The sequence below is a fragment of the Dermacentor variabilis genome, chromosome 6 (genome assembly GCF_050947875.1).
Source record: "Dermacentor variabilis isolate Ectoservices chromosome 6, ASM5094787v1, whole genome shotgun sequence".
Taxonomy (NCBI): domain Eukaryota; kingdom Metazoa; phylum Arthropoda; class Arachnida; order Ixodida; family Ixodidae; genus Dermacentor; species Dermacentor variabilis.
The window spans coordinates 59,898,263-59,970,351 of NC_134573.1; positions in this window are offsets into that span (position 1 = coordinate 59,898,263).

A 72,089-nucleotide genomic window follows, 5' to 3' on the forward strand; every position below is an offset into this window, starting at 1 on the left:
GATTTTCGTCAGTACGTATTCTCTAGCCGCTTCGTAATCCAAGTAATCAATGAACTAAAATTATCAAACTTATCCGGCTAGGAATCAATCATGTCACCAACCTACAGAGAACACAGCAAGGTCCTTGTGTTTACTCCTCAGAAGCTTACCAATGTTGTCCTACTTGAACGGCTTCATGATGAGAACCAGTATGCTCGCCTGGTTGTTAAGAAGAAAGCTGGTGTTTACACTAGTGGGAACCTACTTATTGTGATCAACGTGGTTTGATAGCAAGAGACTAGAGGGCATCTTGACAGCGACCACTGGTTTATGAACTATCATAGGAGATGTTAAAGGACACCACCCTAATTGGGGAAGCGCCAAAATTAGCGCAACGGGTCGCCAAATGGCTTCATATGTATCTGATGCCGGACTTTCGCTGCGCACTGATGGGAGCCCTACTTTTTTACGAGGCTCATTCTCCAGCAGCTGCCTAGACTTGCCGTATGTTTCAGGCAACTCGGCTGCTCCTGTTAAGTCGTTTTTAGGCATTAAGCGGCATGGGAGTCATCATCAGGTTGCGCTAGCTTTCAGGGGCAATCTATAATCCAGTGAATTCATAGGCCTACATTCGAAAACAGCATAAAAGAAGCTTCTCGCGAAGCTCTCTTCTTGCTTTCAGCAAGCGATGAAGCAAGAGACGCTGACTGCGATGTGCACTCTGCCCTGCTCACGAAGGCTCTCGGGATCCGACGCGGAGTTGGAGAAACTGCATGCCATTCGAAGTCGTGACGAGCGAAGTTGCCGATGGTTGAAGTCCATCCGTGGTTTAAGGGTAGTCTGACATATGCAAAAGAAGATACATCACCGAATGGACAAACTGGATCCTCCACCGTGGACAACATATTGTGAAACCCTAAACCCCCCAAAACCTCCTTTGCGTATGTGAAGAGCCGATCGCGGCCTACGTGTATTTCCGGAACCACGCCTGTCATTCAAAGCCCTGACATTTTTACAGCGTCGAGAGGACACCTAAGTACCGGAAGGCTTCTGTAGGAACATTTCAAGTCAGTCAACGTACACAGACTCCGTTAGTATTGATGCTATCATGCCACACTCAGTGGATACCTGCATGTACCAGCCCTTCACCAGCGAGGAACTCGATGCGGATTTTGCTTTGTGTGAACAGTAATTGCGAAAAGCGACATTGAAATTTGTCACCGCGTCCCTGCAAAAAGCCCCAACACTGTACCGAATATCGTTGTACCATTCAAAAGCCGTCCCAAGCGAGACACTGTGCTCCAAAAAGCACGTAAAATGCGCTTGTCAAGTAAGGACCTGGATTTTTCACCAAGCTAGCCCCCTGTTCATCCACGAGCATCTTCGTCCAGCAGTAAAACGAGTACTTGGCATGGCTATTGAACAAAAGAAAGCAAAAGGGGCAGAATTTGTCTGGACAAGCAATGTTAGGGTTCTTGCCAGGAAGGAACAGTCGTCATCGATTCTGTGCCTTCGCAATGCTCAACACATGAAAAAAAGTGGCTTAAGTGTCTTCAATTGTTTATATTTTGCATCTAGCCTGTAAAATGGCTCAGTCTCCGCACGACATAAACACCACATTTAATACATCGAAAAAAAAATCGGCTTGAGTTCTTTTCATCTGAATATTGGATCAGCAAGGCATAAAGAATACGAGCTTTCTATTCTTCTAAACGAATTTGTTTTTGATTTCAATGCATTAATGGTCACAGAAACTTGACATTCATCGGATACAGAGGTTTACAGGCGTGATGGATATGATAGTTTCTTCCTAAACAGGCCTAATGAACAAAGTGGTGGGATTGAAATCCTCATCAAAAATAATCTAGAATGTGAAATACTTCCTGAACTGTCTCTGTTGACTGTAGGTTTTGAGTGCTTATGCTTGAAATCGAGAAAATACATCTACTGTGTGATCTACCGACCGCCAAACGGTCAATTCAGTAAAGTCATTTCCCACATTGAATTGCTATTAACTTACGTGAATGTATAATAATTTGGAATGATTACTTGCGGGTGATTTCAAGATTGATGTGCTAAAATCTTGCCCTGCGCAGGAGACCTTTTCTTTTGAGAGTAGAAGTAACTGGTCAAGCTAGCATTACTTAACTACAATACGTGTTACGATGTGCACAGAGACTTCGATAGACGTTTTTATCCCTAGCATTGATGCAAAAAATTAATATCCGGAGTTGTATATAATCACATAAGCGACCACTTTCCGATATACCTTTTCATTGATTGTGAAGTTAAATGAACGCATGCGCAAACTTCGATGACAGTGATTATTCAGAATATCACCCCTGTAACTTTGGAATCTTTCTACTCGAGTCTTGTAAATGAAAACCGGCATGGTGTGTTCCACTGTGACACTACACATGAAGCATATGAAACATTCATATCCATTTTCAAGCGAATTTACTGTCTACAATTTATATTAATTATTTTAAAGCCACAATATAACAACCGAAAGCCCTGGATCAGGCGTGATTGTTTAAGACGAAGAAAAAAGAATGCTAGATTATATAAAAAGCTTGTCAAAACGAGGTCACTCTTAGATTTAAAAATATTTCAGCAATATAGAAGTAAGCTGAATTCCTTCCTGAGGAATAAAAAGCGGCGTTTCCTGCAGCATCAGTTAAAACAGGAATCTTGTAAGGATAGTGCACACGTGTGAGAAAAACTCATCAAGTTGCGAAACAGAACCCCATCGTCGCCAGTTATCAAAGATCTCCTTTTTCAGGGCCGCCGCCTACATGGCACAGAACATGCCGAAGAATTTAACACATTTTTAAAGCTGTTGTCAGCAGTTCTCAAAACCATCAATCTCTGAGCAGCACATCTCCTAGGAATAACTACAGCATTTATTTTCATTCGACAGATGAACACGAGGTATGTAATATCTTCAACTCGTTGAAAATAGCAAATGACGCGATTTTGATGGCATACAAATTATTCCAGTTAAATATGTGCTGAATGCTATTGCCCCCTACTGACTTATATAAATAATCTGGCCTTATTAACAGGTTGCTTTCCCAAATTAATGCAAATCTTCAGAGTAATTGTACTTTTCAAGAGTGGCGATAAAATGATGTGTCCAACTATCGACCGATTTCTATTCTGCCGATTTTGTCTAAGGGCCTAGAAATAGTAATTCATAAAAGACTCATGAACTTCTGCAACAAGCTTAACCTTATTAATCCGGCACAACATAGTTTCCTTCCGAACAGGTCCACTGAAACAGCCTTACTAATGCAAACAGAGATAATCGTCGAGTCACTTGAAAAAAGAGAGATATGTGCATAGGTGTTTTTGTGGATTTCTCGAAGGCTTTCGACTGCCTAAACCATCAAATGCTACTCAACAAGCTAGAAAGATATGGAATCCGTGGCACTGCAGCTTGTGTACTAAAGTCCTGCCTACAGCATCGGTATCAATGTGTACCAATAGATCAGCATGCTTCAACCCTTCAACTTATGACCACTGGAGTTCCACAAGTTCGTCGTGCAGTATTAAGCCACTACCTCCCTTATGAGTGCTTCGATCAACCAATGGCCTTTAGTACCAGCTGCTGCGTGGCACCTGACCAGCGCCGCCGTGAGACCTATAACACAGCAGAGGGCGCTAAGAATCTCAGGACCCGGACAGCCGCCAATGGAAACTGATCCCAGCGACGTTCAATACGCCAACCATCTCGAGGGAAGCTAGCTTAGTACGGCTCCTTAAGGAACTATTACGCATTGTTTGGGATAGAATTGGCCTTGGTGAGGTTGGAAATGCGAGGCGTATACAGTGCTAAAGGCCACGCTCTCTGTCATAGAGGACCCCAAGATGAGAAGCAATAGGAGGTAAGATTCATAATCCATAAGGACATAACGGGCACCGTCGATGAATTTTACAGCATTGAACATAAACTCATTCGTGTTGTCTAGTTCTCCTTTGTCCGCGTCTGCACGCCTTACCCTTTCTTTGTATTATAAAACCTTACCAACTAGCTCAGCTTTCTATCATTGTAACAAAGGACCTCATAAAGAAACGATAAAACAATGAAGATGCCCAACTCAAAAGATCACATAGAATACACAGAACTGTCATATGTTATCGACAAGGTGAAAATACGAGATATTCGAAACTATGACGTGAGAAAGAATGAGGAAGCAGTAAAATAAGGCGCTGTATGAAATCAGTTTGCCTCTGCGCGCTGACACCATGCTAGGTAATTTAAATAGTGGGCGAATGTCTACAACGAAGCGTTGTACTCCGGCTGCTGCCGGCCGCGGCCGCGCGAACCCTGTCCTGACTGCGATATGTCATGCCGACAGTGTAGGCGTCTAAACGAACCGAGGACCAATAGCATTGTGTGCGCTTAAGCAGCTACACGCTTGCGCGTCACCTGCATTCACGACGTGAGACACCCCTGTAACTTCTTTTTTTTATATTGATGTCTCCCCTTGGCCTCTACCCCAGTGCGGGGTAGCAAACTGGATATATATTTTCCGGTTAAGTTCCGTGCCTTTCAGATCTCATACCTCTCGCTGTACATAGTCAAAGGGAAATCAAATTGAAGCTATTCACATCAAGACGATGTTATACTTATTTCAAAACCAAAGCGAAAATTTTCAAATGAAGCAAAGTTATCACAATTAAAGGCCGAGAAATAGACAATTCAGAGTCATAAAGTTCTCGGCGTGCACTACGACCCTGACTCAGCACGTAATGGAACCCGTACTTGGGAAACGGAAGTTACTTAACTCAACAGATTTTTTTCTGTTATTGTGGTTACATAACGGCATCGCACCAGATTCCCGGTACTGGCGAAACTACAAACATATTATATTTTGTTTCACGCTGCATAAGTTGCGGCGCCTTAGTATTGCGTAGCACCGCTAAAACTACCATCAGCCAATTTTTCCTTTTACAGAGGAATATAAATGGTCATAAACAATATGTATTGGTATTCAAGCAGAAGAGTTGCCCGTAAAAAGTATGATAGTACTAGAAATATAACTTTTATACAGGTTGAGTTTACTAGATATTATTACCATTTCTCCGCATAGCGTCGAAATTATATAGCACGTGCAGAATCTCCAAGTCTTACCGTCAGCAGCAGCATCAACAGCCTATCTTATGTCCACTGTAGGACGAAGGCCTATCCCTGCTTTCTCCAATTACCCATGCGCTGCGCCAACCGGTTTCAACTAGCGCCTGCAAATTTCCTAATTTCCTTACCCCATCTAGTTTTCGGTCGTCTTCGACTGCAATTCCCTTCCCTTGGCACCCATTCTGTAACTGTAATTTTCCACCCGTTATCTACTCTACGTAATACACGGCCTGTCGAGTGTGATTTGTTTCTGCCAATTTCAACTAGAATACAGGACATCGACGTTTGCTTACCGATCTCCATCGCTTTCTTCCTGTCTCTTAAGGTTCCGCCTAACATTTTCCGTTCCATTGCTCTTGGCGCGGCCCTTGAATTGTTCTCGAACTTGTGTTTGTCAATTTCCTTCTCATTATCAGGGTCCCCAGGGAGTAAATGTCCTGGCTAAGCGTACTCCTGCACAAACTCTAGAGGCTTACGGGCTATCGTGATTTCTCGCTCCCTTGCCAGGATACTGAATATTACATTTGTCTTCTGCATATTAAGCTTCCGTCCTAGTCTGTCATTTTCTCGGTTAAGGTACTCGATGATCTGCTGCAATTCATTCACAGTGTTGCTGAATGGGACACCCCTTCAACGGCGGTGGCTATGTTTGCGTACGCCAACGTGAATCACCCGCCGCCGCAAGTCAAGTGCCACTTGGGCAATTCATTCGCTCTCGGCAGTTTCGTAGACGCATTGCAGGCGAACTGCTAGCTCCATCTCTCCATACACCCGAATACCGTGAATACAAAGCGCGCCGCCATACTGGTGAGCGCCGATCGTGCCATTTATCCCAAGCGCCGCGAAGTAGCAGGCCTGGGCTGCCACACCGGGTGCGTTTTTACAATTCTGAGTAGGTACAGCGGGACGTGACACTTTTGACGGAGCTCGACGTTTCTGCGCCGGCGCGAGTAAGAGCGGGCGCGAGAGAGAAAATCTGGGGGCTTTTGCTTCTGGAATGTATGACTCAGGCTAGGCACTACGGAGGAGACCTCTTTAGCGCGCGTTGTATTCGTTTGTCCCCTAGACAAGCCGGAATTGCGGAGTGCGGTCGAGTTTGTTTGGGCTCCGCGGTTAGCTGCTCGCGTAGTGAGGCAATGGGCGCGGACGCCGCTTGGTGATCGCTGTGTCTGAAGCGGCATTGTTCTGAATGGTGCTGTAGAAGTCGCGAGTCGCTTTTTTCGTAGCGACGATAGATCCAATTTTTTAGAAACACTGCTCCAGGAGGGCACATGTAACAGGCAAACGGAGGCCTCAGGAGAGCACCTGAGGTTATATTAAAGCAGGCGGCGCAGGATCTCCGGGGCACACAAGCGGTAGAGGGGGGATCAAAGCTGGAAGCAGGGCCAGTCCGGCTTCTAGCTTTGATGTCCCCGTTGCCGCTTTGGTCTTCTGGAGGCGCCGACAATAATGCGAATTAATGACACGTCGTTTTCATTAGTAAAAACATGGGCCCTATAACGTAAAACTATTCCAATATGTTTCTATTCCAATCTCCTGACGTCAAATTTGCGTAACCACCAACGCAAGCACCGGGCGGTCACCCGCAGGGTTGTCTGAACAGACCAATCAAACGCTCTCCTCGTTCATAGGAGGTCACTTTTGTTTGCTTGAAAAACGAATAACATTGCCTACACTGAGCGGCTTGTCGTATCTAATTGGCTGACAAGAGGCGAGGAGAACGCTCAAGTGGAGAGGGATTGGATGGGGCCGAGCCACTGCACTGAAAGTCGATAACCGGATGAAGAGGGTGGTGCCGGAGTCTGCGATTGGTCGGCTTTCCCTTACTTAGCTTACGGTGGCTGGTCGAAAATCGCGCCGGCATGCAACGGAAGCTCAAGAATGACGCTAAAACGGACCCTCAGCAAAGAAGAATTGGCAGAATGACGGGGTAAACGTGCCGAAAGTGCTCGAAAACGTTACACGGCCACGCAAGAAGCTTTATTATACTTAAATACACCCATGCTTTCCGGCAGGTGCGAGTAGCCAGCGTCTGAGCGATCGGCGGCAGCCATCTTCTATTCCTTTCGGAACGGGGCAGCCTGAGGCTATTCCGAAGAAAATTCAGTTTTGTTCGGCATATTAATGCATCTTTATCGCGTACACGTCACTTTGACGCGGAGAGTCCTTGTGGTTTTGTGACGTCGCGTGACAGGCAGGTGAAGTGGGCGCAGCCCGAAAACTTTTTACCAATAGCCGAGGGCTAATGGCGAAAAGGGGTCGAATCAGAAATAACAGTTTTTCTTTTTTTCTGTCAAATCATGCATAATCAGTGTGTACATATCATATAAGATGGGGAGGTATCGCGGTTTTCGTGACGTCACGTGACAGACAGGAGAAGTGGGGGTGGTCGAAAAAAGTTTTTGACCAATCGTGGAGGGCTGATAGCAGAATTGGAATAGAAAAGTTTGGAATAGTTTTACGTTATAGCGCCCCATGATTGAATAAATATAATTGCGTCGAGCCGCCAACTTGCGATGCTAAGTTCAGCACTACCGCGCCCCGCGACTTCTGCCGGCACGCCCAGGCATGAAACGCGAGCCAAGAAACTCCTCCGTAGTACCTAGCCAGAGTCGTATTTTCAAGGAGCAAAAGTCCCCACATTCCCTCTCTCGCACCCGCTCTTACTGGCGCATGTGCGCAAACGTCCGTCGTCTCCGCAAGTGCCACGCCCCGCTGTGCCTACTGGCAGTTGGAAATACGCCACCGGGACATGCGACCCGGCGCAAAGGAGAAACTTGGGCTTTTTAGCTCGGCGGAAGGCGTGTTTCGCGTTTTTTCTAACCTGTCATTTTCGCTGTGTCGATAAAATCAAACTTCAATACCTCATGCAAGTCCTTAATGGCCACACTGAGTGCCGTGCAGACTGCAGAAGCGAATACATCGGGTAAGTGCGCTATTACGCTTGTACAAACCGCGTGCTATATGCTAGAACACACGTGAGCTGTAATATCTCCGTATATTTGGCAGGTCTCTTGTGAAGGAATATGCAGCATTGCGTTGGTGCCATATATTATTAAAGGTTGCGCGATAAAGCTTGATGAAAATTGCACTTTTCAACGCGCATCACGCGGCAAAATTTTGCCCGGGCGTATGCTTTGCGACGAGTTTCGCCGAAAGCGGTTATTCTCCCATAGGTGCTCAGACGCATGCGGTAAATTCCTCGTTGGCGTCACCTATTGTCCTTGCATAGACGCGGTACATCGGAAATATTTTCTCGCCCCTACGGCTTTCGTGCTATATCAGTCATGCCGGATTATACCATTCTCGCGCCTTCCGGCGCTCTAGCTTCAATATAGCCTCACTGATTTTCCCGGGGGAGCAGTAGGCGTCGTTGTCGAGACAGGACCTGCTCTCCTGGAACAGTATCTTCACTCGTGCCGGTCTTTTGGTTTGTGCTCTCCGTGACTTTTCGAATGCATTTTTAATGGTCGGTCCCCTTTAAGTTAAAATGTTTTGAAAGCATGCAATTGCCGAGCAACACCAGCGATACTCACTCGTACATTTTTAGTGGGCTGCTAGTTCTTCCTATTCCCTGCAGCTATCCACCGGTGGCGCAGCTTGGCGTTCTTCGTTGCTGATGGAAATCGGTGCAAGCTGTAAACACTGCACCGGCACGATTCCCCACTTGTGTTGTGCTCTTTTGAAACAGCGCTAAGTAACCTGCTCCTTTTGCGCTGGTTGTTTTGGCATCCAAACACGACGCAATGCCGCCCAGATGCCTTCTTGTACTTTATCCGCGTGAACGGGCACATTTCCGCACTTTGGAGTCCTAGAGCTGGCGCTTGCCATGTCTACTGGTCGCCGACGAACACACTTTGGCCGCCCAGTACAATATGGCGCTGGCCAACCGGGCAACCCGAGGTGCGAGAGTATGCGTTTGGTTAGTCTGGGTGCGTGGCTATTGTGTTCTGGTCTATAGAATTGCGAAGATACAGCACATATAGCCATTCAAGATGGACGCTTCTGTGTTCTACAAGTTGACACCTGACTACTCCTCGCAAATCTCTTAATTTTGCCCACAGATTGGCTTAATAACAAATTATTTTGATAATAAATTTTTCTGATTTAGGTGTCTCAAGTTTGCTGACAATATTTAAATTAGCTTAGGTGGAGCGACTCTCATGTTACGAGGAAAAAGGTATATAAGTAGACAAAGACTCTTAAGACAGCTGCACCCTTTTGGGTGTATATTTGTCCAACGATTATGTTCGTCTGCTTTGCTTGCGTTTTCTTTCGTTTTTTTCACGCTGACAATGCGCATGCCGTTCCGACTTGCAAATACCGGGATCGCATCTTTAAAGAAAGGAAATACGAGACAGTTATCATTATGAAACAAGATACGCCCCAAAGGGTGCAAACTTTTTCAAGAGTGAACGTGCGCAGCTTGACTCAGTACCCACAATCATAGTAAAATACTGAGGTTGCTTACGGGACTTATGCGCATTGTAGTTATTTGTAGCGCATGTATTCCATATTGTAGGCCTCGAAGGTCACTGACGCTTAAATATGAATGTAATGACGTCATCAGCGAAGCAACGTTTACTGAAATGGCCGATGCAAATTTGTCGGATGGCGACTACTCAAACGACAGGCTGGGTGACCCTGTTGAAGTAACCATAATTGTCCGTTTCTCACAAATTCTGTAGTAATACCATGCATTATCTAATTCTCGTGTTTTTTTGTAATCAGGTCTAATACAGGCTCAAGAGAGCGAACGACCAGCTACAGATACTGCTGGCGAAGACAGGAAGCACGAAGACCTCCTGCTGCCCCAGCCTCTCCAATCTAAACAAAAAAAGAAAGCAGACGTGAAGTGGATCGATAAGGATTTTACGCATACAAGCACCGATTGCACAATCAATTACCAAGACACGACCGCTCCGTTCGAGCCTTTTCAGTACTTTCTGAAGTATTTTACAGAAACCATGGATGCAATTCCATATTCCAAATTCGCTGCCACAAGTGCAAATTATTTATTTGCTTGCCTGCCGCGAATGACAGCTTTTACGTATTTCATACCAAAATGTCAAATCATGTGTTGTAGCACACAAATGTTCACAAAAACTGTTTGATTTTAGTTCGTGCTTGGGTTACGTCGCTGTCGTTTTTGGGCCACAGTATTTCAACCACGGGAGTAGAACCACCGCAAGACAAACTCGAAGCAGTACGACGGTTTCCACAGCGAAAAACATCCGCCAGCTTCGGGAGTTACTGGGACTCGTAAACTTCTATCGTAGGTTTCTGCCTCAATGCGCCAAGATCCTTCACCTTCTCCACATCCTACTCGCGGCATCGAGAACTAATGCAAGTGCCATTCAGTGGAAGCCCCGAGCCATACAAACATTCCAGCAGAATAAGGAGGCTCTCACAAATGCCACCCTGATCGCGTATCCAGAGCCGAGTGTTCCTTATTGCGTAATGGTTGGCGCCTCCGATGCAGCTATTGGAACTGTACCGCAGCAGAAGTTGAGCGAAATGGGGCGACCAATTTCCTTCTTTCGCAGAAAATTCAGCCTGTCTGAACGAAGGTACAGCACGTTTGGTAGGGAGCTGCTGGCCATATACACGGCTATACGACATCTACTCCTCTATGTATAAGGGCCAGAATTATATTGTATTTACGGACCACAAGCAGTTGACCTACGCGTTGCACACGATGAACTGTGATACAGGTGCAAACCTGGCACGCAAGCTCTGCCAGATGTCGCCATATCAGCAGGGCGTACCATGCTGTTGCAGACGCCTATTCGCGCAGCGCAGTGAATGCCGTCAGTCTGCCGAGCGGCTTTTACTTCACCACTCTAACGACGGCTAAACGCATTGACCGTGAGTTGAATCAACTACTGAAGTATGCAACCAACGCCTTGAAGATGCTGTGCTTGACTGAACCTTCATGATCCGTATGCTGTGACATGACCACAGGCAGGGCCAGACCGTTCGTGGCCACGAAACTTCGCTGCAATATTTTGAGTTGCTGCACAGTCTATCGCATCCAGGGATTCTAGCCACTCAACGGCTGTGCACAGCGAGGTTCGTCTGGCCGAGAATAAACCGGGATGTCCGACGCTAGGCGCGAGAGTGCCTCACATGCCAGCATCCCAATATGGAGCACCATATTGTGACCGCCTTGGGATCCTTCCCTGTACTGGATGCTCAATTTTCCCATGTGCATGTTGACATTGAGGCGCCATTGCCCGCTTGTCAGAGACAAAGCTACTTGCTAAGTTGCATAGATCGCTTCACGCGGTGGCCGGAGGCCGTTCCCATTCCAGACATGACCACTGAAACTGTTGCTCGCGTTTTTATCTACCACTGGGTAAGCCGGTTCAGAGTACCATCAACAGTGACTACGGATCGCGGGACACAATTCGTTTGTGTCCTATTCGTAAACATTACATGGCTCCTAGGAACATCCGGTATCAGAATAACTGCCTACCATCCTATCAGCAAGGGTACGGTGGGAAGCTTCCGTCGGCAGCTGAAGACTAGCCTGACTGCAACTGCGAGTTGCAATTGGGTGGAGGCACTGGCTTTGGTCTGTTGGGAATTACGACGGCTCTGAAAGCAGATATGGGAGGCTGCTCGCGGAAGTGGCATACGGAACAGCACTTCGCATTCGAGGTGAGTTACCGGATGACAGTAAAGACACAAACGTCCAGGCAAACATCGACTAGGCGCAACGACTGCAGGACATCATGAGCAAGCTATGTGATGTCTCTCCGCGCCCGCCAGCAGCACGGTTTGTTTACGCGCACCGTGATCTCTCCTTTTGCTCTCACGTGTTCCCGAGGGAACGAAGCCGTAGAGCGTCCACTCCGGCCCCTGTAAGATGTCCCATTCAAGGTGGTCAAATATAGAGACAAGCACATTACGATCGACAGAGGGGGCCGTCACGACGTGGTATAACTCCACAACGTAAAATCAACACACGTCGACTGCGATAGTGAAGTACTTGCAGCACCTCGAGATCCATCACCAGAATGGCCCCCAGCAGACCAGATAAGAAAAGACCAACCGACCGTCAAAAAGTTCACGTGGAGTGGACGGTGTACAAGACATCCGCTGCGCATGAAATTATGAACCACAGCGTATCGTACCAGTGCTTCCAATGTTCGCTCACTCATTAGGGGTGCGGGGGGGGGGAGTACTGAGGCGAAGTATTACGGCATTTTCGGGGTAGAGCCAAGAGCGCATGCGCGTGGAACAATCCGAGTTATCTTCGAGAGGATCGCAGCTAATAAGACTACTTGTTTGGGACGCGGGATGTTCGCTGACCTTGCTCTGCCGAGAATTGCGCTTGAACACTCCTCATCATTTAATTGTCCTCTTGTGTACGTCGTCACTTTGCCTTCGTTAAACGAGCGTCGTAATTTTCTAATCAACATCCCATTGACGCGATAGCGTCGTCGTTATGCGCCTTTGTCATCACGTCAATATTCCTTCGTCATGCCATCACCACTGGGTTGGCGTCATACCGACGCCATCATGCCTCCACGGTCATGGGTGACATTGGCAAGCAAGTGTCATAGAAAGTGTCATATCAGAGTATGTGGCATATAACCGAAACAGTGAAATTAACACTAAAACTGGTAAAGAAACATGACTTCAGGAATGTTGTCCTTTGCTACATTGCTCTATGCTATTCACACTACCGCAAATAGTCATCGTGAGATGAGTTCTGCTGTAATATTTTTTCTCAATCAAAAGAACGACGTCAGTCAGATCATATAGTGAATGACGATTGTTATATGGACGACTCACTAGTGCCGACAGCAAAGAAGAGTTCCGAAAAGTGACGGACGACAGCTGCAGCAGTTCGCTGAACGTTCGAACGCGCTCACAGAAGCGGATGACTGGTCTCTGCAACAACACTTCAATGTTTCTAAGGCGGAAGGAGAAGAAAAATTATGACTTTTTGACACCTCTGCAGAGACACATTATATCCGGCTGGGGAAAAAAATCTAGAGTGCTTACAGAAGTCCGATGACTCGAAGTCTCATGTGAAAGCGTTTTCCGGGTGACCGAAACCAAGTTGACGTGTTATCCTGAAGAAAAAGTGCCCAGGCTATTGTACCACTTCACTTTCATGGGTGGTGCTATAATTTTTCAATGCCAGGGCCAATCTACAGCAGTCCTTTTTGGAACAAGAATTCGCCTACCATAGAGAACATTGTATTTGAAAAAGAACGTGAGCGAATTTGCAGCAGTTCCATAGAATATCAGGAACATACTTTAGAGCAGGCTTACGTAGACCAAAATAAATACAGAGGTTTGTCTACAACTGCCACAGCCAAGACGCAAACAGGAAAGCTTCTTTACACCAACGGAGGCACGTGAAACCGAAGAATAGTGAATTTATGTTCCCCCAGAACATCGAAAATATCGCTGAGTGAAATGTCACCGTCGATGAAATATTTCAGGGTGTATTGGGACGAATGAACTATACTATGCATTGGAGCATAACTTCAATGACAATAGGAAACCTGCATTACTGCTTGTTGCCGCCTGCACTCTAAATCTTGAAGTAGTGTTACGAATGCTATTATGGATAAAAAGTTTGCCTACAACTACCACAGTCAAGGCCCAAAAAAGGGAAAGCTTCTTCAAACAGCCAAGTTATTAGAAGCTGATGAATACTGAATTTCTCGCCATCTTAAAATCATGTGACGTCGCTAAGTCAAATTCTAGCGTGAAACATGTCGATGTGTATTATAGGGAATTAACTTCATTATGCATTTCAGGATAACTTGAATGACCCTCGGAAACCTGTGTTACAGCAAGTTACTGTCACTGTGGTACCTGCCTTTTAATAAATGCTGCTAAAAAATGGACCGAATATTCACCACAGCTGCTATTGCTGCTCAATGTCTTTCCACAATAGGTTGCAAGCTATCTATCTCAGCGGAGTTGGTGATAAGAAGCTGAAAATGCGGTCGAAAGATTTGAATGAACAAATTGTTGGACTTGCTGAGTGGCATTGCTATTTAATCCTCGGAGTGTTTCTTACATGTGCTCTCGCTTACTCCTGAATGCCTTCTTTCTGCGCAACAATACACGTTTGACGCTAATATTATAACGGCGTTAATCCACAACGAAAAACAGATTTCCTGGAAATACTAGTAAGATAAGGGAATTTGTTTGCTGTCTGCTGCTTTTTACACTACAAGTCTGGTAGAATGCTGTAGGGAAAACATGGTTGCTGTTAACATCAAAATTTCACTTAAAAGTCTTAGACACATCGCAATTTGCCTTCAGTACTTCTATGGAATGTTCCAACTTTCCAGTGACTATGGCAGCGGAACAAGCAAAGAACTACGCCATGTGGGCAACACCAGACGTTTCGTTAGTTGAATTGATGCCACAAAGTTACGATGAGTTTTTTTATAAGACTATGGTAATGTTTTCATTGCAAAAGGCAATGCACAGCAATATAGATAATAGTTAAAATCCCATCAATGAAAAGCTACTTGTTCGCGTTCAATGCACTTCTTCACCGTGAGTAATACTTGCTGCTTCAAGAGCGAAATGTCATTTCTGCTTACATGAGCCTCATTTGAGACCCTGTCATTTCATTCAAGCAATCGAACATTCATCGAAACTGTTCCCACCGCATTCCTGTCGATATTTTGGCTTTGTTCATATCGGGCACTGGTGGCATTGTTGCTACGCCACGCTGGCGGACGATTTAACAATTTTGCTGCGCGCGTAGAACAGCTGCACACGCGTCGGAGTGCATCTACCTACTACAATATCACTGCATTATGTAGAGGTTGATCTAGTAGGAGTCGGGCAGGCATGCTCGCTACCACAGCAAAAATATTAATTCCTTGTTTTTTTGTATCAGTAAGAGTTCTTTACGTCTGCAGTGATAACAAATAAGTGCTGAACTTTTCTAACAACTTTTCCGCTTCACGGGTAAAAACATAATAAAATCGTTGAGATGAAGTGCTACGAGTCAGTTGCACACACCGCTGCTCTGTCGGTGCGGCATTTCATTTTCTGTTGTATGTCGTTCGAGACCACGTGCGATACACTAGTGGAGCAGGTCAATGCACCTCACCTTTCTGTCATCGTGCAGTGGCCCTTTCCCAGTTACCACAACCTAGTTACCTAAATTGGCGTCAAAAAAGCACAGGCCTGCGCTGCACACGCAGCACCGTCACAGCGTAAGCTGGGCGAGCGGCTCCATCTGCAAATTCAGATGGTTCTTTTTTTATGTTTATATCTTCAAGAAAACTACAGAAGCTAAAGCTATGACAATACCTGACAGATGCCTCTGTTTTGATTATACATAAATATATTGCATACAGAGTAAAAAAGTTTGCAGCATGGGGCAATTCTCCTTTATACAACAGCAAAAAATTGTATATTCACAATTTACTCTAAAGAATTTGAACGATACTTAAAATACAACTACGAGAGCTTCGTAAGCTCAGTATTATAATCAGTTTAACAATATGTGTTGGAGATAATATCAAAAAATACCTATATTACAAGGATTTTTTTCATTGGATGAAGTAAAAGATGTTGCATTGCTTAATTAAAGAATAATAAGCCAGCTGGCATCAATGACATAGGTCCCGTAGAAATAAGTGTCTATCACCATTATTATGTAATGTAATGTATGTATTATAATACTCTGCATACGAAGCTCTCGTGGTTGTATGTTAAGTAGCGTTCAAATTCTTTAGAGTAAATCGTGAATATACAATTTTTTGTTGTTGCATAGAAGAGAATTGCCACATGTTGCGAACGTTTCTACTATGTATGTATATATGTATGTATAGCTGTTTCTTAAAGAGGTTTCTGCTAACTTAGAAGTCCGAATTTTTTTCGACTTCATTATGAAGCGATGTTATTCGATACATAAGTGATTGTTTTCTTTAGATAGTCCGTGTTATTGACATGTGTCGTTTTTGTTGTCTAAAGGAGTAAGAATATTTGTCATTGATGCTATTTTTATATAATTTTTCATGATGTACAAACTGTAGAAGCTTGTAATAAAATGTTAGGTCAGCTCTTAACATATGATGTTTTAAAAATAAGAGTGTTGTTCAGAGATTCCTTGGATTGCCTTTATAGCATTCATAGCAGCGAAGCACTCATTTCTGTAATACCAATAAATTCTCGCAATTACTATGTGTTGTTTTTCCTACATACTGATCTCCCATAAAATGGTTTGGAGTAAAACAGTGCGTAATTAAAGATTTCAAGAGCCACACAGGGATGAAAGCGCCCGCTTTGAATAAACACCCAGCATACTTTGCAAGCTCTACTGCTAAGCTATTCATATGAGCATTCCAAGACAGGTCCTCTTCAAATATTTTACCAATAACTTTTTGTATATAGACTCTAATGATAGCCCCTGTCAAATGTACTCATCAACTCGTTGTTTATCATTTTATGAACTGCATAAAATAGGAAGTACGTGGTCTTTTTTGTATCTGTTTGCATTTGATTAACCCTTAGCCAGCATCAAAGAGCTGCCAGTTTATGGTTTATGTTCGTTTCGAGTGTTTGTAGCTGCTTTGATGCGAAGAAACGGTTTATGTCATCTGCTTACATGATTATTTTAGGGGTATCAGGAATATTTACTCGATCATTTACATGACTGAAAACCAAAAGCGGCCCTAGAATGCACTGCTGTAGGACACCTTGTGCTAACACTTGTTTGGAAGAAAATATATTATTTACCTTAACTACTTGAAAACAATCTTTATGTAATTATCTACAAGTTTTAACGCCGTCCCTTTTATATCACACCTTGGCGAATTATTAAGCAATGTTTCGTGATGAATGCAGTCAAAAGTATTTTGAAAGGCTAGGAACAAACCAAGCGTACATTTTCTGTTTTACATAGTTGTTAATATTTTGTTAACCTTGCTCCATTGATTTATTCCTCTGAAAGCCATACTGACTTACAAAACTAACGATAATGTTTTGGATGCCAGGCTTCGGGGTGCGGATCCAATGACATGTGTCGATGTCTGTAGTGTCAGTCTTTTCGCCATGACTTTCGCCTGTCTTGTGTGTGACCATTACTGAGTCGGCTCCGGAAGGGGCTCCTTTAACTTCCAAGTTATTTAGGAGAATGTATTGCTCCATATCTTCGCATAGTTATGAAAGCTCTCTATTTCCTTTCATTAATTCCATGTTTCTTTTTGTGAGTTCCTTCGTTCCTACTTTTTAGCTGCTTGATTTTCTGCCAACTCTTTTACGCCTTTGCAGACTCCAGTGCAAAAAGACACACTGCCCCTCCGCTCGTGAATTTCCCTTCAATGTCGCATTTAAAGATTTGAAAGGTCCTTATTAACTCGCGCATGTCTTTCGCATCGGTTGATTCCCCTTTATGGATTTACTGCTATTTTTACACCCTCCCTCGTTCCCCATTTCCACAAAAGAGAACAGAAGCATAAACACTCTGGTGTGTTCGCCATCCGTGTATCACAAAGTTCTAGGTAATATTTGTCTTCTTTCATTTTGTAATTATGCCATGTCACAATTAAGTTTTACAGGTTTTGTAAACTTTTTAGGGGGTTTGGAGAGCGCTTGCGTGATGATATACGTCACTTTTGATCTGTGTCGACTCATAAATATACGTGTTTTTCTAAAAATAAACCTGAGTTTAGAGTAGCACTCGTGTTCACTGGTCTTCCTTTCTTGTGTCCTTGTGTTTTTTGCACTTTAAGTCAAATATGAAACGTTTCTTGACACAGTCAACAAATAATCGTAAAAAGTCGAACAGCCACCGAAGCAGTAGAACATTAAACCTAACACATGAACCTCCATAAATAAGGACAAGAAAAGAAATTCGGAGACACCACTTTCAGGCAGGACATGAAGCCGGTTAACCTGCAAGAATGCCCCTAATATAGGTTGACAGCTATCTACCAAAAATAGTAAGCGTAAAACTGGCACACGTACAAACACCCCAACCCTCACCCTTCAGCACTCACTGGTCGAATGATGTTATCGTAGCTCATAGCTTCAAAACTGGAAGAGCACACAAACGTTGAAAAAAGAAATTCTGTGAGAATGTTGAAAGTGAAGCCTTCTGCACTGCAGAACCTGGAAGATACAGACGTCCCTCAAAAATTGGAGGACGCTTAAGCTTAGCCTTCAAGAGCGGAACGCGACAGCTGTCCCGTCGACCCGCCAAGGGGTGTAAGACTATGCGCTACGGTGAAGCGATCACTTAAGAGGCGCCCCGCGTCGGACAAAATTTTCGCCTACCAATCACGCGGTGAGCGTCGAGCAACGCAGCGTTCGGCGCGGCAACGAAACGTGCACTTGAGCAACCGGAACGAACCAAAAAACTTGGTGTCTCGGAGGGGGAAACGATGTACGCCAGCCAAACGTCGTGATCGGCACGGGCAGAGAGATAGACAGATAGTCATCTAAAGAAAGGAAGGACGCTTGATTATGCAACCCGTGAGGGAGCATGGCGAAGCGTCGTCAGAGGAGAGGGTGTCCGGGCGGCGACGCGCCTCGCACCGGTCCCCGCACAGCCCCAATGCGCGCGTGGCGCGCCACCTGTCGGGGCTGCGCCGTCCATTGAGAGGAGGGGGACTTCTGTGTTTGCCGCAAGATGGCTCGGCGTGTGCGGAAAGCGCAGAAGAAATCTAGCGGAAACGCCCTTCGCTACTCGTGTAACTGCGACTTCTGTAAGTTACATGGTCATAATTACCGATACACGCCGCAGTATCGCTTTCTACGGCTCGTTTCTAAGGCGAAACCGCATTCACTAGAGGCGCTTTTGTACCGCTTTGAAGTGTCGAACTCGTGGCTGAGTGGTAGCGTCTCCGTCTCACACTCCGGAGACCCTGGTTCGATTCCCACCTCGTCCATCTTGCAAGTTGTTTTTTATTCATGAAGTGCCTCCCGGGATTTATCGCTCACGGCCAACGCCACCGACCCCGACGCCGACGACACCGGCTTTTCTGCGACACGAGCTCCTTAACGCTATCGCGTTAAAACGTGTGGCAGGCTTCCTGTTCGAAATATTGAAAGTCGGTGCGGGGCAAAGGAATTCATATGGCGCTACGCGCTGTCTCCAGTACGGCGTGGTGAACTTGCAGCCATGCATTGTAACTCCTAGATATTTAGGTGGCGCCCAAAACCATACAACGCCAGCATAATGTGATGGGGTAATGAATGACGCTTGATCCAAACCATAGGACGGAGCTCATAATGTGGTTCATTTTGGCACTAGAGACGGTACCAAACTCCATTATGATATGAAGAGCTTTATGGTTGCTGGAATTTTCTTTGAACATGAATGGGTAATCATCAACATAGGGCAATAATGTTACTTCATAACCCAGATTATCATAATCACGAGCATTGCTGCAGTTCAGAATTCTCGAACAGAGCTGTTTTACGTAAAAGGCGAAGAGTAGCAGGAGCGTAAGACATCCCTGTTTCATCGAAGAACGGATGTGTAAAGATTTGAAAGGATGCCATTGACAACAATGCGAGTTCTACAATGACCATAACAAAGTCGAACGCCATTAAGCGCAGTGGAAACATAATTGGCGTGCTCTAAAGTTCCGGTAAACAATTCTCTTCGTATGTTTGAATATTGCGAGCTGCACTTCTTTAGGGATCATGCATGTAGTGCGCACTCCAGTATACCAGTGTGTGAATACAATGACCTGTTACAGAGCGTGCATAGCGACAGGCATCTATATCTTATGAACATGATCGATTCTACGTAAACAGCACATTAATCGCGTTGAGATAAGTACAACTATAAATTTAAGGCATTTAAGGCAACTAGCTTTCGGTGTCTTTTTTTCATGGTCCTGACCGTGTCCTTTTTACGCTCTACTGCAATCTTCCCTTATAAGAGCAACTATCAAACCTTACAATGTGAAACGAGGTAAAATAGGTGTTTTAGTACTTCTCTTCGTCGTCAGGGCACAAGTCGCGGGCGTACATGTGGAATCCAGCACCACAGATGTCCTTATACTGTTCTATGCAGTCTTGCGTGACGTTATCGGCGGCTTCTTTTGAAACAAAAAGCATGCACTCTAGAAAAGAAATGCACATAAAATAGTTAAAGAGCTGCATGGCATATAAGTAAAATACAGGCATCGCGTAAAAAAAGGGTGACCAGAATCACTTCGCTACATAAAACATGCACCGCTGAACACAGATCTATATTCATAAGATGAAAGAATAAAACACTCAATCCAATAGACTAACTTGATTCCGTGCTACAAATTCACAAAGCACTACTTCGTATAAAATAATTTCCACTACTGACCTTTTCTATACCTTGACAGTACGCTGCCTATGTTCGCATCATAACTGTACAAGGTGACACAGTCAGCACACTATTACTCTAAATGTTCGACTCGAATAGCTGCACATTCTCGCCAAGCAGAGCACCGCTAATTTGCAGCCTCATACGCCCATACTATAGTATGTGAATTACAATGTGGCCGAACTTTTGTCTCTTACCTGCAGCTCTTATCATTGTAATAGCGCAGCAGCAAGGCTTGATCCAACCAGCGCTGTGATAAAATCACGTAATTTAGGAATTCCCAAATTGCGGTTGACTTATAAGTAATAAATAAGTAACTTAGTTTCATTATCACTGATGAGAGGTTGAACGCTACATGGAGAAAATTTAGGCGGCGTCCTACTTCGGCGTACTACTATGCAATAGAGTCGAGTAATGCAGCTAATAATAAAAGTTAAATTCACCTCTAAAATCATGCGCACAAACTAATCATGAGTTAAGGACCACCTGTTGTAGAAGAGCGCAGATAAAAAAAGGGATGGTTCTTAAGAATTGAATTTCAAGTATTACATTTTCTTAACATTACGATTTCATTAAACACGTTATTTAAGTATGTATTTCTTTTGAACACTACAAAACAGTGTTACAAAGTGATTCCTGCTTTACACAAAATCGAAAATGTGTTGAGTATAGTGCTTCTGGATGGTGTTATTCAGTCTGCATGTTCCTAAAGTGCTGGAGATAATCGCATGAAATTATGTTCGCTGTGCTGTACAGTGCTTTCGCTGCTGACTGTTAGGTTGTGGGCCCCATCAGGCTCTTCGAGTTTTACCATTGTCCTAAAATCTGTCTCTCTCTTCCCCTTTGCATAAAAGTTAGTTCACTGGTCTACGCCCGCAATAACCTGAGTCATGGGTTTCCTGCCAAGAATGAGGTTTTGAAGTGTGTTTAGGTCTCAGAGTTTCGTGAAATTACAATGTGTGCAGATCCGTTAAAATTACCACAATTTCATCTCACGGTCTCTATGGTAGTGTCCTTGAATAACTTTGCAGGTGGTGTAATCCGTGTAGTGCAATATTCCCTTGTACTCCAGCTGTACATCTGTCAAATGTGTAAATGGATTAAGACATTACCTCATCTGCTCGGAACGAGTTTTTATCATGTCAAAGGAATTATTTCGACACATACCAACAATTAAGATCCACTATAGGTGTTGGCATATTATCGGCCTTAGTGAGATTAGACGAACTGGTGAAGCTTATACATTGCTGAATAACGGCCATGTTCTCTGCTATAGAGGTCTCCCTTATGAAAAAGCAATACGGGGGAGCATTCCTAATCCATAAGCACATAGCGGACAACATTGACGAATTCTATAGCATTAATGAGAGTGCAGCACTGATCGTAATCACACTTAATAAGATGTATATATTAACGGTAGTAAAAGCCTGTGCTCCAACATCCAGTAACGACAATGAGGAAGTCGATCAGTTTTAGGAAGATGGATTAGTGATGAGAACAGTGCAAACTCGGTATGCAGTAGTAATGGGTGATTTCAACGCAAAAGTAGGGGGAAAGCATGCGGGTGAACAGGCTACTGGCAACTACTGCGTCGTTTCTCGAAACGCCAGAGAGATGCCGGTAGAATTCACTGAAAGGAAAAAGCTGAGGATAATGTACACCTTTTTCAGGAAGCGTAGCAACAGAAAGTGGACCTTGAAAAGCCATAATGGTGAAACAAGAAATGAAATTGATTTCATACTTCTTGCCGATTCCAGCATAGTGCAGGATGTAGAAGTGATAGGTAGTGTCAAGGGCAGTGATGATAGGTTAGTGAGGGCTAGGATTTACCTGAATTTGAAGAGAAAGAGTAAAATTAGTCAAAAAGAAAGAGGTCCACTTAGAGGCAGTTGGGGTAAAAGCAGACAAATTGAGGCTGATACTTCCAAACAAATATGCAGCCTTAGATCAGAGAGATGATCATGATGACATAGGCGTAATGAATGAAAACGTAACAAGCCGGGCTTCAGAGGCAGCAATTGAAGTGGGAGGTAAGGCACCGCGGCAACCAGTAGGCAAGCTCTGCCAAGTAACAAAGGACGTGGTAAACAAACGACAAAGAATGAAATTGTCCAACTCAAGAGACAAGATAGAATTCGCGGATTTGTCAAAACTGGCCATCAAGGAAAAAGTAAGGAATATTCATAATTATAAAGTGAGAAACACTGAAGAAGCCATAAACAATGCACGCAGCATGACATCAGCGAGTAGGAAACTTTGCGTAGGTGAAATCAAGATGTATGCACTGAAAGATAAGCAGGGTAATGCCATCAGCAATCTCGAAGCTATAGTAAAACCTGCGGAAGAATTCTATACTAACCTGTACAGTACAAAGAGGAGTCAGGCTACCCCTATTAGAAACAGTAATGAACAGGATACAGGAACAGCTCCTATAACTAGCGATAAGGTCAGAAGGGCCTTGCAAAACATGAAACGAGGAATAGCTGCACGAGAAGATGAAATAACACTCGATTTATTCAATGACGAAGGAGACATAATCGTTGAAAAACTGGCAGCTTTTTATACGAAGTGTCTATCGACTGCCAGAGCCCCAGAAAACTGGAAGAATGCAAACATCATACTAATCCACAAAAAGGGAGGCGTTAAGAATTGAAAAATTATAGGCCTATTAGTTTACTACCAGTCTTTTATAAAATAATAACCAAAATAATCTCGAGTAGAATAAGAGCTAGACTGGACTTCAGTCAACCAAGGGAGCAGGCTGGCTTCAGGAAAGGATACTCTACAATGAATCAAATCCATGTCATCCATCAGGTAATCGGGAAATCCGCATAGTACAATCAGCCTGTCAATGTCACTTTCATAGATTACGAAAAGACGTTGCATTCATTAGAGATATCAGAATTCATACACTCATTTGTAATCAAGGAGTACAGACTGCTTGCATAAATACCTTGGAAAAAATCTACAGAGATTTCACAGCCACCGTAATTCTACACAAGAAAAGTAGGAAGATACTATAAAGAAAGGGTTCAGACAAGGAGACACAATCTCTCCAATTCGATTCACTGCGTGCTTAGAAGAAGTATCCGAGCTATTAAACTAGGAAGGCTTAGGTGAAGGATCGACTACGAATACCTCAGCAACCTACCGTTTGCTGATGACATTGTTCTCATTAGCAACACTGCAGACAAGGTACAAGAAATGATTCAGGACGTTAACAGGAAACGGGAATGATTGGGGTTGCAGGTTAATATGGAGAATACAAAGATAATGATGAATAGCCGGGAAAGGAGAAAATAGTTCAGGATCACCAGTCAGCCTCTAGAGTCTGTGAACGAGTACGGTTACCTAGGTCCATTATTCAAAGGGAATAGTGATGATGAGAAGTTAATTAACAGAAGAATAAAAATGCGTTGGATCGCATACGGCAGACATCGTGAGCTCCTGACTGGAAGCTTACCGTTATCACTGAAAAGGTAGGTATAAAATAAGTGCATTTTACCGGCACTGATATATGGTGTAGATACTTCGACAGTGACAAAGAAGCTTAAGAACAAGCTACGGACCGCGCAAAGAGCGATGGAACAAAGAAGGTTAGGCACAACTTTAAGAGAGAGAAAGAAAGCGGTTTTGATCAGATAGCAAACAGGTATAGACGATATTCAAATTGACATTAAGAGAAAAAAATGGCGCTGGGCAGGTCATTTAATGATCAGATTATATAACCGTTGGACCATTTGGGTGACAGAATGGATACCAAGATCAGGGAAGCGCAGTAGAGGACGGCAGAAAACTAGATGGCGCGACGAAATAAGGAAATTCGCCGGTGCTTGTTGGAATCAGTTGGCGCAAGACAGGGGTAATTGTAGATTACAGGGAGATGCCTTCGTTCTTCAGTGGATAAAAAATAGGCTAATGATGATGATGACGACGACTATAAATTTGAAGTGAGTGAGTATGCCTGAATAACGTTAGCGATTGATTTGTAGACAATGTTTCGTATTCAAAAGCTAGATAGTCATACCAATCGGTGTTTTCAGAAACGCAGATGACAGAAGCGGATTAAACGCGCTCATTTATGCCACACAATGTTAATACTGTTGAATTTCTCGCATACTAGATACTGGCTCCGTAGTTACCATTGTCCAAATAGAGGATTTCATTTATCACTGGGCCTTGGCTAATATGGTAAGCGACATATCTCCTGTGAAAGAATCGCAAAAGAACGTTAGACAGCTATACCATTATCTATTTCAGTGATTACCCTGCATCATGTTTAAAAGAGCACTCAGCTAACGTTTTCAAATTGGGTCATTCTCGGCAATGTGACATGTTGCTCATTTTCGGACTTTGCAATAAATTGATCGAGAGAGGTAGAAGATGCGTCTGCGTTAGCAATGTGGACCTTGACAATATTGACAATAATTTGGAATAAATATCTATAAATAAGTCAGTTGTGCAAAAGGAAGCAGAAGACAAAGAAAAACGTTCGAGGTTCACAGTCTTAGCCGCAGTACTGCGGTTGCACTTGACTTGCTATGTAAGTGGTAATATATGAATAGATACTCTTCTTCACTTCCAGTAGTGTTGCCAGGTGTTGTTTATATAGCTGGAAAGAATTTATCCATCAGTCCTCGATATAGGGCTACGTGGCTATTTCAGCTTTTGGAAATGTGCTGCTTGGTTGGGTTTAGCATGTATGCAGCTTATGTAATCTGCACTTCTAAAGTATGGCAATATATAAACAATTACCTTTTCAGTTCGCCGCTAGCTGAGTATGTATATTGTGTTTAAACTATCAGTTTTAAATTCTGTTGTTCTTTGTTATTATGATCTAGAATGGCCTTCCGGCGATGCGTTGACGTCGGCTATTCTTTTTTGCCGGGCAAACACGGCAAAGACTCAAAAAAGTAATATGCACTGGCGAAATTCAAATACTACTACCATTTACATAGTTCTATCTACCGAAGAAAACTAAAGGACTCTATGATATGTTCACATTTCTGTAAACGAGACGGAAAGTACACAGATTAATTTGAAACAATTCCATTCGCTCAAGTCATATCTACATGATACATAAAAACACACACCTGGACGACATACGTGAGCTACATATTGTACAACCTGATATTCTGCTACTCAAAGAAAATGCAATAGTGGAGTCAACCCTGACACGTATAGTAAGAACCTGATGTTTCTGGGTTTTCCAAGAACTCTTTAAAAGCGGCAAGTGATTTTTCTCCAGTATAATTGCTGGCCGTGATGCAAGTATTATTGTTTTTTTTTGCTAAATGAAGCGTCTGCCATCCAACAACACTGAATCGGCCTGTTGTCTTCGATTCGCTGTATCCTGACTCGTCTTCGCCAACGTGGCCACAATTCCACCGTGAACAATCACCTCGATCCCCCGTATACCGCACTACACGTAGTGTGCCAATTGCTGTGGCGGTGTCTTCACAAACTTTATGGACATGGCAGCGACCACCAATGCATTGAGAGAGGGGCAGAGCACATATTGTGCATGCTCAGCCGCAGCCCCTGTGTGTGTATGCGCAACAGGATAATCTGGTATGACGGAGGAAGCTACGTCGCTCTCGGCTCACAATCAGCCGGTGAGTGCGCATGTGTAGGCGCTCATAAAATGTGCGCCCAGTCGCTTTCCCCGCTATTCGTATGCGTGGCGCATCCTTGCGAGCACTGCTGCGCTGGAAGGTAGGTGTTGATTTAATATGCTAACTTCCCCACCAGCAGCATCGCCTTACTTACAGCCAATCAAGCGCCGTCTTTTTACTGTATTATGCCCGAGAATAGCATAAGGCTGGTGGAAGTGTCTTCACTGATACAATTCGGCGCAGAAACGGAAGAGATTGAAGTAGTGCACGTTATTGGAATGTGTTAACCTGATGTACACTCTGACAAAAATGAGAGTAGGATTGCATTTTGTCACCAAACAATAATCTTCGTCTGTCTTGACCGCATTTCATTTCTTTAACGTTGCATGCCCTGTACTTAGATGTCACGCATGGCTTGCGCGCTGTCAGTTTAACGCAACATTCTCAACGGGAAAGTAGTCAGCGCTGAGTTTTTAAAAAAGGAAGCGCAAGCAAGCAAGATGACGACTATTCTTGTGCGGCAAGATAAAACCCCAGGTTTCAAACTGGGGTTCGAAACCTGGGGAAAAAGTTGTATCGTTGTGTATTTTGAATCTGAATGCATTAAAGGTTACATTACGTGAAAATCCGGTATTCTCGTCGACGGTGTGAGCGAAAGACGATACAAAAATTGCCGACGGCGCGATAAGCAAGAGCACAGCAAGAACGCTCGGATTGACGCCATATTTTTCAGGCAGATTTCTTTAAACGAAGTCAATTCATAATATTCTGATTTTACGTCCACTGCAGGACATAAAATAATTGACTAAGTCCCAGACAATGCAACGTTCCTCTCCTTCGAGCGCTTCCTAACCTTACGTGAGGCATCCTTACAGCGAAGGATGGATGGAGGAAGCAAGCCTACTCTGAAAGCTCCCTTCGCCCGTCCTCACGTAAGGAGCGGTTGTCGCATGCTTGGGTTCGAGATGATCTCTTAAAAGCTTTAAGCGAACGCCATTATTCAATAAAGAAATGTTGTATCGTCCCACATTTTTTTAAATTGAAGAGCTGATATAGAGATGCGTTGGTGTTTTTTTCTAGTTTTGTTCACTATACGTAAAAAAAAATTGGAGGCTTATCAAGATTAAGCCCAGTGGATGCTTCGCATCCACAGGGCTTAACCTTAGCGTATCCTTAGCGTTTGGAGGCATCTTGACCGCATACACGCCCGGCGCAAAGACGCTGGCGCGGTTGCGGGCACAGAGACTGACGCGACGGCGGGCGCGCGCCGCTTCATCCCTGGCGTGACGTCACATATCACGTGATGTAGCGATGGTGGCGCCGCCGCCGCGTCGCGCGCGACGGCGCGAACCGAAGCGTGGAGGCCTCCGCCGGGCGACGTCCGACGGCGCGATATGAGGGCCCATCTGCAGCCGGTGTGACGTCATCACGTGACGTCACATCATGTGATCTCACTTCAGGGTCAATGGTGGCCACCGCCGGGAGGCGACCGACGGCGCGATATGAGGCCCCATCTGCAGCCGGTGTGACGTCATCACGTGACCTCATGTCACGTGACCTACTTGAAGGTCACTTGAAGGTCAATGGTCAATCGCCAATCACAGCCGAGATGAAGCTGAGAAAGTTGCGAGTCGCTATCAGCTTTCCACTGCGCACTTTATGTGTATTGATAAAAGACTCACTGCAGACGTCAAAAACGCCTTTGGCTGCTTGCGGTCAGGCTCACGCTAGGACACACAATATACGTTGCCTCTATTCCCACCGCCCCATGTTCCCCGTCATTCTGCATCAGGATAGCTTAGACGATTACTATTCTATTATTGTGGACGAAAACCTGGACAGGTATTCAGCTAAAGGCCGTGGAATTAGGTAATTTATTTTTCTTAGAAGACTACCAGTCTCGACAAAAGATGTTTGGGCCTTCTTTTGGTATTCGATGCATCTGGAAATTGCAATTTAGAGAGTTCACATCCTTTGAAGACTCATAGTGGTTGTCTGTTTCACAAACTACTGGTATATTTGAGCCAGAATGTATAGAATGTATGATCGGTCGTACTCCTTGATGAAGAAAGGGAACCGTCGCTCAAGTCTTCTGAGGTGCATTGGCACTCATTGCACTTGTCTTCCAGTAAAACGAGCGATGTTCTCTATGGAAACTTCAAAATAACTGCTTGACAAATCTGTTGCTGGTCTTCTTTCGCGGTTTGGTAGGAAAAAGCGGTATTAATTGACCCTCCTGTCAATTAATTATGGTAGTGGGCTGAGAGTACGCAATATTTCAGACACTAGATGCCGGAGTGTCTATGGTGCTTTGAGAGGCATCCTTGAGGGATTTTACAACCTGACGTTCAACTGTAATACAGCTGATTCACGGATTGCTAGAAGTTTGCTACATGACAGGCTTCATAATAAATTAGACCAGTTTTTCAAGCATTTGTTTCAAACTACAGATATGAAATTCGACACAGATAAGAGCGTATAGTAGTCAGAATATGCGTCATATTCATTATCAGCCAAGCTTTTCTCCACTGCAGGAAGAAACTTCTCCCTGCGATCTCTAATTATCCTTGCCCTGCGCCAACCGATTTCAACTATCGCCCGCGAATTTCGTAATTTCATAGCTCCACCTAGCCTACTGCCGTCCTCGACTGCACTTTCCGTGTTTTAGTACACATTACGTAACCCTAATGGTCCGCCGGTCACGAGAACGTGACTTCTCATGACGCCTGCAGCAAAAAGGAATTTCCACATGCGCTGTCAAAGTTTGTGAGAGGTGGCGCTGGCTAACACTCCCATGGTTCTACTAGGAAACATAAGTACCCAAGAAGGTGAATACGGAAACGTTGCCGTGGTAGCTGATTTGGTAGAGCATCGCACCCGTAACGCGAAGGTTTTGGAATCGTTCCCCACCTGGGGCAAGTTGTTTTTTCATCCACTTTCATTTTCATTAATTTATCGTTTATTTTCATTTATTAGGCACAAGTAATGCCCATGTTCTCCTTGGTGCCAGTGATTGTTGACTTCTCATGATATGAAATTTCTAATAATTAAGGCAGAATGTTTTGAGGGTAAGATTTATAATCGAACGCAAGCTCAAACAATGCGCCACATACCCAGTGATGCATAAGCATTCAGAACCCTTTGATCCCAGTGCCCATCATACTCACTGGTACATGGGCCACCAGTCGCCCCTGTGGCACATAATTTTAGGCTGCACTAACACTCGCCTACAAATTCCACGACACAGATAGGCTGTAAATTCACGAGGATTGGCCGGCTTAAACGGCGAGATACCCCACGTGCCCAAGGAAAGGTGGTTTCACGTGGAGGAGTGAAACACATATAGTGGCCATAGTCCACTTACAGAGTGGAAAAGTTTTAGAAAAAGATTCGAAGTAATATTGCACGTTCGCTCAGCGCATGACATGAATGCCGCGATACATTCCACTCAAACGGCCGCTTCTTGACCAGATTTAACAGCACTTGATGCAGGAGTGAAGTGACTCAAACAATGGAATCATTTGTAATGGTTGTATGCGAGAATCCACCGTCAGCTACAGATGCTTTGTGATGACAGTTTGTGCAAAATAGTTGTAGTAAGGTATGAGGATACCTATAAATAGCGCATAAAAGTGTATGCATTTCACTATGAATTTTCTAATCTTGATTTATATTTGGCTATATTTGGAGTACGATTTCTCAAACTTTAGGCTAGGCCATATGAGCCGTCCTGGCAATATTGCCTGCAGCAGTCGCAGTCAATGTAGTCAAATGCCAGAAATGGTATTAGCTCTGGCATTGGCATTCGAAGTGAGATGGTGGTAGATCTACTGTAAAAACTGAGAATGTAGGAATCAAACAATCCTCAGAATAAATTTAGCATTGATGAGAAACATTTAGAAATAAAAATAGCAGTTCAAGTCTATAAAGAAGGCGATTCATTTTTTATTTCGATTTGAAATAACTGATAACGGAGAAATGCCCACAAAAATTTTTAGTTTAGTAGTAAGGGGTATCCATATTGAATGAGTTTGACAGTTAGGGGGCGATATTGAACGTGAGTGATACTGCCCTGCTAATAAGTGTACCTCACTTCTTACTATAAGTTTCTGTACATGTATCGTAACATTACAATCACAGGCCCTTAGTAAAGACATCATTTCGTAGTGCTCTGATTGAAACGTGCATTTCAACTTAATTTGAAATTTCAAGTGAGTTCCACAGATACATCTACATTACACATTCATTACCCATACACATATATTCACACACGCAATACACCTGCTTTAAGCTGGAATATACATCTCATTAAAATACTTCTGAAATTGATTTAATCTACAGAAGCAGTGATTCTACCAATTCGCAAATTGCACGTTAGCTGTTTTTATCTGATTGAGCTGTTTCAATGTCTTCTTTTTATATTGTTTATTTTTAGCAGATATGTTTTACCAGCAACAACCCAGAGAGCACTGTTTGCTTGTTTTACAGCGGAACAGTTAGCCTCTAGTTGGTCTGGATTTTTCGGGCTGTGCTAACCAAAATGACACTATTGCAACATGGCGGCCGTATCCACGAGCACTGAGACAGACTTACAACGCCCGCTGGAAAAGCGGTTTCTGTTTGAGGTCCCGCGTAAAAGGTATCTTTTACCGTATGGGCTAATAACAATCCGATTTTGTCATGTCTGCAGGTTTCGTGCAAATCGTGGTTCAGGATTTTGCCGGTGCATTTATTTTGAGAAATTCAATTACTTGAATAACGCACTTGCGCAATGCGCCGGTCTGGCAAGAACAAGGATGTATGAAGCACTTTCGCACATGGGCTTGCGCTCGTGACGAGCGTGTGTACACAACGTTTCTCTCCTTGATGCGTGGCCGCTCGCCCAACTACATCTTTCGCACAGCGTGTGCTGCAACCGTAATTGACATTCCGGAAAACAGTGTCCAGAAACAGCACCGTCACCTAGCGGTCGATGCCACTAGGACAAACTTCACATGGCAGCTCGAAAATGACCTGATCTTTGAGTTCCCCCGTAAGAGAGTTATGTTTTGTCGTTTATTCGGATAACAGTCTGAAGCTATGAGGTCTGAAGCTTGTGTGTCAGTCGTACTTTATGAATTTTTCTGAGAGAATGAGGATGCCTGATGCACTTTCCCACAGGTGCGTCCGCAGGCGACGTACATCGCTTGTTGTGGTTGTACTTGTCTAACGTTGGTAACAGCTTCGCTGTGCGTCCACTTTCACAGGGTGAAAGGCGTGCAGATCTTTTTCTTTATTGCTTAAACACGCACTTGTCTGCTCCATTGTGGTCTTTAAACATGAATAAATATGTGGCTTTCTTGGCTTCAGGATCAAAGAAAATCTGTTTTCCCGTCAAACACTCAGAAAGAGCATCTTTGTTCCAGTCCGAAATCGCCACGACGTGGGAAAACTGGGAGAACATCTGCAATGAAAGAAAAATTGGTCTTAGGCCAGACGAAATTACAAATGATCCAAATATATTGCTAGATTTACTGCTGCTCAAGGTGTTCGCATCATACCTCTTCAGCGTTCACCATTTACACATGGAGGAAAGGTAATATCTTTGGATATGTGCAATGGTACATATAGTAACAAGTATACGATTCGCTGTTAAGGTAATACGTGCGAGCAAGCTATCTTTCAGGAGTGAAGTAGCTACTGGTGCATTTTATACAATAAGTTAATATCCATTAACTAATTAACAGATAATGCACAAGCTGCACGAATCTCAAACAAAGAATACATCGTTTCATCACATGGAACAGGTGGCGCTGCGAACCAAATGCACGGATATGACAACTGCGAAGACAAAAAGCATTTCCGGGTTTTTTTTCCCTTTTCTGTCCATATGGTGAGATTGCCTTCTGTTTAGTGTAATAAATTTCGGAAGCTTTATAACAGTAATATTCTTTGACCCCTCGGTTCTTACGACAACGTCCAATGATATATATATATTTTTTTTCGTGTTGGCCGCATAGAATTTCAGTTGCAGTTTTCAATATAAAGTTTAATTACTCCCTGGGTCAAGTTCAGAGTTACGTGGAATCCGAAAATCTATCACTAAGAAAACCGCCATTGGTATCGATTCTAGGAGCCCTTGAGGACAGATGCTTGCAAAATTGGCGGAAATGAATAAGTACTGAATAACAAATCCCTTCTTGAGGAAGCGTAGCTACAGGAAGTGGACATGAAGAAGCACTGTGTCCCGTCTTGCCTCTGTCTCTCGTCCCTTTTCGTGCGCTAAAAACCTCAGTTAAAAAATACCAAAACTCCCTAACCTAGGGCCTTGCGTGAAAAAGCCCGAATAGGGGAACAAGAAATGAAATAGATTTCCTATTCTCTGTCGATTCCAGTGAAGTACAGCATATAGAAAGTGTTAGGCATGCCAACGTCAACTAATCATAAGATAGCGTGGTATAACATTTCTCTCAAAGCGAAGAGAGAAAGAGTAAAATTAGTCAAGAAGAAGCAGACCAACCTAGACGCAGTGAGGGTAAAAGCAGATCATTTCAGGCTGCTGCTTGTAAACGAATATGCTGATTTACAAGAAAGACAGCAAGAAGACATAGAGATAATCAATGAAGACGTAACTACGCTGGTTTCAGAAGCAGAAATTCAAGTGGGATGCATGGCAGCAAATTAACCAATACGTCAGATTTTACACGCAACAAACCACCTAATAAAGAAATAACAAAGCATGAAACTGCCGAACTAGAAAGATCAGATCGAACTTGCAGAACTATCAAAAAATGATAAAGAAAGAGAAAGTAAGGGATATTCGAAATTACAACGTGAGAAAGGCTGTGGAAGCAGTAAAACAGGGACGCAGCATGAAGTCAGTGAGAAAGAAGAATTGGATGTGAGAAGCCAACATGAACACACTGAAAGATAGACAGAATATCAACAGTAGTTGGTTGGTTGGTTAGTTGGGGTTGGTTAGGCAAGTAAGGCCATGCTGCGCCAGTCACTAGACAAAAGGAAACCAAGGTTAGAGCAAGCAAACCTGCTTTGCATTACAGTTCGTGTAAATAACTAGTTGTCTCTAAAAAGTGGAACAGGTTAGTAAATGGCACTAGCAGGTCATCTGCCAGTAATAGGGCAGAGTGTAAAGGTATATTTACATTATATAGGTTGTGTAAAAGCTTCCGTCGCTGTGTTTCAAACGGTGGACATGTTATAAGGATATGTATTACTGTAAGAGATTGATTGCATTTTTCGCAAGTCGGCGGGTTTTCTTTCCGGAGGAGAAAGTTGTATGTGTCCAATCCGAAGTTGACACAGGATAACCTCATAGAACCGTTGCTGGGGAGTGCAGGACTTCTACTCACCAAGTACGGGTTTCGTAAGATGTAGCTTGTTGCTTAAGCAATGGTCTCATTTCTGTTGCGATTTGGACGTCAAGGCCTTCCTAATCGCCGTGATACTATCCCGATATGGAAGCGCCGTGTTTGTTATGTATTCGTGCACTGCCATTGATGCACACCTATCCGCTGCTTCATTACCCGGTATACCGACATGGCTTGCTACCTAGAAAAACCTAATTGACCAGTCGTATTTGTTTAATGTTACCATGTATAAAAAGTCCCCTATCAGGGGTTCACATTCGGATTTCGCGTGTAGAGCCTTCAGTGTGCTTAATGAATCAATGTATATTACTGTGTTTTCGTGTTTGTCAGCGATGCTCTTTTTGACTACAGTGCATATTGCGTATACGTCGGCTGTGTACACAGAGGCATGTTGTGGTAATCGAATGCTTATTTCCCGATGTTCCGATACGGCCCCCACACCCACGTGATTATTTGTTTTAGAGCCATCGCTGTAAAATTCCATGTAATTTTGGTATTTCTCCTGGAAGGCGCAGAATTCTTGTATAATGTGTTCATGTTGGGTGTCTTTCTTCTTTAAATATGTCAATGGTCAGTCACATAACGGTTCAAAATCGTGCCACGGGGGCAAACTCAGTGGCTTTCTCGCAACCTGAAGGACTTCGCGAGGAACGGCATAATCCCGAATATATTCCACATATCGCAGGACAAGTGGTTTAATCATGTTCGGTTTATTTGTGTAGTGTAAGCGTGAGTTGCACTGTGTGACGATGTTGTTGCATATGTGTTGTGGTGATGGCTGAATTCTGAGTACGTAAGAGAATGTGAGTAATGCTCTGCGCTGCTGTAATGAGGGTTCATTACATTCAACGTATAAACTTTGAATAGGTGACGTTCTGTAGGCACCACTTGCCAGTCGCCATCCAAGGTGATGTACTTGATCAAGTCGTTGGATATAGGGCTGTCTGGCTGAGCCGTAAACTACGGAGCCGTAGTCTAAAAGGCTACGCACAAGTGACCGGTAAATACGTAAAAGACAGGTTCTGTCGGAACCCCAGTGCTTATGAGATAAAACTTTCAGGATATTCAATGCTTTATTTGCCTTAATCTTTAGTGTTTTAATGTGGGATAGGAGGTATAGTTTTTGTCAAAGATTACTCCCAAGAATTTTTGTTCTTGTTTTACCGGCAGTGCTACATCATTCAATTTTAGAACCGGGTCTAAGTATAATCCTCGTTTTTGCGAGAATAGCACTGTAACAGTTTTTTGAGTAAAGAAGCGGAAGCCATTTTTCTCAGCCCACTCCATTAGTTTATTTATTACTATCTGGAGCTGCCTTTCACATGTTCGTAAGTTTGAGGCGCGGCACGCTATTTGCAGATCATCGACGTATATGGAGTGCATAACAGAGGGGTGGATGACTTTGTTAACAGAGTTCATTTTTACTACAAAGAGTGTTGTGCTTAGTACGCAACCTTGTGTCACGCCGTTTTTCTGGATAAATGTGCGCGATAGCAGATTGCCTAGACTGATTTGGAATGTTCTGTTGCACATAAAATCAGCGAGACAGTTTAGCATATTGCAGTGGATTCCTAACGCAGCGAGATCACGTAAGATCCCGAATCTCCACGTGGTGTGATACGCATTTTCTAAATCGAAGAACACTGCCAGGCAGTGCTGTTTGTGTACGAATGCCTGACGTATTTCGTGTTCAAGTCGGACGAGGTGGTCTGTCCTTGAACACCCTTTTTTATAGCCACACTGATGAGAATCAATGGAGTTCCGTATATGAAGCGTGAAAGTTAATCTGGTATTTACGATACTTTCATATGATTTCGCCAAACAGCTTGTCAGGGCAATGGGTCAAAAGCTGCTTGGGGATGTGGGGGATTTACCTGTTTTTAAAACGGCACAACTATTGCATTTTTCTAACATTTTGGCATGCTTCCGGATTCGAATACATTGTTCAAAATTTAAGGAGAGCATCTACGGATGCTTGGGACAGGTGTGCGAGCATAGAATAATGAATCCGGTCAGGACCTACTGCAGTTTTCTTGCCAGCACAGAGAACCCTCTTAAGTTCTTGTACCTTGAATGGAGCGTTTTATTTGTCGCTTGACATGTTAGCAGTTGGTAGTTTCTCCTTTTCTGCCGACAGCTTGTATTTCAGGAACGTGTTTGAAAGGTTAGCCGAGCTGGAGACGTTGTAGAAATGCTCCCCAAGTATATTCGCTTGTTCTTGTAGTGTTGTTTGAGTGCCAGAAAGTGTAAGTATGGGTATAGTGTATGATGAGTAGTCCCCCTTAAACTTCCCGACCTGTTCCCACATCCTTTTGGGTGTGACAGTGCTATTACTTGTAGATACATAATTTTGCCAGGAAGATTTTTTGGCCTGTCTCCGGATACAACGAGCTTTCGCTTTGGCTTGTTTAAAATGTAGAAGGTTGTTATATGTTGGGTACCTGCGTAAGATTCCCCAGGCATTATTTTGCTGCGTTTTTGCTAAGGTGCATTGATGTGACCACCAAGGATTAAGCTTTTTCCGAACAACGCCAGAAGATTGCGGAATGGCCTTTTCTGCTGCAGAAATAATACAGTTAGGGAATTTTTCAATAATTTCGTCAATGCTTAAATCTGTTAAAGTAAGCTCCTCCAGCCTTGTACTTTCTGTGAAAAGAGACCAGTCTGCCATTTGTAGTTTCCAATGGCGCGGTTTGTGAGATATAATGGGTAGCGTTGGGAGGTCAGGTTGATTATAGCAGGTAGATGATCACTGCCATATGATGTCTCCAGTACATCCCATTTAAAATCGGTAAAAATGTCGGGAGAGCAGAATGCTAAGTCAATGCAGCTAAAGCTACGTGAACTCAGTGAAAAATCAGTTGGCGCACCTGAATTTAAAAGACAGATGTTATTAGTCAAAATAAAATCTTCGGTAAGTTGTACTCTTTGGTCATTCTTATCGCTACCCCAAAGAGTGCAGTGAGGAATAAAATCTCCAACTAAAACAAACGGCTCCGGCACCTGGTCAATTAAATCTTATAAATCTAAAGTGTTAAAACGGCTATGGGGAGGAATGTACAATGAACAGATGGTGACAGGCTTAAATGACAAAACGATGACAGCTACTGCCTTGTACGGAGTATTTAATAAAACGTTCCGTGTGGGAATGCCGCTTTGGACGACAATAGCGACACCTCCTGATAAACGACTGGAGTGCTCACGGTCTTTCCTTACGACAGTAAAACCTTTAAGGAAATGTCTATGTTTGGGTCCTAGGTTTGTTTCTTGGAGGCAGAATGGCACTGGTGATAATTTATTTATAATATCTTTGACGTCACCTAGATTGTGGATTAGGCCTCGGCAATTCCAATGAATGATAAAAGCCATCTTATTGGAATTGGAAAAAAGTAATTACTTATGTGCGTGAGCTTACAAGTTGTAGGTTACGTGTTTTGAAAAAGCTGATTACCGTTATAAGGGGTGGTAACTGTACAGGTTACCTTTCCCTTTCTCACCGGAGTTACAGTATGTTTCTCCTTCTGTAAGCGCTCCAAGGAGCGCCGGTCTTTAGGCGTCAATGACGCCGGGTTTTTTGGATCGACCTCCATCGCCTTTTCCGAGGCACTGGACGATCGAGAGCCAGGCGCCGAGACGCGCGTCTCGGGCCGTGGGGTACGTTTCAACTTCGGGCCCTGCGGCAGTGTGGTCTGCCGGCCCGTCTTCGTTTCTGATGGAGCAGCACTTGCTGCAGCCACCAAGGGGGTGGTTGGGGTTCCTACAGGGGTACCGGACGTGGGCCCGGTAGATTCCTGAGACCGGTGTGGCGCTGCCCCCTGCCGCGTCACACTGGCATAGCTTACTTGAGGTAAGCGCGCTAGCCTTTTCCTCGCTTTATGGAATAAAATCTTTTCCTTTAGAGTTATTGCAATTATTTCTTTTTCTCTTTTCCAGCAAGGGCAACTCCGTGAGTAAGCTGGACGATGGCCCTTGCAATTTACACCTTGTGCGGGAGCATTGCAGTTATCAGAAGCATGGTCATTGTCACTACATTTCGCACATGCTTCTTTGCCTCTCCATGATAGTGATCCATGCCCGAACCTCTGGCACTTGAAACACCTCCTCGTGTTCGGTATGTACGGCCTCACGTTGATTTTCAGATATCCTGCGTCGACTGAGCTAGGGACTGTGCCAAATGTCAATATCACATGTTTCGTCTGAATCTGTTGGTCATTGCGTCGTAGTGTGATTCTCTGTACCCTAATTACGTTTTTCTCCTGAAATTCTTCGAGAAGCTCCTCATCACTGAGGTTCAGGAAGTCTTCTTCTGATAGAACTCCTCTACATGTGTTCAGTGAGCGGTGAGGAGAGATTGTCACTTTGATGTCACTGATAGTGGTGAGGTCTGCGAGTTTTTCTAGCTGATCTTTTTTGGTTAGTTCAAGGTGGACGTCTCCACTAGCCATCTTCGAGGCTTTGTAACCAGCTCGAATCGTGTTTGCTAGGCATTTCGAAAATTTGAATGGTGATAGTTTTCTTACGGATGTGTTGCCTTCACTGAGAAGAACGTGGTATTTTGGAAATGAGTTTTCGCTTGGTTTTAAAAAAAAACTGGAAAGTTGCTTCGGTGCGACCTCTTTTCAGAGGCCGATCTAAAAGTCGCGGGAACGCTTCTGCCATTGGATAGTTTGAAAATCCGGCAGCGGTGATACTCACCCACCACCGAGCTCAACAAGGGGACGCTGTAGGTTCCAAGAATTCTGCAGACGCCAGCTATACACCACCACTATAACTTAATGTATATACCCAAGGTTGAATATATGACACACGGTTAACCCTTGCCACCCGAAAATACGGAAGTAAGAATAAGTGAGTAGAAGACAGGAAAGATTGAAAGTGAGAGAGACAGAAGAAGATTGAAGAGGGGGACAGGAAAAGGCGACTGCCGATTTCCCCCAGGTGGGTCAGTCCGGGGGGGGGGCGTCTGTGTGAAGCAGGGGCCAAAGGGGCCTCTGCTTCACAAAGGGGCCTTCACAAAGGGGCCAAAGGGGCCTCTGCTTGATTTCGCCGGGGGGCCTTAAAGGTCCAAACACCCAGCATCGGCTCAACCCCCAGGATCCCCTTTTCCCCAGACACGGCTAAGCCGCGCACGGCTACACGCGGGAGGAGCCAACCCTCGTGTGCTCGGGTACGTGGTGTCGCAACACACCAAATGCCTGCTGACACAGACGCCCCTGCGGGGAATATCAACAGTAATTTAGTAGATACAGTAAAAGCAGCGTAAGGTACGAATTCTATACTAGCCTATACGGTACCCAGGGGAGCCAAGGTACCTTCATTCCATCTAGCAATGAACAGGATACTCAGGCTCCTTCTATAACTAATGATGCGTTAAAAGGGCCTTGGAAGACTCCACGCGAGGTAAAGAAGCCGGCAAAGATGGAATAAAAGTCTGTTAAATGCAAGATGGAGGAAATATCATACTTAAAAAGCATGCGGCCTCTTATACACAATGCCTCACAACTTCAAGTGTACCAGAGAACTGGAAGGATGTCAAAATTATACTAATCTACAAGAAGGGAGACACTAAAGAATTGAAAAGTTACAGACTTATTTGCTTGATTTCAGTAATGTAGAAAATGTTCACTAACATATTTTCCTATAAAATAAGGGCAACACTCCAGTCAACAAAGACTACAGGCTGTCTTCGGAAGGGATATGCTACAATGGATCAAATCCATGTCATCAATCAAGTAATCGCGAAATCTGCAGTTTACAGTCAACCCGTCTACATGGCTTTCATGGATTATGAAAAGGCATTTGATTCAGTATAGACGCCAGTAGTCATAGAGGGATTAGATAATGAAGGAGTACAAGAATCATGCGTGATTATTTTGGGAAATATCTACAAGGGTTCCACAGCTACCTTAGTCCTCCAAAAGTAGGAAGCTCCTTATAAAGAAAGGGGCCAGCCAAGGAGACACAATCTCTCCCCTGCTATTCACTGAATGCTTGGAAGAATGAATCAAGCTATAAAATTGGGAAGGCTTAAGAGAGAGATCCAACGGCGGATATGTAAACCACTTTCGGTTTACATATAACATTGTCCTGTTGAGCAAGACTGGGGATTTATTAACACAAAAGATGGAGGATTTTAACAGATAAAGTGTAAGGGTAGTATAAAACAGTAAACAGAACAAGAGTTCAGCATCACTAATTGGTCTTTACAGTCTGTGAAGGAATGCGTTTATCTAAGTCAAAGGATCATGGGAAGGAAATTTTGCACTATAACATAGGTCGGAGTGCATATGACAGGCATTGCGAGATCCTTACTGGGATCTTAACACTATCATTGTAAACAAAATAGTAAAATCACTGCATTCTATCGGTGCTAACGTATCGTGCAGAAACTTGTACGTTGACAAGAAGCTCGAGAACAAGTGAAGGACCGTGCAAATAGTGATCGGACGAAGAATATTAGGCGCAACGTTACGCGAAAGAAAGAAAGCGGTATCAATCTCGGAGCAAACCGGAGTAGCCGATATTCTGATTGACATTAGGAGAAAAAAATGGAGCTAGGCAAGTCATGTAATGCGTATGATGCAAAGCTGGGGGACCTTCAAAGTTGTGGAATGTGTGCCAAGAGAAGGGAAGCGCAACTGAGGACGGCATAAAATTAGGCGAGGTGATGTCAGGAAATTTGCAGGCGCAAGTCCGAATCGGTTGGTGCAGGACAGGGGTAATTTGAGATCGGATGGACAGACCATCCTCCCGCAGTGGACATATATAGGCTGCTTCTTCTGCTGATACTTATGATAGGAAAAGCCTGTACGCAAAACGTCAACCCTCCCGCAGTGGTTGCTCCATGGCTATAATGTTGAGCTGCTGAGCACGAGGCCGCGGGTTTGTATCCCAGTGACCGTAACCGCATTTAGATGGCGGCGAAATGCGAAAACAGCCGTGTACTTAGATTTATGGGCACGTTAAAGAATCGCAGGTGGTCTCAACTTCTGGAGTCCACCACTACGGCATGTGTCATAATCAGAAAGTGGTTTTGGCACGTAAAACCCAAAGAACAAGAAAGTGAACTCATAGGTAACTCAACAACACAGATGCTTGTGGAACTGCGCGTGGTTTTCAAGGGATCCTTTTCTTTTCTAAGGTCACTCTATCTTTAATAACAATGTATCACCCGAGTAGTACGGAAGCTTTTACTTGGGCGTCTGCTTGCACCACCTTGGGTTTCCGTTCCTTTTCATTTCCCCTTAGCTGATTGCTCGTACTTGTTATGTAAGCCTAACAGACGACCTGCAGTATGCCTTCCCTAGCTCAAACAGCCGTTTGAATCACATCATTACTACAATTTCCTCTCAAGGATATTTAAACGTCACACTCTACACACAAACGCTGGCCGGCGATAGAAAGCACCGCATGCTGCAGTACGGTATGAAAGTTCGGAATAGATTTTGGCGGCGTTGGTTCACCACCGTGTCCTGCATCACTCTTCCAGGCCTCGAATTTTCATAAACGCAAGTCATGCGAAGAATTGGGCAGGTAGTCGGCACACCAAGAGGGTTTTGGTATTTTGCAATGCCCACCAAGGTGGGCGAAATCGTATCTGTAAGGCAAGCTATCGTCTGTGCAGCACGAGCGCGTGTGGGACTGTAGCACCAAGACGACTTTGGAGACGACAATACTATGACAGCTATGGGATGGCGATTGACGTTTTATTCTTGTTTTAGTACTCCTATGAAGCAGTATTACAGTCTGCGCCGCTAGAACCTCAATCGCTCTCGGTACAATGACGCACAGCTTCTAGGAAGTGTTAGTTGCTACGAGGAATGGACTCGCGAATATGGGCGGCCTGCGAAAGCTGTCGAGTCGGCCACTGAGACTCTAAGCAAAGGGCGTGAGGAGAGAAAAATGGCAAACACTGACCCGATCCATCTTTTCGTAGTAAATTGCAGCGGCATGATGCTTGGACCAGTTGCTTTAAAGGGCTAGTTCCGTTGAGACGAGAAAAGTTTGAGTGTGATCGTAACCTCACCATGTTTTGTTCCTTTTATCTAAAGTGATGACGGCTTACTTGCTAGACCGTTTCTTCATTGGGCTACTGCCCGATAAAAAAGCTGTTCAATCCCATTATTGGAAATTTGAATTTATTCATTGCAAATCCTCGTAACCATGGAAATAAGGAATCTATCGACTGCCACACACCCTAAATGATCAACAGAATGCTTCGCATTTGAATATCTGACGATATTTCAGCTGTACGATGGAACAATGACGTGCTGGCTAAATATTTTACCTCCAAAGCATTTGGGATCTCTCGTTGGATATTTCTCTGTCCTCTTCTTGCCGATGAAGTCAAACTTATCAGCCCGAACATTATTAGCGGTATCAAGAGAACTGTCATGCTTTTCTCCGAGAATTCTTTTGTAATATTAGAAACAACTCGCGTTTGTACTTTGGCAAGATGCGCATTAATAGTTCTGCTCTTCGAAGTACATCACAGAACTACTGCAAAATATTCTCTTATTCTCTGTGTTAGCAAAATATCAGAAACTGCAGAGCTGAGTGACTTAGAGTAATATCCACAAAGTCGACAGTGAAATAATGAAGCTCTCTATAGTGACTTGCATTGCAAACGAATTCACGTTCGCAAACGGGAACATCCAGGGGTCACAACCCCTTTTTTGGTAAGATGCTCCGTTCCCTATAAAAACTAATAAACAACGCTGTTTTCAGCGCAAAAAAGGACAACATCCGGCCACGCACATACCAACATTCCTTTCTACTCATGCTAATATTTTTTCCGTTTCTTTCTAGGTTATTATAGCATATTTATAGGTTATAGTATAATCAGCAGAGATGGAAGTGTATCGTAAAAGAAAACGCGTTTAGTTTCATTGACTGTGCTTTTAAACAGTGAAGCAACCTGCTGATACGAACGTCAGCTACCAGTTGCATGGCGTTTTTAGCTTGGCGAAACAGCCGCTTCTTCCTATTCAAAATACGTTTTAGGGATGCATTGAACCACCCTCATCTAACGTTACACCGAACAACTCGGAGGAGAAGGTATTATTGCAGTAATACATTAACTTTATTTTCAATAAGCGACCAGTTCGGTTCAACGGTTCAAGTGTAAAAGTCTGGTATATATTCTTGTACAAAAGCTTCAAGTTGTGTGTTCATTGATGAGTAGTCGGCTTTACTGTTGTCTCAAATGTAATTTTGTTCGCTATTAGGACGATTGACGTTTCATTTAAGCTGAAAATTAATCAAAATATAATCGTTAAGTGTTGGCAAAATACTTAAAGAATCAACAAGATCGGGAGCGGTAGTGATAACTAAGTAGGTTATGTTAGCACGGGTTGCTGTAATTTTAGTTCGCGTTCACGGTAATGTATTTTAACTTCCGTAGCATTTTACTGTTGATCTTCAGCACAATTAAGTGTACAGAGTACGGATACTGCAGTAGTTGCGTTGTAGTTTCTATGTTACCGTTTTTTGCTGCTCTCACGAAGACTTGCCAAACGACGGTGGACCGACTAGTTTTTTTTTGTGCAGCTAACACGAAAATTCTTCGCACAGGGCCGACTTGCTTTCGTAGTCTTCGTCGTTCGGAGAACTTATTGGACATAGAAACTCTACAGGAAAATACTTCAAAACAGAGGAGGGTCCTCATTCAATTATTAAAAGATTTAAATGCTCATTCCTGGAAAGTTAGAAAGCACAAAATGCGCGAGCTCCTGACGTGAAGGCCATTATAAATGGACAAAACAACATGGACACATAGGTGACTGGTATACAAAAAAACTATTCGAGCTTGAAGAAAAATCCGGGAGCTTCTTTCATCTTGACAAAGAATTAATGGAAATGCTCAGCGTACTTGGCAGTTTAAAAGACCATAGTAATTCTTTCCAAGCACGCCTTAATGAATTTGAAGATAGATCGATGTGTGACAACTTCATCATTTGCGTATTCTCGACGCTCAAAAAACCTGGACCGACACAGGACGGAAATTGTCAACCGCGATAAACATGGTTCCATTCCTTTAGCACCTACTCGATTCATCGCGCCCACCGCCACGGTTCATTTTCGCTGGGCAAATGTCGTCCCATGATAGCCAAGTTGGCGGGGTTTAAATGCCAAGCAAAATATTATTTCACTTCGCAGCCAGCTGAGATGAGAGAACACTTCAGTGAGGGAGGACATCTACCCCAGCACCTGTACCTCTCGGAAGAGAGACAATCAATTTTGCTAGGAGCCGCCCAAATTTCCCTCAGTTCAGATTGCGCTACAACAGATTGTATATGCTTAACAAATTCCTTAAATTCGTACCCTGACCGCAATAGCGTGCTAGACGTGAATGCACGTGGCCTTGAGGAACATCCCCGCGGCATTGCTGTGCCACGAGTGACACCTTAGAAAAGGCCTAGGGGCAGTGGCACGTCTTCTCAGTCAAAAACGTCCAATGTATCCGTACTCTTTACTAACGCAAGAATTGTTCTTTATGAACGTAACGCTCTCTCGTCCGCGACAGATTCATGCGGTGCGAATATAATCGCCTTAACTAACGCTGGTTGCCCACGCATAAACTTGACTCGGAGATATTTCATGATGCGCACTAGTAGAGTGCTTACCGCTTAAATCCGCTTCATATATCTATATAGCAGCTCTAAAACTGCCAGAGAGAGAACTATTATTTATTACACTACCTCAAATACTAATAACAAATCTTAAAAAGTTTTGGCAAATAGTAATAGCAACGACGAAAAATACTATTTCATTAAAACGCTTATCCGGAAACGGCGACTGCGAGAGCGTATGCGCGACCATTCTTAATGATACATTTACACGTCAATTTTTTAGAACTGGTTGAATTTCCGATTGTTAACCGAAAACAATACTCACCAATGCATCCAGTGAATGCTGATCTAGGGTGAATTAGCAAGTTCATACATAAATAATCTTATCATTCGTTGCCTGCCTAAGAATATATTTAAGAGTAAATTTTTTAAAGCACTAGCGTCTTAAGTTCCGCTACACAAACAAATATTTCCAGCAATCCCTTAGCTCACGTGACCTTCCAAAGGAATGGAAAATTGGGAAGATGGTTTCAATCTATAATTCTGGCACCAGAAGCAGACCTCCTATTGATCGACGCATATCCGCAAAGAGTAGTTGTAAATTATAAGAGCATGCTGTTTTCAAGAATCTGACCTGCTTTCTAGGATCTAGCTCGTATATTACTAATGCACAGCATGGTTTTGTAAAACCATATTCATGCGAAACAGAACTACCCTCTTTTACTAATCAAATGCATCGCACCCTCGATTGCTCATCGTGCGCTTACTGTGTCTTCTCGGATTTTAGTAAAGCATTTGATAACTATGTCATAAACTACTTCTTTTTTGACTAAGTTAACTAAACATTGACTCTAATCTTCTCAACTGAATAAATGATTTCCTGGAGAGTTGCAGTCGTAAATGTCTACTCACTGATGTTCAGTCGGGTGCACCGGACAGGTCTGTGCTAGGACCCCTATTATTTAGTATCTACCCTAATGATCTGACTTTTAACATACCTCTAACATACATCTCTTCGGAGATGATTGAGGTGATACGGAGAAACAAGTGGCGATACCATAACACTCCAAGGTGATCCGGATAATATAGATGACTGGCGGGGGAGAGAGAGAGGAGAGAAACTTTATTGCAATTGTAAAGATGTCAAGGATGGGTGGTCGGAGCCTCTCAGTCCAGGGCCCCACTGGCCTCGGCCGCCTGCCTGACCTGGCTAAATAATGCCAAAAGCAAAATAATTTGCGTATCCAGTTCTAATTCTACCCCTAGAAGTACCATCGAAACAACGTTCCCTTAGATTTTGTCGTGTCATATATATATATATATATATATATATATATATATATATATATATATATATATATATATATATATATATATATATATATATATATATATACATTACAAATGACTTAACTTGGATCGTTCATATACCGTACGTCATTACCAATGCTAATTGCGTGCTCGGGTACTTAGGACGCCATTTTTCAAAAACACCGACTACTTTAAAGTTAAAGCTTTACAAGACTTTAATACGCTCTAAACTTGAATATGCATGCGTAATAAGGGATTACAGTAACGTGAATCCCGATACGTCACTTGAACTAGTACAAAATAACCCTATACGTTTCATTCTCCCTAACTGTAACCGTGCCGCAAGTATAACCTTATTGAAAACTAACATAACACTTATTCTAATAGCTAATCGCCGCAAAATCGCCCGTCTTTCATTATTTCATAAAATGTTTAACCACACCACATGGCGACTTCGTCCTGCGGCCAAAGAACATTTCAGACCGCGCCGATCGCCGCAGTAGGGTAGGAATTGATTCATGTGACACGAAGTCTTTCATTCAGTCTTCCACTCAAAAATGGAACCACCTTCCGTGAAATATCGTAGCCATCACGGATAAAATGTTTCCGCAATACTTTAGCTAACATCGTGTAATCAGGTGAATTTGTGTATTACTGAGATTGAATAGCGAGGGTGAGACAAGGACACGAGGAAATAAATACAACAGACAAGCACTGTCTGCGCTTTTAGTGTTATTAAGTTCCTCGTGTCCTTGTCTTATCGGCGCTGTTCAACCTCAGTTCTAAATATGAACCAACTAGCCGTCACCAAGATATTCGTGTAACCAGAACTCACTCACCTTTTTTGTTTGCTTTACTATGCTACTTTTTGTAGCCACTCCCCTAATCAATGCCATTTGGCCCTGACGGAAATTCTAAACAACAACAAATAAATAAATAAACAGATGAAACTCCGTTTTCCTGCTAAATAACTCCAAGGTGTGAGCGCATGGGCAGAAGGGTCATTCGAAATATAAAGCAATTCATGTCCATATACCCCGATTTCAAGGGTGGGTAAACCTACACATTAGAAACCGCCCTGACGGACATCAGTTCTGATGCCGCCGTTCTAAGCTGAAGTTGAGACTTTCCAGCCTAGTGAAAAAGCCAGTGCCTTCCAGCCGATGTTGTACGGGGGTTCCCTGAATGCGTAGGGCTTATTGTGCTCATAGAAATTATAGTCCTCATAGTGTCTATGAAGGAGTACGTGTATTTGCGTCAGTTCATCACAGGGCACCCCGATCACGACAAGTGGTATAAAGGTTAAAAACAGGAATAAGGTGCCTCAGAAAGGCTGACCAACGTTTCGATAGGGGGACCTATTTTCGTCAGAGGCAGCCTATTCATCCTCGGGATGTTAGTTTTGAAGGCTTAGTGCAGGGACGTCACGTGCGGTTGTTGTCCTTGGCGGCTTGTTGTAAATGGAGAGACTTCAAAGAGAATGAGTGCCGTCGCCTGACGTCTGTGAGCTTGGCTCCCAAGACGAGGGGACAAGAGCGGGAGAGTGGGAAGGCGGGGAGAAAAGAAAAGAAAGAAAATAGAGAAAAAAGTTGGGCAGACAGCGAAAAAAAAGAAAGCACTAGAAAAGAAAAAGAGGGGCATGGGGCAGGGGTTGTTGGGAGAGCGAGAGGTTAGGAAGCATTAAGGGGTGTCGTTGGCGGCATGTGTTTGTGGCTTTCGATGAGTCGGTCAGGCGCTCAGTGCGCGAGTAAGAAAAAAGAGCCAAAGAGGCATCAGTCGAAAGAGTGACTTTAGTAGCATGCATGGAAGCAATGCATCGAGCAATTTTGAAGGAGTTAAGATGGCGACAAGGAGTCTGGGGTGCAATGCATGGGGTAACTGGAAGGCAGCGGCAAGGTGTTTCCAAGAACGTTAGCCCCAGAAGCTCAATGTATATGTCGTTACGGCGGTATACAGAAATGGCGATACTCTGTGTGGCTGAGGAGCCGAAAACGGTATACTGGCGTCTGGGACTTCGGAATGCGTTGGCGAGGGTGTTTAAAAATATATATATAACAAAGAACAGGCAAAGCAAAAAAGGGGGGAACCAAAACGGGAATAACAAATAGGAGGATGACGTCGGCAGAAGTGGACGAGGGCAAGGTTACTTGGAAAAAGGGGGTCGTACAGTTGACAAACACAAAAACTTGAAAGAGTATATTAAATTGTGTAGCAGGCAGGAAAAAAAAATGTTGAAATGGAAGAATAGGTAAGGTTAAGAATTAAGGTTAGCTGGTGGCATAGTGTGTTTTGTGCGTTTTTTCAGACTTAAGTTACCGCTTTTAAAGAATCTAAGTTGGCACACGCCAAATAAACTCCCGACAGGTGCAGGCCATTGAACTTGTGCATGAGGTATGATTCCGTACATTTCTTTCGCGTGGTGAATGGAAATTTGTTTGTAATATATAGAGCCTTCCTTTGTCGAATATATGACCATATTCATCAAAGTGGCACCTGGCAACTTAGAATCTTCAAAAGCAGTAATTGAAATCTGAAATGATCATATCATCAATCAAGGCACAAAAGACATTATGCCACCAGCTAACCTTAATTCTTAACCTTACCTATTCCCCCAATGCATAGTGCTTATTGTGCTCATAGAAGTTAGAGTGCTCATAGTGTCGGTAAAAGAGTACGCGTATCTGCTTCAATTATTAGCTGGGCACCTTTATTACCACAAGCAAATCCACAGAAGTATAAAAGTGCGTTTGGTTGCATGCAGCAGTCATTACCAAATCCTCACTTCGTGCTTACTACTTTCGTTTAAAAGAAATGTATAATCATTGTATTCTACCGGTGCTAGCAAATGAAGAAGAAATTTGTAGGGTAACAAAAAAGCTCCAGAACAAGTTAAGGATTGTGCAAAGACCGATGCAACAAAAAAAGAGATGTTACACGTAACGTTGAGAGACAGGAAGAGAGCCGTGTGGATCTGAGAGCACAAGGGAACAGCCGACATTCCAGTTGATATTAGAAGAAATAAATTGTGCTAGGCCGGTCATTTATTACAAAGCGTAAATAACCAATGGGCCAGTATATTTAGATAATGGGTGACAAGGAAACGGAAACCCCGTCGCCAACGGCGCAAAACTGGGTGGTGTGAGGAAATTAGGAAATTTGCGGGGGTGCGTAACTTAGAATTAGCTAGCGCAATACAGGGGTAATTGATTGATTGACACTACTTGATTTACCTTCAAGTAAATATACAGCTTTATAGAACCTCCTGTCCTCAGCTGCTTGACCGACGGCTCTTATGTTTAATGTTTATACAGCTGCTTGACCGATGCTCTTATTTGATTATTGTTCGAGGTGGCCCAGCATTTTTTTATCGGAAATGTTTGATTTAGACACCGTTGCGTGTTTGTTTTTTGTGTTTATTTTTTTTTTCCACATGCTGAGATTGCCTAGTGTTCCGGGTAATAAATTTTGAAACTCTTTGTAGCAGGAATATTATCTAAACCCATCGGTTCCTACGAGAACGTCCGAACATCTACATATTTTTTCCGTATTGGCAATTTGGAATGTCAGTAGCAGCTATAAATATAAATTTTATTTACACCCTGGGTCAAGTTCAGTGTTACGTGAAATAGAACAATATATCACTAATAAAACCTCCATCGGGATCGATGCAATGAACCCTAGAGGATAGATGATGGTAAAATCTGCAGAAATGAATAAGCTCCGAATGATGAAGACCTACCTCGGGAAGCGTAACAACAGGAATTGGACATGGAAAAGGCCCAATACGGGAACAAGAAATCAAATAGATTTCATAATCTCTGCCGATCCCAGAAGAGTGCACGATGTAGTAAGTGTTAGCTAGGGCAAACTGAAGGGATCATGAGATAATGTGGTATAACGTTTCCCAGAAAGTAAAGAGAGAAACAGTAAAATTAGTAAAGAAGAAGCCGACAAACAAGACGCAGCGAGGGTAAAAGCAGACCAACTCAGGCTGTTACTTGTGAACAAATTCGCGGTTTTACAAGGAAGACATAAAGAAGAGATAGATATAATCAATGAAGACCTAACTAGGCTGGTTTCAGAAGCAGCAAGCGAAGTGGGAGGCTTCGCACCTAAGTAACCAATACGTAAGCTTTTACAAGCAACAAAGACTGTAATAAAGAAATGAAGAAGCGCGGCAGTGTCCAAGTCAAGTTATCAGATAGAATTCGCCGAACTTTCAATAACTGATCAAGAGCAGAGAGTAAGGGATATTCGAAACTACAATGAGAGAAAGACTGCGGAAACAGTAAAACATGGACGCGGCATGAAATCAGAAATAAGTAAAGTTGGTCTATGACAAGCAAACATGTATGCACTGAAAGATAAGCACAGTCATACAAACAGCAATTTAGTAGGTATAGTAAAAGCAGCGTAAGAATTCTATATTCGCCTACACAGTTCCGAGAGGAGCCACGCTTCCTTCGTTGCAATAACGAATGAACAAAATACAGAGGCTCCTTCTATAACTAACGATGCCGTTAAAAGGGCCTTGGAAGACTCCACGCGAGTTAAAGCATACGGTACAGAAGGAATAAAAGTCAATTTATTCGAAGATGGAGGATATATCGTACTTGAAAAGCTTGGGGACCCTTTTACGCAATGCTTCACAACGCCAAGTGTTCCACAGACCTGGAATGATGCCAACATTATACTAATCTAGAAGATGGGAGACTTTTAATTATTTAAACCTTATAGGATCATCAGCTTTCTTTCAGTATTCTATAATATATTCACCAAGGTAATTTTGAATAAAATAACGGCAACACTTAGGTCAACGAAGACAATAAGCTGGTTTCAGGAAGGGATATTCTACAATAGATGACATCCATGTCATAAATCACGTAATAGAGAAATCTGCGGCTTACCATCAACCCTTTCACGTTGCTTTCATATAACATGAAAAGGCATTTCATTCGGTAGACAGGTCAGCAGTCATAGAGGTATTACATAATCAACGAGTGCACGAATCATGAGTTAATATTTTGGGAAATGTCTACAAAGGCTCCACAGCTATCTTTGTTCTCCGCAAGTAGAAACTTACTGATAAATAAAGGGGCCAGGCAAGGAGACACAATCTCTCCACTGGTACTCCCTGTATGCTTGGAAGAATGAATCAAGCTATAAGACTGAGAAGGCTTAAGAGAGAGGTTCAACGGTGAATAAGTATACCACTTTCGGTTTACAGATAACATTGTTCTGTTGAGCAACACTGGGGACAATTAAAACAAAAGATGGAGGATGGTAACAGAGAAAATGTACGGGCAGAAACAAACTATAATATGCTGAAGACAAATATATTGTTCAAAAGCCTCGCATGGGAACAAGAGTTCAGGGTCGCTAACTAGCTTCTAGAGTCTGTGAAGTAGTACATTTATCTCGGTCAAATAATCACAGGGCACTCCGATCATGCCAAGAACATCTTGCGGCATAAGAATAGGTCAGAGTGCATGTGACAGGCATTGCCAGATCCTGACTGGAAGCTTAACACTATCATTGAAAAGAAAATTTTAGAATCACTGCATTCTATCGGTGCTAACATATCAGGCAGAAACTTGGAGGTTGACAAAAAGCTCGAGAACAAGCTAAGGACCCTGCAACGATCGATGAGACGAAGAATATTAAGCATAAAGTTAACCGACGCAGAGAGACACGCAAAGAGAGCGGTGTGCTAACCAGAGCAAACCAGGATAGCCAATATTTTTATTAACACTAAGAGAAAGAAATGGAGCTAGGCCAATCATGCAATCCGTAGCATGCATAACCGTTGAACCATTAAAGTTTTAGAATGGGTGCCAAGGGAAAGAAGCACAATCGAAGGCGACAGAAAACTACGCGAGGTGATAAAATCAGAAAATTTGTAGGCACACGTTCGAATCGGTCCGTGCAGGACAGGGGTAATTTGAGATCGAACGGAGGGATATTCGTCCTGAAGTGGACATAAATAGGCTGCTGCTTCTGCTGATAAAGATGATAGAAAAAACCTGTACGGAAAATATGAACTCACAGGCAACTGTAAAACGCAGTTCCTTGAGAAACTGCACGCGGTGTTCAGCGAGTGGTTTCTTTTCCTAAATTATATGTTACCTTGTAACTGACCTTCTGCCATCTCCTGTTACGTATATATATATATATATATATATATATATATATATATATATATATATATATATATATATATATATATATATATATGTATATACCTCATAACTCGATTCGATTGTGAAGAAAGTTGTAGTTTTACATTTCGAGACAAATTCATTGTGCCGTCACCTTTTGCCGTAAATGGAGCTCACCGAGGCTCCTGGGCCTCATCTTGTAGATGTACAAAAATACCACATAAAGCTGATGGCACAAAGAGCAGTGAGGAGCTGCGGATAAATTTTTGCCCGCTGATCTTCGCTAACGTGCACCCTATGAACGGTAAACGGAAGGTTTTGAATTTCCCCGTAGTTGCAATGTGGCCACCGCGGCCGGGAATCAAACCCCCTAACTCGTGCTCAGAAGCGCACCGCCACTGCCGGTAAGCCATCGTGGCGGCTTTTTCTCTTGTTATAAGTTTTCATTTGAATATAGCTTATTGTAAAGGGTCCCCATAGCCGCAAGATTGAAAGTTCATGCCGGCTTTTAATATTTATCAAATATAACACGATATTCATTTGCGTTATTATCAACAAACAAGAAACAACTCAGCTTTGCAACCGCGCGAATTACGGCTCGTCTGCTCCACTTTGTGCGTGATTTTCTATCGGTGCGCCGGATGAAAGTACGTGTCGGAGGAGTAACTAGTAAATGCTGAGATGTGAATGCGGTGTCCCACAGGGCAGCGCATTATCGCTGCTTTTTTTTAAACACCGTACTTGCCGCCTCTTCCAACTCGTTTGCCTAGGGACAGTGGCTAACCTGTGAGCATAGCTGTCTACGCAGATGACATTGCTCTGTGGATACGCGGCCCTTGGCACCTTAGTCAGCGGCTCCGTGCAAGTCTGCAAAGTGCTCTATAAATGCTACTTCGGAATACTTGTGTGAAGTTGGCATGATCATACCACCGGCTAAGTCGGCGGCAATAACATATATCACCCTAAAAAACGCGCTCGTCGAACAATGAGCCGACTGTATCTTGACGAAACGCCTAATAACTGGGTGCGACAACTGGAGTTAATTGTGGATGATGTCCTCCCTTGGCGTCCTGCCGTTAAATTTGTACGACGTAAATGGCACTCCCTCCTTAAGTATGTGGCTGTCTTGACTGCTAGAGGTGCTGGCTGCGACCAAACCACGGCTCTGCAGGTGTACCAGTCACCTGTACTCTCAGGCATGACGTACGCATTACCAGTCATGAACATACCGCCCAGTTTGATGGCCCAACTAGAGCGAGATCACCGCGTTGCCCTTCGACTCATGCTTAGATTACCTCATGAGGCCCAATCTATTGCATTTCTCACTGAAGCGCAGTTACCCCTGAGGCTGTAAGCAGACCAGAGAGCTCTATATCATTTTCAGCGTCTGCACCGCGCCTCGAATGGTCAATCGCTCCTTGATCACCTCATTCACCGCCCGTTATCTCGCATGGGAAAACTACGGCATCATTTATGAATATCACTGACATTTCTGAATATGCTGCTTCAGTTACGCCTCCACCTCCAAAATATATCACGAAACACTATTCCCAATTTCCCTCACAATCTCTGACATGTACAAGAAGTCTTATATTCCTGTTTCGGCAATATTTCGATTGGTTCAGTCTCACATGTTCGAAAATATCCAGATTATCTTCAAGTGTTCAAAGATGCATCTGTACACAGCGATGGTCAAGGCACCTCTGCAGCCTTTTTCTGCCCTTCAACTCATGTAGGCGTATCTTCCAAATACCTCATGCAACTTCGTCGACACCTGCAGAGCTAGCAGCAAATAATGTTGCACTGAAATCCGTGCCAGAGGAGTTAACTACATCGAAGGTTGCCATCTTTATGGAGTCTTGTGTTGCCCTTAGCAGGCTACAACGCAGCCAGATTGATTGTCCGCTTGTGCGCAGTATTACTGACTCTGCGAGCAAAAATTCATCACTGGGGGTATCTCTCGTCGCTCACTGGATACCGTCACACGTAGGAATCGCCCAAAATCAAGAGGCTGATAGGCTCGCTTCAACTTGCGCTCATAACAACTGTGACTGCCCAGAAATTTTGCGTAAGCTTTATGACGCTTGTCTGCTGATTCGTCGCCGCCTACTCAAGCAGCATCCAGACCAGCGCGTCGCAAATAGAACGCTCCCACCCCGTGTGCGCGGTCGACGCTTGCCTCGTCGCGCTAGAGCACAACTGCTCAAGCTGAGGGTTGGTTGCGTGAACGTGCACGAACCTTTACACAGAAACGGACTTGTGGCAAGTCCACTGTGTACGTCTTTTGGTTGCTGCGAGGTTGCTATAAGGCGCTTCAGCACCTTATATTTGAGTTTCCTGCTTTCACTGCGCAGCGCATGTCCCTAGTGAGAAACTATCATCTGCTTGGCCAGCGGTGCAGGACACTCAACGAATGTTTATACCCCAGTGGTTGTGCGTCTAAACGTGATCAGGCTCATCGCGCTCCACTTACGTTTCTAGAGCTAATTACCTTAGGTTCACGTTTGTAGCGTTGAAACTATTCTATTCAAGATTTTGTAGTAGCGTGACCTTCAGTGACCAGCGCCTACTGTGTGTGATATGTACTGTGTTCTGCTTTAGTCTTTAGATTTGCCCTGTTGCTGTTCCTTTCCTCTTTCCTCCCCTCCTTCCTATCTTCCATTTCTGTGTGGCTGTCACCTCCCTTGTGAAGAGTAGGCAGGCGTTGTGCCCCTTACGGTGGCAATTGCCAGCCTGCTCCCTATTTTCCCTTTCCTGTTAATGGTGCATATGTGTTCAAAACAAATAATAATAACTCAGCACACTGGCTTATTTAATGTTATATGTTTCCTGCCTGTGCGTGTGTAACCCATGGAAGGACAAAAATATATTTCTTTCCAAAAAGGAGCATTAGCCCTTGCTAAACGCCCAAAATACATTTAAGATAGATCGAACGAACATCTTAATGCGGAACACTATTTGGCTCCTCTCAGGCATCTGGTGTTAGGTAGGTAGGTAGCTTTCTGTCTCGCCTCTTTTCGGGCTTCTTCGAGGAAACGAAAACTCGAGCTTCCGACGGCAGTACCGAACGTGTGACTACTAATACAGCCATCTAATGCTTTAATCGTTAGGCCCCGGTGCCATTTTTTTACTTTATTGTGAAAAAATATACCTCTACAAAGGAACACGAACACAGCATCAACCAGCATGTGTTAGACTGGTTGGGTTTATTGATGCAAAACAGGCGCAGTGTCGGAAGGCATCCGCAAATAATGTCGCTACAGGTGGCAATGTTCGCATCATGTTTTAGGGAATCTTTTTTAGGAATTCTTTTACGGAACACTTCCCGGACATTCAGCACTTGCTGTGGGATTGTTCATGTCTCGATATAATCAGGGATCAATGCAAGCCCAAGAGAGCACGTACACCTTAACGACTGGCTCTATCCTGCAGACGGCACATTCGGCGCTCTAATTGCAATGTGTAACTTTGTCGGAGAGGCTGGCCTGAGGTGTGAACGTTAATAATTTTGTAGCCTCCGCTTCCTTCTATGAAATCCACTAAGAAGTCGGGCCATACTGTGTTCGCAACGTCACATGGATCCGAGGTGATGTGATAGGAGGTACCGTCCTTCGCTAAAAGTTGTCATTGCAGATTTCGGCAAGAGGCTTTTACTTTTTCGGCCCTGTGACTGCTTCGCGCTTCATGTGTTCACACCGAACGACGTAAATGTAGATTCATGTCATACTGGTATGACCCCAACTGAACTACACTCTACTTGGGAGACTAACGTCAGAATACTGGTGGCCTTATGTTACTCTGCCTTTACTACTTGGAGCACGAACTCGAGCGCTGCAGTTACACCCTCCACTGAACAAAATCGATGACTGTTTTCGAAAATACCGAGGGTTGGACAAGGCGACATTAATTTGTTTCAACTTCGGTAAGATATTGCAATTTATCTTTAGCTAATCTAAATGTAGTTGCAGACTAGAGCTGCTGCAGTAATATTGTTGTATGTGCTATGTTTTCGCCCTTTGCCTATGCTACGAAGACTTGCCAAACGACGGCCGACAGACTAGTTTCTTTGGCGTTGGCTGCAAGAAAGCCTGTTGCACAGTGTTGACTCCTTATCTACGTGCGTGTCGGCGGCGTTGTCGGCTAAGTGTTACGTCTGCCTCTTCCGAGAAAGTACGCCGACTAGTCAAATGATAATCAGTCAAATGGCCATCAACGCGATAGTGATTAGAGTTAGGTTCCGCTCGCGTGCTCCTATCTAAATACATGCATATGAAGAATTCGTTTTTCTCGGCAACCACTGCACAAAATTTTACGAGGTTTGTTGCATTTGAGAGAAAAACTTAAACTCTAGTTACTTTCTAATTTTTAATTGCGGCTGTCGATATCTTATTAGAAATGGGCAAAAATCGCAAATTTTCGGCAAACAAATCTATCAAGTTTACGATTCTGTAACTCAGTAATGAAAAGTGATATCACAATTCTATGAATTGCATCTAATAGTACATCTAAAGCGGACAAAACCTATAGGTTAGACATGAATTTCACAAAATTTAGTATTATAGAAATACACTTTTTGCATTGCCCTTTTATACAACGCAAAAAAATTGACATCACATAAAAGTAAGACACAAAATTTCTCCGCTTCATATGATCTAATAGATTTTGTTTGCATAAGTGCGATATCTGTTCTTGATGCACAGCTGTTAATCTGTAAACTTCGCGCTTCCATATTTTTTTAAGTTGCGAGCTTTTTAAAATTTTGGTTACAAAATCGAGGCCCTAAATCAAAATTCCACTTCCGACAGTCACTAGAATTTAGCCCCTTTCCCTCTGAAATGCAACAAATTTCATCAAAATCGTTTCAGGGATTATCTCAGAAAATTGTTTTTGCCTTCTACATGTATTTCGATAAGCTCCGTCTGAGTTGGGCAGAACTAAAGCTTCCTCTTAAGCGCCCCATGTCGCTGAAAATCCACTATCGGCGTGCGCCGTCAGTGCCAATTTTGGCGTTCAGTGAACGCAAATTGCCGTTTATATCTTATAAGGCACTGAATATTCTATCACTAAATTGCTCGTAGCTTGCCTTACGTTCTTTAGAAAGGTATTCTTCGGAATTTTTAGAATTGCAGCACACGAACAAATTTTCTTACACTAAACATCCACAGCGCATGCCTTTCCTATTAAATCTTCTCAGACTAAAACGTTAAAGATGCGAAACAATAACAGATGTTGGGCCCAAGTAACAAAGCGCGTCTAACAGGAAGCTCGCTTTCGAATATAGCGTTCCCCACAGAGTTTCCCGGTAAAGATCACGGTTACATAAGCTTGAGTTCCCAGAGAGCGTGAGAAGCGCTTAGGGGTCGTTGAATGCTGTCGCGCTTTACCCTTCAAGAGGAAGCTTCACCGTCCTTTAAATTTTAGAGCATGAAATGCTTTTAGCTCCTGTTCTCGGCGACCTTCAAAATACGTTATTCTAAAATCCTTAGCCGTTGTCCGGGCACTCAAGGCGAGAAAACAGCGAGAACAAAACGAGAACATGCGGACAACCAGTGAAATCTTCAGAAAATTTGGAGGACGCTTAAGCTTCGTCTTCAAGAGTGGAAGGCGATAGCGTTATCGCACCCCGTTCGCACCACCCACTCATTCGCTCGGCATGCTCTTGACGAGACGAAGGGGAGAAGCGGGTGAGGGGCGCACGACATGTCGAGGCAGCGCCGTACATTGCGAGGAGGCGGTCTTCTCTGTTTGCCGGAAGATGGCTGTGCGTGTGCGCCAAGCGAAGAAGAAATGTAGCGGAAACGTGCTTCGCTACTCGTTTAACTGCAACTTCTGTAATTTGCATGCTCATAATTACCGATATACACCGCAGTATGACTTTCTAATGCATGTTTCGAAGGCAATACTGCATTCACTAGAGGCGCTTCTGTCGCACTTTGAACCATCGAATTCATTGATCAGTGGTAGCGTCTCTGTCTCACACTCCGGAAACCCTGGTTCGATTGCCACGCAGTCCATCTTGTAAGTTCTTTTTATTTATGAATTGCCTTCGCGAATTTTTCGCTCGCGGCCAACGCCGCCGACACCGGCTTTTCTGCGACACGAACTCGTTAACGCCGTCGCGTTGAAAATCCGGCCTGTGCACAGCAACCCTTTCAACTGTACCTCCACTGCGTATTCTCGTTACTGGCCAAACAAGTGTTACAAAAAAATTACTTCCCAGTTCTTCCTAATGTTTCTTCAGGATATCGTTCAAGCAGTGGCTTCTGCGCTGAAGATTCATTTGTTATTTTAATCGCGACAGTCAAAGGGCAGACCCAGGGCACTATATACTTGTTGTCATCTTCCGACGCTGCGACGGCGTTGCCCGTGCTCTTGTGAACGCCAGCCGTACTCGATTTCCGCGGAGCGTCTGGCGCGCCGCAGATCGCTGTGTGGTCGAGAGTAGACTTGCATTAAGAGGAAGCTTTAGCTCGGGCGCTCCTATCTAAATACATGTAAAAGGAGAAATCGTTTTTCTCGGCAACCACTGCACCAAATTTGACGGGGTGTGCTGCAACTAAAAGAAAAACTAAAAATCTAGTGTCTGTTTGTTTCTAATTTTTGATTTAGGTCGTCAATTTTTTATAAAAATTTTGCAAAAATCGCAAATTTTCAGAAAACGAAACTATCAAGTTTACAAATCCGTAACTCAGCAAGAAAAAATGATATCGCAATTCTGTGAATAGTACCTGATAGCACACCTAAGGCGGACAAAATTGATATGTTACACATGAACCTCAAGAAATGGAGTCATGTGTAATTACAACTTTTGCAGAACCCTCCTAAACAACGTAACAAATTCACGTAAGATGTAAACTGACATATCAAATTTGTCCGCTTTGAATGGTCTTATGGATGCATTTACAGAATTGCGATATCTGTTCTTGATGCAGAGCTATTAGTTTGTAAACTTCGTGCTTCTATTTTTTCCATACGTCTGAATTTTTGAAAATCCTTTTAACAAAATTCAAGCCATAAATCAAAATTCCGCTTCCAACAGTCACTGGAATTGAACTTTCTTTCTCAAATGCAGAAAATTTCATCAAAATCGGTTCAGGGTTATCTCAGAAAAACGTTTTTGCGTTTTTACATGTATTTGAATAGGCCGCGTCAGAGTTGGTCCCGAGCTAAAGCGTCCTCTTAAGTTCTATCTTTGAAAGGAAACCGTTGCATCGATGTGGACCAGTGTACATTATGGCGCGGTGGGGTGCGGCGTGGCGAAAATGCACTACACTCATTTTAAGATTCCTACTAGCACCAACTACAACAAATATCTTAAAGCAAAATCTTTACTGGCCGCGAACTTACGATTTAGCCGTGGCGGTGCTCCGAGGAGGCACATGACGTCACAACATGCGCCTATCCGCAGATATTTGTTTCTCTCTCTCGCTCTCTAGTCACTACTGCGCGTGTGCCACTAGTAGTACCGGGCTACAGGTGTTCCGCCGCTGCTCAACGCAGCGCCTTTCCGCCGCCGCCGTTTGTTATGGCGTCACCCACGTTCCACGTCGTTGCGCTCGCCTCCGCTTGCTTCGCCAGCTGCGTCGCATGCGTGATAACATGTCGAAGGATTGAAAAGAACTCGCTTGCGCCACAACCACGGTTGAGGCGGCAGTGCGGACGGCGACAATTGTGATAAGATACAGATGGCCTGGAATCGACATCGCAACGAGAGGAAGAGGAAACAAATCGCCAGGAAAAAGACGAAGAGCGAGCCGAACGACTGGCTAAACGCCGCAACATAGCTAGACAACCAGACTAACCCGGACTTGCAATCAAAATTAACCAAGGCTAACCATGCTATACCTTAGCTGTCGCTACTTATATACTGACATAACCGAGCTGAGCCACTGCCAATTTTTGCTAGTAGCCTTTTCATTCTTACATCTACTCTCGATTACGCGAGAGCCATAATTTTTTCACACCTCTCTTTACCTGAGCTTGCTCAAAAGATAACACTGAAGCGCCAAGCATGGCATAACAGACGGCAGTAATTTGAGACATGTTCTTGAGCCTTTTCAAAAATCCTTAGTATCTGCCTCGCTATAACTGTGGGCTGATGCTATCAATTCTCCTTGTGCATATATATACATGTGGGTATATACTGGTTGCTGGTTTACCGTTCCTTTTTACTAGTTCTAAAGGTATTGTGTCTGACATATAGTGTCACTAATTATTTGCGATTGCTTTCTTGGCAGGACCCGATCATTCAGCACTATGTGCCAATAGAGATGCGCGGATACGAATTAGATTCCAATCATTTCACCTTTTATGACAAACAGCTTGATAATTGGCAGAGAGCACTACCTGATGCTATGCTTATGACGCTAACCCTGCCTCGGGAGGGCGACATTCCCTTAATTTGAGGAGTGCACAAGACATTGGAGGTAAGGTCCGTATTAGTACGTGTACCTAGTGGCGCCCGCCTTCCACAACTGGCTCATGTCGCGTATGTGTATAAAAAATCCCTTAAATGAAGCAGAAAATTTTTGTTCACGGTATTTTCCGTGTAGGTCTTTGCTTAGTTGTTCACTTGGTCAGAGTGCACTTCCTACAGACCATTTTGTGTGTGCGGTCCTTTAAGTGTACATAGAGAAATAAAGCTTTTTTTGTGTCATGATGGAGCGCATTTTAAAGCAGATTGCGGCAGTGCCTGCCAGAGCAGTAATACCTTTTCCACACATCGATATTAAATTTTTAAACGAAGCATAAATCACACTGTAGCTCGTCATAACGCACGCTGCAGGGTGATATTTCAAACCTGCGATGCAATTGGTCCAGCAAGAATTAATTTTACAAAGTGAGCACTTCAGCATGGGTAACCAGATCCCCTTAAGTAGGGCGGAATGAATCCTTCTCCAGCCTCATCGGTGTGGAATGACCAGTAAGGTGTATATGTGGGCAATTACACTTTGTCTGGTTAGGTGCAGTTCCCGGGAATATTTCTTCTAACAAATACATTGTCGAACCGCCACTTCAGCGGGAATGACTGTTCCACCTGGTGCTGTTAGTCATAAAATGAACTACTGCTTGTTACTGCGCCATTGGTCTCCTAAAGGATAAACTGCGCATCATTTTCAATCTATGTTCCCCTTGGATTTAGAGCTCTTCTACGCCAGTGTGTTTATGAAATCCAGTCGCTCTTCGCAGAACCTTGCTAGGGAAGCGCCCGAGCTTTACATTTTGACGCTTGCTGAGCTCCAGGCACTTAGCGCTGCAGCTATACTTGGAGGTTAGTATAGCTTTATCCGGGGTTTGAAAGGCCCAAAATCCCATTGCCCTCAAAATGGTAGGGGAGGCGCTTGATCAAATGGAGCATATTACGCCACTTTGGTGCAAGGCACCTCAGCCATGCATTTGCACCACGCTGTTCCTTAAGTGGGACGCCGATGATTCGCACGGCTCCGTCAGGCGCTTGCTGCATCTCACTGAGAGCCACGAATAAGCAAACCTTTTCAGCTTCTCTGGCGATTTTTATGCGAAGCATATTACTAGAGCTCAACCCAGCTCCTCAGGCGCGGCGGTGTCACCTTCAATACCACGTGACGCCGTGACGTCACGACAGAGGAGAAACCGGGCTCCAACTCGCGCCGTCGCTCGCGGCGTCGCCTTCAAGGCTGACCACGTGACACCGTGACGTCACGACAGAGGAGAAACGGGGCTCCAACTCGCGCCGTCGCGGTGGTATATAAGCAGCTGCGCTTGTTTCTAGGTGGCTTTGGCTCAACTCTTGCAAAATGGGCTGGGCGGGAATCGAACCAGGGTCTCCGGAGTGTGAGACGGAGACGCTACCACTGAGCCACGAGTACGATGCTTCAAAGCGGTACAAAAGCGCCTCTAGTGAATGCGGTGTTGCCTTAGAAACGAGCTGTTTCTAAGGCTCAGGCGTGCGTCGCTTGCTTAGGCGCACATTTCGTTGCCACGCCGAACGCTGCGTTGCTCGACGCTCACCGCGTCCAATACGGAGCGCGTAGTCGCTGCGCCGTAGCCCATTGTCTTACACCCCTTGGCGGGTCGACGGGAACGCTGTCGCGTTCCACTCTTGAAGGCGAAGCAGAGTAACGCATGAGTTGTTTTTCGTCTAGCCGAACCAAATATAGCCAAGCAACAGCAGTTCACCAGGCTAAACAGTGGTTCAACAACTAAAATAAAGGCTAGTATGCTTCGCATCCTGGGCTTAACCTTAGCCAAGCCACAGCCATTTTTTTTCCCGAGAGATTACACCCTCTATTCTCACCACGGTGCCACGCCAATGGTGGCGTCGTAGACCGCAATAATGTCCAATGCCTGCTGAATGGCCTGGCAACGTGCTTTCGTTGTCTGCAAGGTGTCGCCATGCTCTAAGCAGACCATGGCATCAAAGGCGTACAGCATTCAAAGGCATGCAGTATTCATTCGACTTCAAAAGCAGCGATGCGCTTCAGCAGAAACAGGCAATTAACAGGCCGGTTCAAGATGAGTTTGGCCAAAGTAGGTTTTCGCAGCATCGTTTATAAGATGAAAGTTCAGACGTAACATTACAAGCCCCTCCAAAGCCTTGCCCCATCCAGTAGACGCCTAGTTGAAGTTTCCACAGACAAGGAATCGGACTCCGGGGTATCGTTACCGATGGTCTGAGAAAAAATAAATGTCGCTTTTATCAAGTCCTCGATGCGCTGCACTTGCCCATGACAGGGCATCTACGCAAAAGGTGACAACACGTGCTTCAACAGCACATCACCTCACAACCGCTAAAAAGCTGCGATGACTTGCAATAGCCCCCAGCGTCAAGAGATGCGTGAGGCACGTTGTGGCACATGAACACGTCCGCTGACGCCTGTCTTCTGGAGGACGATGACCGGCTGTTGTTCAGCATGGATGGCTGGAGCTACGCGCTCTTGCCAGTAATTATTGGTTCAGTGTCGTCTGTTTCTTGCAGGATGAATGTGGTTGACGTGTTTGAGTAGAGCGGTCAGTGGGGCAGCGTTGAATCGCCACAAGTTAAGGTTTCGTTGGAGAAGGTCGGGCGTTACACTGGTCCTTCGTCGGGCCGCCGACTCGAGAAGGATTATGCAGGGAAAAGATGGGACGCGCGAATCCAAAGAACTGCATGCAGGGCCTCGAGCACCTCAGTATGCTGTCAAGGATGCTGCTGTACCAGGAAATTTCCAACTACAGTCGTGTCCTGGTGTTTTTTGAACTCTTCTACCTTGTAGTGGTACAGTCACGCTTTGTACAGAGGCAACGCGTGGTGGAATAGAGCTCTTTGACATCTTAGTATGACTTACTGTACGGCTAGTCGGTACAGGCTACTAAAAGTAACTCAGAAAGACATCTTCACAGGAAGGAACCTTGGAAGACGACGGAAAGTCCGTGTGAGTTAGATGAAAGACAAATCCTTCCTGGCCGAGTTGAGGATGAGGTAGGGGCGGAATCACTACCCGTCACACTTTATCGCGTCATTCTTCGCGTTAGTGGAGTAAGAGGGGCTTCTAACTTAAATTTATTTGCTACATTCTCCTCGGGATCGGCACAAATTATGATGTATGATGACGTAAGAAATGCGTTTCAATTATTTACACGAATAAAAAGATGAGAAAAGGATTAGAATATCACAAACGCCGGTACGGGGAAGAAGCGTCCACGGCGCAGTGGTTACTGTATCCGGCGTCCGTGCTGAAGGTTCTCTGTTGGAACGTGGCTTATAGATATTTCTATTCAATTATTCATATAAGATATCAGGCTTACCGTGTAAGGGCAAGAAAAAAGTAACGGAATAGCTTACTCCATCTAAGATCTTACTAATCCAATAGCCCCATTGTATATTATTGCACGAAGTAAGGCTTGTAGCCAGAGTGTCAGTATGAATTGCAGGAAACCTAAGCCTGCTAAATAAGCGCGCGTGGCTTGACGTGCGCAGACAGATATGGCGAGAAAAAGTTCGATGATGGCGACCACCGTCGGCTAAAACTAAGGTGTGTTCCTCTTAAGAGTTACTGTATATCGCTCTCGCAGGGAACCAGACTTGGGCAAAGGCCAACCAGCTCGCAATCCACGATTGTGCAGTGAAACAACCTCTCGTTGGCGCAGGGATATTTTAATTTTATAGCCTCAAGAGAGTAAATGTTTTACAGAGGGGATCCATTTCACAACCTGACTGCATCATTATGGAAGCTACACGAATTCATAGACAGTAGGGAGGCCGAATGCCCATCCAGGTGTGCTCATCCGCGCTGAACGTCTGCTTGCCATTATGCCAGCATTGGTGGATCAGCACAAAAATGTTTTGACGCCACCGTAACCATAACTTGCGTTTACATGCATGTGATAACAGGGCTTCGCTTTACCTATGCTCTTTCCTTGCAGCTATTTTGTGGCCTTCTTGACATGTAGAAGTGGCGAATGCCCTTCCAGATGTTCGCCAGTGCCACAGCGTCTACTAGGCGTTTGTTTTGGGTCTGCTTCGTGTTGGCTTCGCGTTCGCTTGCTACCGTCATCAGCTACTATGCTACAGCGGGGTTGTGCAATAAACATGCAGGCAACAATCCGGATTTTATATTGCTTGTATTGCTTATATTGCTTTTACATTGCTAACGCTAAAGTAGCTATCTTTTACAGATGGCAATGCTGTAGCCTCCTTCAGCGAACTATAAATTAAACCAATTTTACTGCTTCATGCCCTCTCTGTATTCCTAGCAGTGTGAAAACAAACAGGCGATCTCATTAACTACGGCAAAACGTAACCAATGACTTTACCTAAAATTGAAATGAGACAGCAATGACGAAGTTTGCCGCTTCTTTCTTGCTGAAAGCGCGGAGAGCCACTAACAACGCGGATTTGGTTCGAGGCAGGTTGACAAAGCCCTATGGGCGCTGCGATGTTTCCAGTATTGGGGTGGCTTCTGCGCGGCAATTTAGGGTTCACCGTGACAGCGCTTGGCTAATGGCAACGGAGCGGCACGCGGAAAAGAGGAGCCGAACTCTGGGTCCTTGTGGAATCTTTAAACAATAACTCTAAGCCTCTCCATCCCGCAGCGCCGCGTCTGAGTGCTCTCAGCGTTCAGTTGCATCATGTTGCTCCTACGTGTGGACCACGGAGTGACCCTGGCTCACAGGAGCTCCTCAGTCGGCGTTATGACAACACCCAGAAACATCTTTCCTTGTTGTGAGCGACGCGTTGCTTCGCTGTAGCTGTATTAACGCGCTTTAAGCGCCCTGTATCGTCAAACATATGGCTGCGGCGTCCCGCATCGAACGTGGACCGTAGTCTTGGCAAAAGTCACTCCCAATTACGCATACCCAACCCATACCCATATGTAGCTCAATAAAGCTGCATAAGTAAGCGAATTTTTCAAAAGTAAAATACGTCAGAAAATTGTATAGTGTGACTTACAGGTATCCTACAGGCGAAGTAGCGCCGGACTTTAATTTGAACATTCGAGAAAACATAATTCTGTTACGCGGAAACCGAAACACAAACCCATCTTCCACCTACAGAGCGGCGCTTCCGGTTCTTTCCAACACCTTCATATGGCGCTCGCCTTCACGGTATCGCAGCCCACGCAAGAGGCCGTGTTCCTACCAGAAAGTTCGCCTTCGTGCATTTCGTTCGCCGTCATCTTTACGCATAAACATTCTGACTACATAAGCTGCGCTTGCCGGGAAGCTAGAGCAAACGTCAGGGATATTTCAATGCTACCGCGTTCCACTGTTAAAGTCGAAGCTGAAGCTTCTTACAAATTCTGCTTTTACGTAGCTTCTTGCTTTCCACGGCAAAGCTGTCGTGTCCGCTGCCGGAGCGGTGATGCAAGCAAACGACTGGCGCCACTCCGATGTAGCCACGAACCCAAAAAAGCCCCTTGTTTATTAGACAGCCGCTTTTTATCCCTTTTGCTGCATGACGTCAGAGCCTGGGCACATGAGTGCTGAGTCAGATCAGAGAACCGATTACACTACAAAAGCTAGCTTTCAAATTCGGTAAATTAAGATCAGCCGCAGTCGTACATTCTGCCAAACTGTGTGCACAATCAAAGTAGGACATAATTTCACGAAGTCACGTTTCAATTCATATTTTATTTTGTTGAACGTGCTTAGCTTACTTCTACTCCGAGCGGTAAGGTACGCGAACTTCACAACAAAATTATCTGCACAAAGAAGAATTTTAGAGGTGTGGCGAAGTCAGTTATAGGGCGTTTTAACGAATTGTAATATTAATAGCGTCGCCATCCTATTCTAGTCCAGCAGTCGTCATTCCAGCTGCGTCATACCCTTCATCACACCATCGTGGTGATTCCGCCATCGTCATGCTACCGACATCAGTCGAGCATTGCTATTAGGTTGTTGTCATGCCATCGTCTTCCCACCATCATCGTGATGTCATCCTTGCCATTACGGCCAGCGTCGTCATCGTAAGGTATTCTCGCTTCGCATCACATAGATAATTATAAGAGAAGGCTTCTGCACAATTTTTTTGCTGAATTTCCCTATGCGCATTATTGACAGCGACGCTGCATACTTCTGCCGCCCAAGGAAATTTTCCTGTCCTAAGCAAAAACTCCCCATACGTGGGCCGATCCCGAAGATAGTGCAATGCCGGAACGACCCGCGGCGGAAGTGAAGCAGGCTTTAAACACTCCTTATACGCGGGTCGATCCCGAGGATAGTGCAATGCCTTCCGACCCGCCGCGGAGGTGAAGCAGGCATTAGCACTCCCCATACGTGTGCCGATCCCGAAGATAGTGTATTGCCAGGCCGACCCACCGCGGAGGTGAAGGAGGTCTTAAGCACTCCGCCTACGCTGACCGATTCCGAAGATAGTGGAATGCCGGGCCGACCCGCGCAGGAGGTTCAGTTCACCATTAAGGGCGCCAAATACACAGCTTCGCTTGTCATCCTACTTCACATAGTAAAGGGGCACTGAGATATTTTTTTTTCAATTACGCTTCCAGTTCTCTGCTTGTGAAAACCCATTCAGCATGGTGGTGCCGTCGGAGAAGGAGGCAGCTACATTTGAGGCATCACTAGAAGCATAGCATGATTGCAGAATAGCAGGAATATGTTCTACATCCTAGCAGCTGTGCTGAATCTGCCGCTGGCATTCTTCATGAGCTGCGAAGTGGTAGCAGAGCGGGCCAAGGCAATGTAGAAAGGTTCGCCCTCTCCAGTCGCTTTCTTGTCCAACACACTGACTGATGCTCGGGTTTTTCCGGTGCTGCAGACGGTGCGCCCTTCAAAAGCTCCGCAAGTCTCCGAATCTTGTGCTATGTGTTGGTGGCGTAATATAAAGCGAAGCTTTCTTTGTCTCTTTCAGCTCAGCCCTGAAAACCAGCCAGATTTTTTGGATAGATAGATATTGATTGATTGACGTTTAATTATTTTCCATAATGTTTCCCTTGTTAGGGTTTGTGCACAAGGCTTTCGATCACATGTTGCTATTTTATTGAAATTGAACTTATGCTAGCCTTTGCCAAACGGCTAATGCGCCACGGACACATTCAGCTAATTATAGAAGCCTGTTACAGTCTGTTGTTAGCCCGAACGAAATAACCGCTGAAAAATAGCAATGCAGCAACATGTGCGCTAAACATGAAGTAGACGACTGATTCGTTGTCATGTACGCTTAGAACGACAGAAATCTGAGCTAGTTGGTACCGGCACGAGTACACAAATGACACCTGGTGCTACCATTTCTTTCTTTCTTCGCCTCAGTGATTTTTTCAGTAGATAGTCAGCGTTCGTGCTGTCCTCTTCTATTTTGTGCCCGTGACTGCACGCCTTAACTTTTTTGCATTATGTCATGTATGCGTGCGCCGGATAATTTATGGTGCCTGGCGCAGTGAGCTGTACGAAAACTTATGTAAAATATAGGCTGGCAATCCAACGACGACAAGAAAGAAGGTATTATTGGCATTCATCTTTTAGAAGTGTAGTAGGCGTAGAATGAGACGAATAAATGAAACTGCCTACGTAGTTTTCACGTTGCTCGAGGCCACTTAGTAACATTCTGGACAGGAAAGTTAATGTATAAAATAAAATAGATTTGTTCGAGAAAACGCTGGCTTTGGTTTGTTTCGAAACTACAACCCTACGCTCAGAAGTCGAATGTCTTACTCATTAGGCTGAACACACACTTTTTTGTTCTTGCATGGTATTGCATGCATATTGCTTGCATGGTATTGAATAGAATTCATGAAATGATGTGTGTGCAGGGACAAGTTAAAATATTATGAGCACCATGCGGCGAAAGCTATGTGATCAACGATGAGCATATATAAAAATGTGTCACAAAAAGTAACACCTTTAGTCATTACAAAAACTTGACAGCAAAATGTAAAAACATGGTCAAAACTATATGCTATTCCAGTTGACATTCGTTTTGGCCGTAAATATCCATAAAGTGCGTAATCACTTGAGAGAAATGCCTTAGTGAGGAAATTTTTCTTTCTGAATTTCGAATTTGCAGACTAATATTCCTTACGGTATGCAGGGTTATGAGTAACAACAAATCGAATCGCACGTCTACACAAGGAACAACACATTCGTTACTCTGAGAATTTAGATCAAAATATTTTGCATATGTATATAAAATACATCCCAGAATAAAATGCCATATTCAAAATGAATAAAACAGTGTACATTAGTCTCAGGTGTGTTAACAAAGGGAGTTATTTGACGAACATATTTTTCCCCAAAGTCATGTTCTAGTTGGGAGTCTTTAGAATGTAATTTATTAAAAAAGAGACTTCAAAGTTTGGGACACTGATCAAATGTGCACTATTGCAAGTACACCATGTTCTGGTGATCTGATGGATATAGATCGAGAGAACGGCGGCGCGAACAACATAGATGGTGATGACGGAATAAATTTTACTTAAAAAAATATACAGCCGGTGATATTCTGCATGTTGCCCTCAGATGGGTGGCTTCCTTAATCTGGGATGCTATGCCTTCTGCTGTCCGCCTTTCTCGGTCCACCAGTCGTCTCTGGCCTTCCGGGAGAGCGCTGGTCAGCAGGTCCTCCCACTGCTCTTCAGATGGCGCTCTGTTGGTTGGTACCTCCATGACACTATTGCACTCCCAAACCATATAGTAGAGCGTACTAGATATTCGGTAGAACGGACAATTGCATTCGTATAGTGTGAGACGTATATAGTGTAACAATGTGGGCAAGCGGGAAGGAGTCTTTGTATGTGCGCGGCTTCCTGCCTGCTAAGCGTGGTTTGAGGCGGTGGGTATTTTCTTCTGTGTAATCTGTAATCTTCTAAAGTGCCTCATTGTCGTTTTGAGATGGGCGCCAGAGCATGATCGCCTCTCAGTGATTGCAGGTTGGTACGACCTCGGGATGCAGCATCAGCCGCTATGTTCCCCGCAAAGGAATCGTGTCCGGGCATCCACACGATATCATTATGTGGTGGCTTGTGCCGCTTGAGTAATATATTGAGTGCCATTATGAAGATAATGCCTTTCCGATTATTTCTGCATGCTGCTTGTGGGTCTCTAAAAAAATCTGATTTGTCGCTGACAGGTTGTTGTGGCGAGCGCAATCGCTGCCTATTCTGTCAAGTCGGTCTCACTCAGAATAAATGTTGCTGCAATAACCTCTTTTCCTGTTCGGTCTGTGACGCTCACCGTATGCGCCATCTAGCTCGGGTCGTCGACCTATGTTGTTGCGATATATTTCTCCTACGTCTTCTTGAGTGCTCTGATTCCCGCCTTTCGTCCGCCCTTGTCATACACCGGGTGCATATCGCAGGTATATCAGAAGCTGTAGCGCACTCTCTGAGTTTGAGAAGTTTGAGCTTGTGTTCATTTCATTGCTCGAGCCCTTCTCTGTATCCAAGTCAGCGCAGGGTGGCTTTACAAGGTTCGGTTAGTTTGAGTCGCTCAATTTGGTTGATTCTGTGAGCTTCAGCTAACTCCTCCTAGGTGTTGTGCACACCCAGTCGGAACATCTTCTCAGGTGAGCTTCTTTCCAGGAACCCCAACGCAAATTTATGCGCCTTGGTGGATGAGAATGTTCAAATTCTTTCCCACGTTCTTCAGTCCCGAAACGGAGCGCCGTAGATGGTGCAGCTGGTGGCTGGGCTTTTGTTAGTTTTAGAGCGTCTTCTTCCTTGAGCTTGTGTCGTTTGCTTGCCACTCGCTTATCCAGACTTGTGCTTGAGCAATGTACTTTCAAGCTTCTGAAGGGCGGCCCCGCCCGCTCCACTCTTTTGGTGAACTACACCCAGCACGCGCATGGTATCAACGGAGATGATCGTGCCATTAAGTTCGACTTCCAGGTCGGGCGTTGGAGGTGGACGTCGGCCTCTCCTGCGCAGTAAAAGCAGTTCTGATCATTCAGGGGCACAATAGAGTCAGGACGCTTTGACAAATTTCACCATGCAATCAACGCCTTTCTCTAAGGCGTCTCGTTGTGCCCCCGTAGAGCCTCCCGTGACACAAAAATAATATCGTCTGAGTAAATGGCATTATTGAGTTCCGCAATATCACGCAGTCTCTCAGGTTTGTTTATCGTTGCAACGTTGAAATATAATGGAGCTGCCATTGATCCCTGAGGATTGCCCTTTGTGGAGACTCCGAACTTGTCACTGCGAAATTTTCTAAGGCCAATGATTGCTTTTCGGTTAGAGAGGAAGTATCGGACGTAGTTGTGGACCTTTTGCCCGAGGTTGGTGTTTTCAAAGTTTTTCAACACAGCCTCGTGAGAGAAATTGTCGAAGGTGCATTAAACGTCAAGGGCTAGAATCGCACTGCCTTGGTTAGTGCTGAACTTGTCAATAACAGATTCTGTTATTTATAGAAGGGTACCTTCTATATACAAGTGTGGTCGGAATCTAAACATAGTCTTTGAGATGGTTTCGTTATCTTCCAAACATGGAGAGAGGTTATCGTGAAATATGTGTCCGGAAAGCTTTGGGGACACCACGTCAGCGAGATGGGTCGAAGGTCTCTATATTCTGGTGGCTTTGCTTGGTTTGGGTATCATTGTCATGTCGGCGAGATTAAATATTTTAAAAAGTGTTTTTCTAAATGAATTGCATACTGGGCGGGATTGTAAGAATTCATATTTAATCAAAAGCGTAAAAAGAACACAAGTACACAAGAAAATCTCGTCGCCACTGCGGGCCACGCCACAGCCGTTGAAATGTTGCGCTCACTGGTTGCACCTGTACAGGTCCTCCTCTTCGTCGCGATGGTTGGCCAGTCCTGTGCCACGTCACCCGCACCATTGACTGGGCCTCGCCCGAGCGGATGGTGCCACTAAAAGCAGTTCTCAAGCAGCGAGCCATTTTCTACAAAAAGCGTCCGGCATCCACTGGATGTCGTACAGCCCTAACCTAATTGATATTCGGTCACTCGGCCGGCAACGCGGAAGCATGTCAGCTGACCCACATACCCTCCTTTCACACTTCGGGCTACGCCAATGCAGTTGGAATGTTGAGCTCACAGTTTGCACTCGTACAGGTTAGTTATCTTGAAGGCTCATGTTATCGCAGCAAAAATGCTTTTATCATTGCGGTGTCGTGGCTCTCGGATATGTCCAATGGTAGCAAGTGGTTTGCGCGTGTAGCACTGTATCCCTGGCGCCTGTTATTGCTAGGTGGAGACATTGAAGCCAATCCGGTTCTCATGACGAAAACGCAAGAAGAAAAGCTCGACATGGTACTCAATGCCGTACGACACTTGGAAGCGAGAAATAATAGCTTGTTCGAATCGGTGAAAAAAGCGTTACACATACACACCGGACTAAAAAGGATCGTGAATTGCTGACGGAATACGTACACCAAGTTCAAGGTAATGTTGAGTCGCTTTCCTCAGGCACCAATCTCAAGTCAAAACGTTAATATAAGGAAAATGAAAAAATCAAATCCAGGATTTAGAAAAAAAAATTACACCAGGAGTGTCACCTAAGTCCTGCAGCAGCAGTGACCCTGATATACCGATGATGCACGACAAAGTAGATGATTTGCGAAACCGCTTGAGGAGTTCTAACTTTTTCTTTTAAGGCATACAAGATACGGGTGAATGGGAAGACTGGGAAACGCCCGAGAAGATAGTAACGAAACACTGTAAATACCAACTAGGAGTATGAGCAGCTTCAATCGCACGTGCGCACAGCTTTCGACAATGCTCAAATGAACGCACTCGACGGATTATCGTCAAGTTTTTCAAAGAAAAAGATATCGAAACAGTGCTTAGTAATGGTCGCAAGCTGAAAGATACTGACTTCGGCACTTTGCGTGATTACTGCGAGGCTGTTCACCATAAAAGAAGTAATTATGGCAGTTCTCAAAAGCCACAAAGAAAGAAAAATACCGTGTCAGCCTTGTCCTTTTTAAACTAAAAATTAACAATCAAGTCTACGTATGGGACACTCAAGCAAATAGTGCCAAGCATGCTTCCTTAGTTGTGTCGTCAGATAGACACGGTGCCAGCCTTTCAACTTCACCTAAGCTTCCACAAACACCAAAAACATTAACATATAGCACAATTAGTAGTTCAGAATGTTGTTGCGTTTAATACACTAACATTAAAACATTTATTTCTAGAAATGTCGCTCTATCTTCACTAATCGACTCAAAATCGGCAACAGTAAGAGCTTTACTGAAATTTGGTT